Source organism: Phallusia mammillata, chromosome 7, assembly GCF_965637545.1.
Source record: "Phallusia mammillata chromosome 7, kaPhaMamm4.hap1.1, whole genome shotgun sequence".
Taxonomy (NCBI): domain Eukaryota; kingdom Metazoa; phylum Chordata; class Ascidiacea; order Phlebobranchia; family Ascidiidae; genus Phallusia; species Phallusia mammillata.
Genome location: NC_137258.1, coordinates 11199265 through 11269659, shown reverse-complemented (window position 1 = coordinate 11269659; position 70395 = coordinate 11199265). Strand labels below are relative to the sequence as shown.

General features: G+C 36.3%; 7 protein-coding genes across 8 annotated transcripts; 5 read left to right on the top strand and 2 right to left on the bottom strand.

The window, feature by feature from the left end:
- Window positions 1-5914: 5914 nt before the first annotated feature.
- LOC145237887 (uncharacterized) lies at window positions 5915-8977 on the top strand. The gene is made up of 11 exons (XM_080100877.1): window positions 5915-6040; window positions 6240-6325; window positions 6390-6485; window positions 6658-6769; window positions 6932-7042; window positions 7166-7255; window positions 7392-7604; window positions 7811-7922; window positions 7985-8136; window positions 8272-8435; window positions 8651-8977. Exons 1-11 carry the CDS (start codon window positions 5986-5988, stop codon window positions 8837-8839), a joined length of 1380 nt encoding a protein of 459 aa, XP_079957003.1. The 5' UTR covers window positions 5915-5985; the 3' UTR covers window positions 8840-8977.
- A 3148-nt stretch (window positions 8978-12125) lies between these two features.
- LOC145237886 (cuticlin-6-like) lies at window positions 12126-14933 on the top strand. Its single transcript, XM_080100876.1, has 9 exons — window positions 12126-12213; window positions 12397-12508; window positions 12673-12783; window positions 12907-12996; window positions 13133-13345; window positions 13552-13663; window positions 13726-13877; window positions 14013-14176; window positions 14400-14933. The coding sequence occupies exons 3-9, from the start codon at window positions 12741-12743 to the stop codon at window positions 14586-14588; spliced, it is 963 nt and encodes a 320-aa protein (XP_079957002.1). The 5' UTR covers window positions 12126-12213; window positions 12397-12508; window positions 12673-12740; the 3' UTR covers window positions 14589-14933.
- A 3211-nt stretch (window positions 14934-18144) lies between these two features.
- Window positions 18145-20952, top strand: LOC145237884 (cuticlin-6-like). The gene is made up of 9 exons (XM_080100874.1): window positions 18145-18232; window positions 18416-18527; window positions 18692-18802; window positions 18926-19015; window positions 19152-19364; window positions 19571-19682; window positions 19745-19896; window positions 20032-20195; window positions 20419-20952. Exons 3-9 carry the CDS (start codon window positions 18760-18762, stop codon window positions 20605-20607), a joined length of 963 nt encoding a protein of 320 aa, XP_079957000.1. The 5' UTR covers window positions 18145-18232; window positions 18416-18527; window positions 18692-18759; the 3' UTR covers window positions 20608-20952.
- Window positions 20953-24164: 3212 nt separating this feature from the next.
- LOC145237883 (cuticlin-6-like) lies at window positions 24165-26972 on the top strand. Its single transcript, XM_080100872.1, has 9 exons — window positions 24165-24252; window positions 24436-24547; window positions 24712-24822; window positions 24946-25035; window positions 25172-25384; window positions 25591-25723; window positions 25765-25916; window positions 26052-26215; window positions 26439-26972. The coding sequence occupies exons 3-9, from the start codon at window positions 24780-24782 to the stop codon at window positions 26625-26627; spliced, it is 984 nt and encodes a 327-aa protein (XP_079956998.1). The 5' UTR covers window positions 24165-24252; window positions 24436-24547; window positions 24712-24779; the 3' UTR covers window positions 26628-26972.
- Window positions 26973-30793: 3821 nt separating this feature from the next.
- Window positions 30794-31962, top strand: LOC145237882 (cuticlin-6-like). The gene is made up of 4 exons (XM_080100871.1): window positions 30794-30798; window positions 30860-31011; window positions 31119-31282; window positions 31501-31962. The coding sequence occupies exons 1-4, from the start codon at window positions 30794-30796 to the stop codon at window positions 31687-31689; spliced, it is 510 nt and encodes a 169-aa protein (XP_079956997.1). The 3' UTR covers window positions 31690-31962.
- A 2467-nt stretch (window positions 31963-34429) lies between these two features.
- LOC145237881 (sushi, von Willebrand factor type A, EGF and pentraxin domain-containing protein 1-like) lies at window positions 34430-40294 on the bottom strand. The gene is made up of 22 exons (XM_080100870.1): window positions 40287-40294; window positions 39798-39871; window positions 39592-39718; window positions 39318-39421; window positions 38790-38987; window positions 38552-38687; window positions 38329-38480; window positions 38093-38262; window positions 37856-38006; window positions 37595-37783; window positions 37283-37471; window positions 37014-37202; window positions 36808-36928; window positions 36575-36726; window positions 36333-36502; window positions 36097-36244; window positions 35804-35992; window positions 35539-35727; window positions 35308-35428; window positions 35086-35237; window positions 34833-35002; window positions 34430-34681 (listed from the first exon to the last, which is right to left on the bottom strand). Exons 1-22 carry the CDS (start codon window positions 40292-40294, stop codon window positions 34430-34432), a joined length of 3351 nt encoding a protein of 1116 aa, XP_079956996.1.
- A 10327-nt stretch (window positions 40295-50621) lies between these two features.
- On the bottom strand, window positions 50622-54881 carry LOC145238759 (dnaJ homolog subfamily A member 3, mitochondrial-like). 2 transcript variants are annotated; one of them, XM_080102020.1, is made up of 11 exons: window positions 54670-54880; window positions 54424-54563; window positions 54050-54133; window positions 53711-53926; window positions 53447-53599; window positions 53170-53317; window positions 52449-52513; window positions 52250-52378; window positions 51932-52047; window positions 51758-51852; window positions 50622-50857 (listed from the first exon to the last, which is right to left on the bottom strand). In XM_080102020.1, the coding sequence occupies exons 1-11, from the start codon at window positions 54875-54877 to the stop codon at window positions 50838-50840; spliced, it is 1374 nt and encodes a 457-aa protein (XP_079958146.1). In that variant the 5' UTR covers window positions 54878-54880; the 3' UTR covers window positions 50622-50837. The 2 variants fall into 2 exon arrangements, with proteins under 2 accessions (XP_079958146.1, XP_079958147.1); XM_080102021.1 differs by lacking the exon at window positions 50622-50857 and adding an exon at window positions 51102-51368 and having other exon boundaries at window positions 54670-54881.
- Window positions 54882-70395: the final 15514 nt, after the last annotated feature.

Sequence of the window (70395 nt, the reverse complement as noted above, 5' to 3'; positions counted from 1 at the left end):
AGGTGTTGAACACGGTTCTTTTATTTCTGAAAAACCTTTGCATGTTTTGATCACAATTGTTTACAATTTTGTAAACAAACCTAGTTGCGATTATTTTACTTCTGGTTGATCTTTATAATAAAGTGCCAAGCTTTTTGTCACAAGTAAAATATATCGCCATAAGGTGCATGTAACATACCAGTGCATTGTGGGACGGGGTCGCTCCACATCGATGTTTGAGCCGCATCAGCTACGCAAGTTGTTGATTTGGTTCCAACCAACTCATATCCTGAAAATTAAGGTTCTCGATAGTAATTTAATGTTTTAAGTATAATGTATGAAAACTGTCGTATTAGTGATTACACTCAGCATAATGGTTACAAAATGCTTTAAAAACAAAAAAACGCTACCTGGATTGCAGGTAAAGGAACATACACTGCCTCTTTCGCTCATATTTTCATCAAATTTACACTCACGTCTTCCGTTGACTGGTGTACCTAATGGCCCACATGGGGAAATTCCTGTACAAAGCACAGTCGGGTTATTGTGACAATAAAAACTGCGACTTCGATCTTTTTTCTAATCATTTTTTAACAATCTTGTTGCAGTCAAAGCAACACAAATTAAGCCCGATGCTACCGAGTTGTCTACATTAAGATCTGTAGCGTGGTAAGAAATTTATACCTGAGTTACAGTCAAGAGATTGTGAGTTACACTGGTCTTCATTGCAGCAACATCGACAGACTGAACTTGGTGATTTCATGTTGCATTGCGTAGGAGACCATGCAGGTTTAGGGTTCTAAAAAACGAGGTGTTTTGCTTACACGTTTTATAATTCATCATTTTTTGGGAATTTTTAAAAGGGTGAACAATTTTACGATTATTTGATTTTTTTTAAACATTGCTACATTTAATTCATATTTACACGAGCCATACCATCCATTGTGCGCAATGAGAAATTATTTTGATGCGATACCTGATGAAAGTTGTTGCCACAAGCGGAAGTTTGTTTACATCGCTTTGTTACCGAAATTCCAGGTTGAAGTCTTCGAACTTCTGTTTGGCAAGCTTGCTGCAAACAAAAATATGACAATAGCACTGTATGTTTTATAATAAGTCACTTTTGTGTATGTACCTGGTTAATATCACATTGTTGGAGATGCCCTCTCATCAGACAATCAGCATTGCTCCTTGCATTTTCGCACACCCAACATCTCAGTGCTATGCAAAAATAATAATGTTTCATTTCAGTAAGACGTAGTGAAAAACATCATTTTTTGTTTTGTCATTAAATACTATTACGTTTACATCGAAACAGAATCGAGAACATGTAAACTGATATTTAAATTTTAGAAAGTAATCACACTATTCAATCAAAATAAGGTAAAATTCTCACCATTTCCACTGAGTGCAAAAAGGCACACCACTCCGGCAAGTAAGATAAATTTCATTTTCGTTGTTTCGTCGCAGTATGAAACACAACGTTTGACAAATAGTTATCACGTATACGTCGAATAAAGTTATGAACTGATTTGAACATTGCAAACAGCAAACTTTTATAGCCAGCTGAACACGAAAAACACGTTATTTCGGAATCGAAACCCAGATAATTGCGAGTCCTGATCCTAAGAATAATTCGCTTAGTCATAATAACAACGAACTTTTACGAGTTGCTTTTATTCGGATTGCACGCATTTAAGTTTTATCAGTTGCTTTTATTTCGTTGCACGCATTTAATTGTGGGCTAATTGTCTTTCCAACATTTTGTTAACATTCACAAGAAATATATGTGATAAGTAATAACAATTTACATTTAACTTTGTGGTAATAGGATAATCGACACTCGCGCATGTCAAAAAGCATATTTTCAACACGCTTTAAAATCAACTTAAAGTGTAGCAAATCCAAATCTATACACTTCATGTTTTTAGCAAGCAACTAGCCTAATGTGGTTGTTTGTTTGTTTGTTTTTTTGTTTAAGAAATTCATGTCCTAACGCATGGGTCGGCAACCTTTTGTGTACTGCCGACCGTTTGTGAAACTGAAATTTTATCGCGGACCGGCCTTTACAAAACCGTAAATATTTAGCGATTAAAACGCCTAAATTAGTTGATCGTCAGCGGGATACATGGGCAAAATGTTTTAAAGCATTTAACCTGAAAAACTACGTGGCCCGGTAACGAGCTCCTCGCGAACCGGTACCGGGCCGCGGAACGGTTGTTGCCTACCACTGTCCTAACGGATTTTCAATTATATCTCAAAATATGGCATGGTTTTCAAAGCACCCTCAAATATTTGGGGTTGTGACGGCTTATGTTAAAATTAATATTGAAGGAAACGATACAGTATAGCAGCCTGCGTATTTGTGCAAAAAAGGTATGATCTTACTGTTTTACATTAGACATACCTACAACACAGAATCTTAACACGGAATATGCTGCGTGTGCTAAGGTAAGCTATGAGTTTTCAAATAAGGGTTCGTCTTCTGTCAGTTTTTGTAGGCAAGACTTATAATGGAATTTTATGACAGCCCAATGAGTACGAGTGCAAATAAGTTGTGACCATTGGTATGAAATCTTGACTCAATTGTAAAATTGCCGATTTTTTCAGAAGTCTACGGTAAATATTTCAATTTAAAAAATATAGCATGTTCCAAAAGCGGTGAGATTTGAACGAAAATTATTAGCCGAACAGTCCAGCTAAAGTATCAATTATTTTCACTCCAGAATTCGGATCTATTTGTCAATTTGCAATCAAGAAACTTTTCCGAAATGTTTCGTAGAAGTATGTAAACACCTGGAGGGAAAAACAAAAACCGCCTTGGGCTAGCAGTCCTGTTATGACCGCTATAGTCATATCATAATAGTAGCCGAAAGTACATTACGCATGCATTGACTTTCGACATCTTAGTGCAAAATTTCCCGAAACTACAAGTGTTGCTTGATACCAATTCGATTTTTCGATTTTTCGCGTTTTCGATTTCGTTGTTGTTCGTATTCGTATAAGAGTAGGTCAAGTTCATCAGGTTTCGGTTGCATTGTTTTTTTATTGGATTTCTGGCAAGTATTTCACAAAAACTTTCAGATTAAAATGAAATTAAATTTGTCAACCAAAACTAAACTTAAAAAAATCTGTTTAACTGTATGGATTAATAAGTATGATATCACACAGTCACGCACCAAAAGACCGAAAGACTTCGTTTTTGTGTAGTGGACTTCAATTTTTAAGTGCGCATTAATAAGGGAAATGTAGGCCTATCAGTACATTATGTTTGTCAGTCTTTTTAATGTGCACAAAACTTTATGAGCTTGTATAAAAATGTTAAAGTTTACAATTTTTGTAGCTGAATATATCTGTGAAAATGACTTGAATATGCAATTAATTTGAATTGGAAAAAAAATATGCCCAAGCATTTAAAAAGTAGGGGAGTAGGCACGAATTACCAATAATATTTTACAAAAAAGGCTTGAATCACAAAAATTTCTGGCACAAAACCTAAATCTCGCATCGCATACGCAGTTGTTTTAGCACTTAGTAGTACGCTTACAAAAAATATGTTTTATTAATATTTATTTGTTAGTTTTCGGAGTTAACTTGTTATGATAGCACGAGGATTGCTACGTCAATAATCACTTGAAATATATCATAACATATTTTGCTTGAATCAAACCTTATTACTTGTGAGTTTCAACAATCCTCACCAGCTTTCGGAATATAACGTCTACACAGCAAACACCGCCTCAAGTGATATACCCACCGAGGTGATTTTGGCACCGATTTCAGAAAAGGGTCAACGAATAACTATGCGATGAAGTAACTAAGATGCCTTAGCACTTAGTTTTTTTGTTTGCATGACCAGTATCAAAACTGATTAATGCAAAAGCTGTTTAAGGATTATTGCAAACTTTGTCTGCCGTAATGGAAATCAAACATTATATCACGAAAATTCAATCAGTTGACTTTGTTTGTTGCATTTATTTAAAGTGGGCTGAAACGAAGTTAATTTTGATATGGTCTTTGAATTCAGTTTATACATCTTTTGAAATCGGTTTCCTGTAAAGAAACATCTGATGCAGGGTTTTAAGTCGGGCCGGGCTTAGATTTCTTCCAAAAAGCGGGCTTGATTCGGGCCTGACTTCAAACCTTATATGTTTAAAAATATTATTAACTAGCTATGTAGCTGTAAGTTGCCGGACCTGAAAGCCATAAAACGCCTTGTTCAAGGTCACAGGCTTCTCAAAAAAGAATCGGGTACAGGCCGGCTTCGGTCCCAAATTTTAAGCCCGATTACAACTTTGATCCGGTGTGACAGGAATCAACTAAGCAGTGTACAGTAATGAAATGTTGTTCATGGATGTCATGCAGCTGAGGCAAAACCACGTCGTGGAAAAGTGTATTATTTACTCTAGTATGTTGTCTGTTCTAAACTGCACAATTGCACTGAACCAAGACCATTCACAAATCTGCGCCCTAGGGAAAACTGATTAATCCAGACCGACAGAGTTCCCCACACTTTGTATTGTATTTTACAAGTTTAGTTTCGGTAGAAAATTTTAATTTATTTAATTTTAAAAGTTTTGATGAAACATTTTCCAGAAATCCAATAAAAGACCACGCAACCGAAACCTACTCAACTCAACTCAACCTACTCTTTTACGAATACGAACAACAACGAAATCGAAAACGCGCCAAAATAGAAAAAAATCGAATTGGTATCAAGCCAAACTTGTAGTTTCGGGAAATTTTGCATTAAGATGTCGAAAGGCAATCGACGCGTAATGTTCTTTCGGTCATTCGGCCATAAAGGATTGCTAGCCCAAAGCGGTTTTTGTTTTTGCCTCCAGGTGTTTAATTGGTTCTTTGAAATATGTCTCAAATTTGTTTTTCGATTGCAAATTGACCAACATATCAGAATTCGGGACTGAAAAGAAATGATAATTGGCTGGACTGTTGGGCTAATAATTTTCTTTCTAAAAAGACCGATTCTTGGATATGCTATTTTTTTAACTGAAATATTTACCGTAGACTTCAGAAAAAAATCGACATTTTTACAATTCGCATAATATTCTGGATTCTAGATTTCATGCCAATGGTCACAACTTGTTTGCACTCGTACGCATTGAGCTGTCATACACTTCCATTAAAAGTCTTGCCTACAAAATCTGACGGAAGACGAGCCTTTATTTGGAAACTCATAGCTTACCTTAGCACACGCAGCATATTCCGTGTTAAGAATCTGTGTTGTATGTTTCATGTAAAAAATAAAACAACAAACAGCACGCCACGTTTTTGGACAAAAATGCAGGCAGCTATACAGTATCGTTTCATTCAATGTCCATTTTAACACAAGCCATTACAACCCCAAATATTAAAGGGTGCTTTCAAAACCAGGCTATAGTTTGAGATATAATTTGAAATCCGTGGGGACATGAATTTCTTAAACAATAAAACAAACAAACAAATTAATTGCTTGCTGAAAATATGAAGTGTACGGATTCGTTTGTGAAGCGGATTTGCTACACTATAAGTTGGTTTTTAAAACGTGTTAGATATCTGCGATTTGGCATGCGCGACTGTCGTTTAGCCTATTACCACAAAGTCAGATAAAACTGTTATTACTTATCACATATATTTTTTGTTAATATTAACAAAATATTGGAAAGCCCCAAAATAGTCTACAATATGAATGCTTGCAACGAAATAAATAAAAATAAGCTACAACAATATTGTTGATTTGCACTTGAGAAATACGTAACGCGGTCTGACCTTAATCCGAATTAAAAGCTACTGGTAAAATTTCATTGTTATTATGGCTAAGCGAATTATTCTGGATGAGGACCCGCAATCATCTGGGTTTCGATTCGAAAATAACCTGTTTTTCGTGTTCAGCTGGCTATAAAAGTTTGCTGTGTGCAATGTTCAATTCACTCTATGATTTTATTCGACGTATAACTTACATGATAATTTGTCAAACGTTGTGTTTCACACTGCGACGAAATAACGAAGATGAAATTTATATTACTTGCCGGAGTGTTGTGCTTTTTTGCTCTCAGTGGAAATGGTAAGAACTTTTCCGTATTTTGTCAAAAAGTGTGATTGCTTTTCTACCTTTATTTGACAGTTAACATTTTCGATTCTGTTTCGATGTTAAAGTAATTGAGTTTTTATTTATTTAATGACATAACAAATAAATGACATTTTATATACCACGTTTTACCGAAATGAAATACGTATTACCGAAAACTAATATTTTTGCATAGCACTGAGATGTTGGGTGTGCGAAAATGCAAGAAGCGATGCTGATTGTCTGAAGAAAGGGCATCTCCAACAATGCGATTTTAACCAGGTACATGCACAGGAGTGACATATCATCAAGCAAAAATAATATATCGCCATATTTTTATTTGCAGCAAGCTTGCCAAACAGAAGTTCGAAGAATGCAACCCGGAGTTTTGGTAACAAAGCGATGTAAACAGACTTTGGCTTGTGGCAACAACTTTCTACAGGTGTGGTAGCTAAATAATATTTTATTCTTGTTGGGTTCGTGTAAATATGAATTAAATGTCGCAACGTTTCATCAAATAATCGTCAAATCGTTTGTCCTTCTTTTAAACAATCGCCTAAAAAGATGAACTGTTGAACTATAAAGACGTGTAAGCAAAACACCTAATTTTTTAGAACACTAAACCTGCATGGTTTCCTACGCAATGCAACGTAAAGTCACCAAGTTCAGTCTGTCGATGTTGCTGCAATGAAGACCAGTGCAACTTACAAATTGATTGCAATTCAGGTATAAATTTCTTACCACAGTAATTTCATGTATACAATTGATTAGCATTGAGCTCAATCATTGTTATACTTTGACTGTAAGAAGTTAATTGAAATGTAGAAAGAAAGAAAGTATAAGGGCACATTTTTTATTGTCACTTTAACCCAAATGTGTTTTGTACAGGGATTTCCCCATGTGGGCCATTAGGTACACCCGTCAACGGAAGACGTGAGTGCAAATTTGATGAAAATATGAACGAAAGAGGCAGTGTATGTTCCTTTACCTGCAATCCAGGTGGAGTTTTTTGTTTACAAAACCTTTTTGCCATCATTATACTGAGTGTAATTACTTAATACGACAATTTTCATACAATGTACTTAAAACAATAAATTTAAATTTGAGAAACTTAATTTTCAGGGTATGAGTTGGTTGGAAGAAAATCAACAACTTGCGTAGCAGACGGTGCACAAACTTCGATGTGGAGCGACCCCGTCCCACAATGCACTGGTATGTTACATGCACCTTATGGCGATAGTTTTTGCCTGTGAAACAGCTTGGCACTTTCTTATAAAATCGTTAATGATCATAGACTGATTTATTTAAAAATGTAAACAATTTGATTCAACATGCAAATGTTTTTCAGAAATAAAAGAACCGTGTTCAACACCTTATCCAGTTCAAGGGGGTACTTATAAATGCTCAGACAACGAATTTAGCGTAGACAGCAAATGTGAAATCGTGTGCGATTCCCCCGACATGACAACCTACTCAAGAAGTCCAACCCATACTTTTACATGCCAGGAAAAGGCCAACGAAACAGATTGGGATTGGAGTACAAAAGACGGTTGTTGTGAAAGTAAGTACTTGCTATAATATAGATAAAAAGTACAACTATTCTTGGGCAATGACAAGAAAAAAAATCAACAGAAAAAGGAGAACAAGCCACTACAAATCAATAAAAAAAACTGTAAACATAAACCTACTATTTTGCCGGAAATGGCTGCAGATTTACTGGGCTTAGATTTTAGTTTGATAAGTAATTTTTTACATTTTTATTTTCAGAGCCTTGTCCTCCGCACGCGTTTATGGATGCCATTTTTGTTTTGGATTCTTCTCTTTCGGTGGGCCGTCAAAACTGGAAGTCGATTGTTAACTTCACGGCGTCTGTGATAAAGCAAGTAGTTTTAAGAAAAAAGTTTAAAGCTGAAACTAAAACATTCTTTTCTAATTTTACAGACAGTTTGATGTTGACTCCGACACTTCTCGTTTCTCTGTCCTGCAATTCGGATCGTTTCCTAATAGTAATTCAGCAATTGATTTCAATAAGTTTGCTGGAAACAAAACAGGACTTGTACATGCCGTTGAGACCTTTGAATTTAGAGCCGGAGGTGGGTAAAAGTGGGTTAGAATGTTACAAATGTTAAAAATGAGTACATATGAGCTTGTTTTCAATTGGTAAACCAAACTTGGTCAGTTTCTAACCAAAAATTTTATGCAAAAGTAAAACATGCCGTTTTTTGCAGGAACTTATATTGGCAGAGCTTTAAACTATGTTCGCGACACACTTTTAAAACCTGAAAGCGGCGACCGACCTAACGTAAAAAACGTTGTTATTGTTGTGACTGATGGGGCTTCAGAAGACAACGTTGAAGCCATTTCACAACAGATACGAGCCGACGACGCTGTGGTAAGGAAAAGCTATTTCGTGCACGCAATCTTGTTGATATGTTTAAATGCACACAGACGTTTGAATCAGCTTAATTTCCACGATAATATTTACAGTCTGCAGCAGTAAGACGATTTTAATAGTTCCATTTAGGTCTTATGTCATTTCAAAGTCTATGACCAGTATAGAGAATAGGGTTGACACTGTCAAATATTTAACCATTTACAATGTTTCAGATGTACGCGGTAGGAGTGAAACCGACTCAACGAAACGATAATTTAGATTTGGAACAACTTGAGAAGATAGCTGGCTCCATCGATCGAAGATTTGTGGTAGACGATTTCCTCGCACTGAACGAGCAGTTTACGACAACTTTGAGCGAAAGTCTTTGTGGAAGCCCTTGTAGTTTGAATATACGTCTTTGAAGTCAAGTAAAAGTTTCTTGTCCACACATTTCATAAATGTCTAATCAGAAACCAAACAGCTTCCTGTATGTGAATTTTGGTAACATTGGCCTACGTGTATTTTATTTTTGAAAATGCATTCGTTTGCTTTCTTATCTGCGTTGCGTTTTCGATCGCTACTTCATACTCGGCTGTTCTTATCGTATTTGCGTACATTTTTTATCTAAATTACATTGCAATCGAACATATAACTACTTGAATCTATTTTGTGATAAATGGTCTTGGTAGAGTGCAATTATGCAGTTTCAAACACACAACATACCGATATACATTTTTTGCATTGCATTAAAAATGGAAATAAACTACATGAATTACAATTTCTGTGATCGATTTTAAGTTGAGCTATTTTTTTGATTTAGGCTGCCTAAATTTTCCTTAATCTTTAGAAAGCAGCAAATCATAATAACTCAGTCACGACGAAGATGACATAACTATTACCATTTAACTCATTTGTTGAAACATCTAACTTATAATTTGGTCTTCGTCAGTTTTGACAATGTTCTAAACGTAACTGCCCAATAAATGGTTTGTTTGTTACTCGGTAAACAGAAACAGAAATTTGGAAAACCTGTTTTCCGACATAGCCTACTGATTGAAATTTCGACAACCATGCCACATTTGCGTGTAATTTAAAACAAACAAACTTTGTTTCCTAAAATAACTTTGGTACGCAGCAGCGTGCAGCGCTATAGTCAAATATACTTTTTAAAATACTGACACAGAGTATGAAGCCAGGCCCGAATCAGGGCCGTTTTATTCGGAAGAAACCTAAACCCGGTCCCGACCCGAACCCGACCTAAAGCAGTCAAAAACGACGTATAAACTGATCTCAAGACAATATTCAAATTAACCTGATTTGCGACAAACAAGGTCACCTGATTGGATTTACGTGATATAATGTTTGATTTCCATTACGGCAGACGAACTTTACAAATTATCCTTAAACAGCTTTAACAATAATCAGTTTTGATACTGGTCACGCAAACATCACGCAGAAGCTGAGTGCTAAAGTATTTCAGTTACATCATGGCGTAGTTATCCGTTGACCTTTTTGTGAAAACCGTGCGAAAATCACCTCGGTGGGTATTTCACCTGAGGCGGTGTTGGTTCTGATCATTGAAACTCAAAACAGCTAATAAGGTTTGGTTCAAATGAAATGAAAGATTTATTTCAAGACGTTTGTTGCCATTTAACCAATGTGGTATACTGTTTACATAAGTCACATATTTTCAAAAATGTTGACTCTATGATACATGGTTGTGTGACTGTAAGAGCGTTGAGGTGATACCAACTTTGCACTATTTATGTCGTCGGAATTAATTACGAAAACCTCAGAAGTTTTGGAAGTTGTGTGCAGTGACGTATCAATCACAACAAGCAAACCCCTATAACTAATCGATTTTAATAAAACATATTTTTGTACTATGTAACCGCTTAAATAACTACGTACGAGATTTTTGTTTTAGGCCAAACATTCTTGTGATTTAAGCGTTTTATTGTAACATTTTAAACTTCAATATTTTCCCACAACCTCATGATGTTTTGGGCACATCAAAAACAGTGACAAACATAATGTACTTTCAGGTCTTGCCTTACTCAGTTAAAAGTCCACTAAACAAAAATAAGGTCTTTCGGTCTTTTGGTGCGTGACTGTGACATCATACCTTCACAAACCAGCAGAGTTCCCCACACTTTGCATTGTTTTTTTTTTACAATTTTAGTTTCGGTACATAAGTTAATTTTAATTTTATTTTAATCTGAATTTTTTTTTAAAATCAACGCAACCGAAACCTACTCAACTCAACTCAACCTACTCTTTTAGGAATACGAACAACAACGAAATCGAAAACACGCAAAAATAGAAAAAATCGAATTGGTATCAAGCAATAACTTGTAGTTTCGGGAAATTTTTCACTAAGATGTCGAACGTCAATGCGTGCGTAACGTACTTTCGGCTACTATTATGACATGACTATAGCGGTCATAACAGGATTGCTGGCCCAAAGCGGTTTTTGTTTTTGCCTCCAGGTGTTTAATTGGTTCTTCAAAACATGCCTTAAAATTTTTTTGATTGCAAATTGAGAAACAGATCCGAGTTCTGGACTGAAAAGAAATGATACTTTGGGTGGACTGTTAGGCTAATAATTTTCGTTCTGAACACACCGATTCTTGGATTTGCTTTATTTTTTAAATTGAAACATTTGCCGTAGACTTCCAAAAAATCGGTATTTTACAAATAATATTCTGAAATCTAGATTTCATACCAATGGGTGCTTTTAAAACCAGGCTGTAGTTTGAGATATAACTTGAAATCCGTTGCATTTCTTAAACAATAAAACAAACAAACAAAAAATTTGTTGTTTGCTGAAAACAGGAAGTGTACGGATTCGTTTGTGAAGCGGATCTACAACACTTTAAGTTGATTTTAAAACTGTCGATAACCTATTACCACAAAGTCAAATGTAAATTGTTATTACTTATCACATATGAATGTTAACAAAATGTTGGAAAGCCACAAAAAAGTCAACGATATGAACTCTTGCAGGAAAATAAATACATATACACCAATATTGTTAATTTGCAATTACGAAATAGGTAACGTGGTGAGACCTTGATCCGAATTAAAAGCTGCTGGTAAAATTTCGATGTATTTCGACGAACGGGACTATTTTGAAGAGAAGGACCCACAATTATCTGGGTTTCGATTCGAAAACAACGTGCTTTTCGTGTTCAGCTGGCTATAAAAGTTTGCTGTGTGCAATGATCAAATCAGTTCAAGATTTTATTCGACGTATACGTGATAACTATTTGCTAAACGTTGTGTTTCATACTACGACGAAATAACGAAAATGAAATTTATCTTACTTGCCGGAGTGTTGTGCCTTTTTGCACTCAGTGGAAATGGTGAGAATTTTTCCGTATTTTGGTCAAAAAGTGTGATAATTCTTAACATTTTAAAGACAGTTTACATTATCGATTCTGTTTCGATGGTAACGTAATTGTGTTGTTTAGTATTTAAAGACAAAACAAAGAAATGATATTTTATACTACGTCTTACCGAAATGAAACTATTATTATTTTTGCATAGCACTGAGATGTTGGGTGTGCGAAAATGCAAGGAGCGATGCTGATTGTCTGAAGAAAGGGCATCTCCAGCAATGCAATATTAACCAGGTACATAAACAAGAGTGACATATCATAAAACATATCATAAAATAACGCCATATTTTTATTTGCAGCAAGCTTGCCAAACAGAAGTTCGAAGAATTCAACCCGGAGTTTTGGTGACAAAGCGATGTAAACAGACTTTGGCCTGTGGCAACAACTTTCTACAGGTATCGCAGCTAAATATTATTTTATTGCTGTTTTTGGTTCGTGCAAATATGAATTTAATGTAGCAATTCATCAAATAATCGTATAAAAAATAATAAAAATCGTTGGTCCTTCTTTTAAAATATCATTAAAAAGATGAACTGTTGAACTATGAAGACGTGTAAACAAAGCACCTCATTTTTTAGAACACTAAACCTGCATGGTTTCCTACACAATGCAACGTAAAGTCACCAAGTTCAGTCTGTCGATGTTGCTGCAATGAAGACCAGTGCAACTTACAAATTGACTGTAATTCAGGTATAAATTTCTTACCACGCTAATGGACCATGAATACAATTGAGTAGCATTGAGCTTAATCATTGTTATACTTTGACTGTAAGAAGTTAATTGAAATGTAGAAAGAAAGAAAGCATAAGGGCACATTTTTTATTGTCATGTTAACCCAAATGTGTTTTGTACAGGGATTTCCCCATGTGGGCCATTAGGTACACCCGTCAACGGAAGACGTGAGTGCAAATTTGATGAAAATATGAACGAAAGAGGCAGTGTATGTTCCTTTACCTGCAATCCAGGTACAGTTTTTTGTTTACAAAACCTTTTTGCCATTATTCTGCTGAGTGTAATCACTTAATACGACAATTTTCATACAATGTACTTAAAACAATAAATTTAAATTCGAGAAACTCAAATTTCAGGGTATGAGTTGGTTGGAAGAAAATCAACAACTTGCGTAGCAGACGGTGCACAAACTTCGATGTGGAGCGACCCCGTCCCACAATGCACTGGTATGTTACATGCACCTTATGGCGATAGTTTTTGCTTGTGAAACAGCTTGGCACTTTCTTATAAAATCGTTAATGATCATAGACTGATTTATTTAAAAATGTAAACAATTTGATTCAACATGCAAATGTTTTTCAGAAATAAAAGAACCGTGTTCAACACCTTATCCAGTTCAAGGGGGTACTTATAAATGCTCAGACAACGAATTTAGCGTAGACAGCAAATGTGAAATCGTGTGCGATTCCCCCGACATGACAACCTACTCAAGAAGTCCAACCCATACTTTTACATGCCAGGAAAAGGCCAACGAAACAGATTGGGATTGGAGTACAAAAGACGGTTGTTGTGAAAGTAAGTACTTGCTATAATATAGATAAAAAGTACAACTATTCTTGGGCAATGACAAGAAAAAAAATCAACAGAAAAAGGAGAACAAGCTACTACAAATCAATAAAAAAAACTTAAAACATAAACCTACTATTTTGCCGGAAATGGCTGCAGATTTACTGCGCTTAGATTTTAGTTTGATAAGTAATTTTTTACATTTTTATTTTCAGAGCCTTGTCCTCCGCACGCGTTTATGGATGCCATTTTTGTTTTGGATTCTTCTCTTTCGGTGGGCCGTCAAAACTGGAAGTCGATTGTTAACTTCACGGCGTCTGTGATGAAGCAAGTAGTTTTAAGAAAAAAGTTTAAAGCTGAAACTAAAACATTCTTTTCTAATTTTACAGACAGTTTGATGTTGACTCCGACACTTCTCGTTTCTCTGTCCTGCAATTCGGATCGTTTCCTAATAGTAATTCAGCAATTGATTTCAATAAGTTTGCTGGAAACAAAACAGGACTTGTACATGCCGTTGAGACCTTTGAATTTAGAGCCGGAGGTGGGTAAAAGTGGGTTAGAATGTTACAAATGTTAAAAATGAGTACATATGAGTTTGTTTTCAATTGGTAAACCAAACTTGGTCAGTTTCTAACCAAAAATTTTATGCAAAAGTAAAACATGCCGTTTTTTGCAGGAACTTATATTGGCAGAGCTTTAAACTATGTTCGCGACATACTTTTAAAACCTGAAAGCGGCGACCGACCTAACGTAAAAAACGTTGTTATTGTTGTGACTGATGGGGCTTCAGAAGACAACGTTGAAGCCATTTCACAACAGATACGAGCCGACGACGCTGTGGTAAGGAAAAGCTATTTTGTGCATTTGTGCACGCAATCTTGTTGATATGTTTAAATGCACACAGACGTTTGAATCAGCTTAATTTCCACGATAATATTTACAGTCTGCAGCAGTAAGACGATTTTAATAGTTCCATTTAGGTCTTATGTCATTTCAAAGTCTATGACCAGTATAGAGAATAGGGTTGACACTGTCAAATATTTAACCATTTACAATGTTTCAGATGTACGCGGTAGGAGTGAAACCGACTCAACGAAACGATAATTTAGATTTAGAACAACTTGAGAAGATAGCTGGCTCCATCGATCGAAGATTTGTGGTAGACGATTTCCTCGCACTGAACGAGCAGTTTACGACAACTTTGAGCGAAAGTCTTTGTGGAAGCCCTTGTAGTTTGAATATACGTCTTTGAAGTCAAGTAAAAGTTTCTTGTCCACACATTTCATAAATGTCTAATCAGAAACCAAACAGCTTCCTGTATGTGAATTTTGGTAACATTGGCCTACGTGTATTTTATTTTTGAAAATGCATTCGTTTGCTTTCTTATCTGCGTTGCGTTTTCGCTCGCTACTTCATACTCGGCTGTTCTTATCGTATTTGCGTACATTTTTTATCTAAATTACATTGCAATCGAACATATAACTACTTGAATCTATTTTGTGATAAATGGTCTTGGTAGAGTGCAATTATGCAGTTTCAAACACACAACATACCGATATACATTTTTTGCATTGCATTAAAAATGGAAATAAACTACATGAATTACAATTTCTGTGATCGATTTTAAGTTGAGCTATTTTTTTGATTTAGGCTGCCTAAATTTTCCTTAATCTTTAGAAAGCAGCAAATCATAATAACTCAGTCACGACGAAGATGACATAACTATTACCATTTAACTCATTTGTTGAAACATCTAACTTATAATTTGGTCTTCGTCAGTTTTGACAATGTTCTAAACGTAACTGCCCAATAAATGGTTTGTTTGTTACTCGGTAAACAGAAACAGAAATTTGGAAAACCTGTTTTCCGACATAGCCTACTGATTGAAATTTCGACAACCATGCCACATTTGCGTGTAATTTAAAACAAACAAACTTTGTTTCCTAAAATAACTTTGGTACGCAGCAGCGTGCAGCGCTATAGTCAAATATACTTTTTAAAATACTGACACAGAGTATGAAGCCAGGCCCGAATCAGGGCCGTTTTATTCGGAAGAAACCTAAACCCGGTCCCGACCCGAACCCGACCTAAAGCAGTCAAAAACGACGTATAAACTGATCTCAAGACAATATTCAAATTAACCTGATTTGCGACAAACAAGGTCACCTGATTGGATTTACGTGATATAATGTTTGATTTCCATTACGGCAGACGAACTTTACAAATTATCCTTAAACAGCTTTAACAATAATCAGTTTTGATACTGGTCACGCAAACATCACGCAGAAGCTGAGTGCTAAAGTATTTCAGTTACATCATGGCGTAGTTATCCGTTGACCTTTTTGTGAAAACCGTGCGAAAATCACCTCGGTGGGTATTTCACCTGAGGCGGTGTTGGTTCTGATCATTGAAACTCAAAACAGCTAATAAGGTTTGGTTCAAATGAAATGAAAGATTTATTTCAAGACGTTTGTTGCCATTTAACCAATGTGGTATACTGTTTACATAAGTCACATATTTTCAAAAATGTTGACTCTATGATACATGGTTGTGTGACTGTAAGAGCGTTGAGGTGATACCAACTTTGCACTATTTATGTCGTCGGAATTAATTACGAAAACCTCAGAAGTTTTGGAAGTTGTGTGCAGTGACGTATCAATCACAACAAGCAAACCCCTATAACTAATCGATTTTAATAAAACATATTTTTGTACTATGTAACCGCTTAAATAACTACGTACGAGATTTTTGTTTTAGGCCAAACATTCTTGTGATTTAAGCGTTTTATTGTAACATTTTAAACTTCAATATTTTCCCACAACCTCATGATGTTTTGGGCACATCAAAAACAGTGACAAACATAATGTACTTTCAGGTCTTGCCTTACTCAGTTAAAAGTCCACTAAACAAAAATAAGGTCTTTCGGTCTTTTGGTGCGTGACTGTGACATCATACCTTCACAAACCAGCAGAGTTCCCCACACTTTGCATTGTTTTTTTTACAATTTTAGTTTCGGTACATAAGTTAATTTTAATTTTATTTTAATCTGAATTTTTTTTTAAATCAACGCAACCGAAACCTACTCAACTCAACTCAACCTACTCTTTTAGGAATACGAACAACAACGAAATCGAAAACACGCAAAAATAGAAAAAATCGAATTGGTATCAAGCAATAACTTGTAGTTTCGGGAAATTTTTCACTAAGATGTCGAACGTCAATGCGTGCGTAACGTACTTTCGGCTACTATTATGACATGACTATAGCGGTCATAACAGGATTGCTGGCCCAAAGCGGTTTTTGTTTTTGCCTCCAGGTGTTTAATTGGTTCTTCAAAACATGCCTAAAATTTTTTTGATTGCAAATTGAGAAACAGATCCGAGTTCTGGACTGAAAAGAAATGATACTTTGGGTGGACTGTTAGGCTAATAATTTTCGTTCTGAACACACCGATTCTTGGATTTGCTTTATTTTTTAAATTGAAACATTTGCCGTAGACTTCCAAACAATCGGTATTTTACAAATAATATTCTGAAGTCTAGATTTCATACCAATGGTCACAACCTTTTTTCACTCGTACCCATTGAGCTGTCATAAAATTTCAGTATAACTCTTGCCTACGAAAACTGACAGAAGACGAGCCCTTATTTGCAACCTCATAGCTTACCTTAGCACACGCAGCTTATCCCGTGTTAAGAGTCTATGTTCTATGTTTAATGTAAAAAAAAAACAGTAAGATCATGCCTTTTTTGCACAAATACACAGGCAGCTCCACTGTATCGTTTCCTTCAATGTTCATTTTAACATAAGCCATCACAACCCCAAATTAGGGTGCTTTTAAAACCAGGCTGTAGTTTGAGATATAACTTGAAATCCGTTGCATTTCTTAAACAATAAAACAAACAAACAAAAAATTTGTTGCTTGCTGAAAACAGGAAGTGTACGGATTCGTTTGTGAAGCGGATCTACAACACTTTAAGTTGATTTTAAAACTGTCGATAACCTATTACCACAAAGTCAAATGTAAATTGTTATTACTTATCACATATGAATGTTAACAAAATGTTGGAAAGCCACAAAAAAGTCAACGATATGAACTCTTGCAGGAAAATAAATACATATACACCAATATTGTTAATTTGCAATTACGAAATAGGTAACGTGGTGAGACCTTGATCCGAATTAAAAGCTGCTGGTAAAATTTCGATGTATTTCGACGAACGGGACTATTTTGAAGAGAAGGACCCACAATTATCTGGGTTTCGATTCGAAAACAACGTGCTTTTCGTGTTCAGCTGGCTATAAAAGTTTGCTGTGTGCAATGATCAAATCAGTTCAAGATTTTATTCGACGTATACGTGATAACTATTTGCTAAACGTTGTGTTTCATACTACGACGAAATAACGAAAATGAAATTTATCTTACTTGCCGGAGTGTTGTGCCTTTTTGCACTCAGTGGAAATGGTGAGAATTTTTCCGTATTTTGGTCAAAAAGTGTGATAATTCTTAACATTTTAAAGACAGTTTACATTATCGATTCTGTTTCGATGGTAACGTAATTGTGTTGTTTAGTATTTAAAGACAAAACAAAGAAATGATATTTTATACTACGTCTTACCGAAATGAAACTATTATTATTTTTGCATAGCACTGAGATGTTGGGTGTGCGAAAATGCAAGGAGCGATGCTGATTGTCTGAAGAAAGGGCATCTCCAGCAATGCAATATTAACCAGGTACATAAACAAGAGTGACATATCATAAAACATATCATAAAATAACGCCATATTTTTATTTGCAGCAAGCTTGCCAAACAGAAGTTCGAAGAATTCAACCCGGAGTTTTGGTGACAAAGCGATGTAAACAGACTTTGGCCTGTGGCAACAACTTTCTACAGGTATCGCAGCTAAATATTATTTTATTGCTGTTTTTGGTTCGTGAAAATATGAATTTAATGTAGCAATTCATCAAATAATCGTATAAAAAATAATAAAAATCGTTGGTCCTTCTTTTAAAATATCATTAAAAAGATGAACTGTTGAACTATGAAGACGTGTAAACAAAGCACCTCATTTTTTAGAACACTAAACCTGCATGGTTTCCTACACAATGCAACGTAAAGTCACCAAGTTCAGTCTGTCGATGTTGCTGCAATGAAGACCAGTGCAACTTACAAATTGACTGTAATTCAGGTATAAATTTCTTACCACGCTAATGGACCATGAATACAATTGAGTAGCATTGAGCTTAATCATTGTTATACTTTGACTGTAAGAAGTTAATTGAAATGTAGGAAGAAAGAAAGCATAAGGGCACATTTTTTATTGTCATGTTAACCCAAATGTGTTTTGTACAGGGATTTCCCCATGTGGGCCATTAGGTACACCCGTCAACGGAAGACGTGAGTGCAAATTTGATGAAAATATGAACGAAAGAGGCAGTGTATGTTCCTTTACCTGCAATCCAGGTACAGTTTTTTGTTTACAAAACCTTTTTGCCATTATTCTGCTGAGTGTAATCACTTAATACGACAATTTTCATACAATGTACTTAAAACAATAAATTTAAATTCGAGAAACTCAAATTTCAGGGTATGAGTTGGTTGGAAGAAAATCAACAACTTGCGTAGCAGACGGTGCACAAACTTCGATGTGGAGCGACCCCGTCCCACAATGCACTGGTATGTTACATGCACCTTATGGCGATAGTTTTTGCCTGTGAAACAGCTTGGCACTTTCTTATAAAATCGTTAATGATCATAGACTGATTTATTTAAAAATGTAAACAATTTGATTCAACATGCAAATGTTTTTCAGAAATAAAAGAACCGTGTTCAACACCTTATCCAGTTCAAGGGGGTACTTATAAATGCTCAGACAACGAATTTAGCGTAGACAGCAAATGTGAAATCGTGTGCGATTCCCCCGACATGACAACCTACTCAAGAAGTCCAACCCATACTTTTACATGCCAGGAAAAGGCCAACGAAACAGATTGGGATTGGAGTACAAAAGACGGTTGTTGTGAAAGTAAGTACTTGCTATAATATAGATAAAAAGTACAACTATTCTTGGGCAATGACAAGAAAAAAAATCAACAGAAAAAGGAGAACAAGCTACTACAAATCAATAAAAAAAACTTAAAACATAAACCTACTATTTTGCCGGAAATGGCTGCAGATTTACTGCGCTTAGATTTTAGTTTGATAAGTAATTTTTTACATTTTTATTTTCAGAGCCTTGTCCTCCGCACGCGTTTATGGATGCCATTTTTGTTTTGGATTCTTCTCTTTCGGTGGGCCGTCAAAACTGGAAGTCGATTGTTAACTTCACGGCGTCTGTGATGAAGCAAGTAGTTTTAAGAAAAAAGTTTAAAGCTGAAACTAAAACATTCTTTTCTAATTTTACAGACAGTTTGATGTTGACTCCGACACTTCTCGTTTCTCTGTCCTGCAATTCGGATCGTTTCCTAATAGTAATTCAGCAATTGATTTCAATAAGTTTGCTGGAAACAAAACAGGACTTGTACATGCCGTTGAGACCTTTGAATTTAGAGCCGGAGGTGGGTAAAAGTGGGTTAGAATGTTACAAATGTTAAAAATGAGTACATATGAGTTTGTTTTCAATTGGTAAACCAAACTTGGTCAGTTTCTAACCAAAAATTTTATGCAAAAGTAAAACATGCCGTTTTTTGCAGGAACTTATATTGGCAGAGCTTTAAACTATGTTCGCGACATACTTTTAAAACCTGAAAGCGGCGACCGACCTAACGTAAAAAACGTTGTTATTGTTGTGACTGATGGGGCTTCAGAAGACAACGTTGAAGCCATTTCACAACAGATACGAGCCGACGACGCTGTGGTAAGGAAAAGCTATTTTGTGCATTTGTGCACGCAATCTTGTTGATATGTTTAAATGCACACAGACGTTTGAATCAGCTTAATTTCCACGATAATATTTACAGTCTGCAGCAGTAAGACGATTTTAATAGTTCCATTTAGGTCTTATGTCATTTCAAAGTCTATGACCAGTATAGAGAATAGGGTTGACACTGTCAAATATTTAACCATTTACAATGTTTCAGATGTACGCGGTAGGAGTGAAACCGACTCAACGAAACGATAATTTAGATTTAGAACAACTTGAGAAGATAGCTGGCTCCATCGATCGAAGATTTGTGGTAGACGATTTCCTCGCACTGAACGAGCAGTTTACGACAACTTTGAGCGAAAGTCTTTGTGGAAGCCCTTGTAGTTTGAATATACGTCTTTGAAGTCAAGTAAAAGTTTCTTGTCCACACATTTCATAAATGTCTAATCAGAAACCAAACAGCTTCCTGTATGTGAATTTTGGTAACATTGGCCTACGTGTATTTTATTTTTGAAAATGCATTCGTTTGCTTTCTTATCTGCGTTGCGTTTTCGCTCGCTACTTCATACTCGGCTGTTCTTATCGTATTTGCGTACATTTTTTATCTAAATTACATTGCAATCGAACATATAACTACTTGAATCTATTTTGTGATAAATGGTCTTGGTAGAGTGCAATTATGCAGTTTCAAACACACAACATACCGATATACATTTTTTGCATTGCATTAAAAATGGAAATAAACTACATGAATTACAATTTCTGTGATCGATTTTAAGTTGAGCTATTTTTTTGATTTAGGCTGCCTAAATTTTCCTTAATCTTTAGAAAGCAGCAAATCATAATAACTCAGTCACGACGAAGATGACATAACTATTACCATTTAACTCATTTGTTGAAACATCTAACTTATAATTTGGTCTTCGTCAGTTTTGACAATGTTCTAAACGTAACTGCCCAATAAATGGTTTGTTTGTTACTCGGTAAACAGAAACAGAAATTTGGAAAACCTGTTTTCCGACATAGCCTACTGATTGAAATTTCGACAACCATGCCACATTTGCGTGTAATTTAAAACAAACAAACTTTGTTTCCTAAAATAACTTTGGTACGCAGCAGCGTGCAGCGCTATAGTCAAATATACTTTTTAAAATACTGACACAGAGTATGAAGCCAGGCCCGAATCAGGGCCGTTTTATTCGGAAGAAACCTAAACCCGGTCCCGACCCGAACCCGACCTAAAGCAGTCAAAAACGACGTATAAACTGATCTCAAGACAATATTCAAATTAACCTGATTTGCGACAAACAAGGTCACCTGATTGGATTTACGTGATATAATGTTTGATTTCCATTACGGCAGACGAACTTTACAAATTATCCTTAAACAGCTTTAACAATAATCAGTTTTGATACTGGTCACGCAAACATCACGCAGAAGCTGAGTGCTAAAGTATTTCAGTTACATCATGGCGTAGTTATCCGTTGACCTTTTTGTGAAAACCGTGCGAAAATCACCTCGGTGGGTATTTCACCTGAGGCGGTGTTGGTTCTGATCATTGAAACTCAAAACAGCTAATAAGGTTTGGTTCAAATGAAATGAAAGATTTATTTCAAGACGTTTGTTGCCATTTAACCAATGTGGTATACTGTTTACATAAGTCACATATTTTCAAAAATGTTGACTCTATGATACATGGTTGTGTGACTGTAAGAGCGTTGAGGTGATACCAACTTTGCACTATTTATGTCGTCGGAATTAATTACGAAAACGTCAGAAGTTTTGGAAGTTGTGTGCAGTGACGTATCAATCACAACAAGCAAACCCCTATAACTAATCGATTTTAATAAAACATATTTTTGTACTATGTAACCGCTTAAATAACTACGTACGAGATTTTTGTTTTAGGCCAAACATTCTTGTGATTTAAGCGTTTTATTGTAACATTTTAAACTTCAATATTTTCCCACAACCTCATGATGTTTTGGGCACATCAAAAACAGTGACAAACATAATGTACTTTCAGGTCTTGCCTTACTCAGTTAAAAGTCCACTAAACAAAAATAAGGTCTTTCGGTCTTTTGGTGCGTGACTGTGACATCATACCTTCACAAACCAGCAGAGTTCCCCACACTTTGCATTGTTTTTTTTACAATTTTAGTTTCGGTACATAAGTTAATTTTAATTTTATTTTAATCTGAATTTTTTTTTAAATCAACGCAACCGAAACCTACTCAACTCAACTCAACCTACTCTTTTAGGAATACGAACAACAACGAAATCGAAAACACGCAAAAATAGAAAAAATCGAATTGGTATCAAGCAATAACTTGTAGTTTCGGGAAATTTTTCACTAAGATGTCGAACGTCAATGCGTGCGTAACGTACTTTCGGCTACTATTATGACATGACTATAGCGGTCATAACAGGATTGCTGGCCCAAAGCGGTTTTTGTTTTTGCCTCCAGGTGTTTAATTGGTTCTTCAAAACATGCCTTAAAATTTTTTTGATTGCAAATTGAGAAACAGATCCGAGTTCTGGACTGAAAAGAAATGATACTTTGGGTGGACTGTTAGGCTAATAATTTTCGTTCTGAACACACCGATTCTTGGATTTGCTTTATTTTTTAAATTGAAACATTTGCCGTAGACTTCCAAACAATCGGTATTTTACAAATAATATTCTGAAGTCTAGATTTCATACCAATGGTCACAACCTTTTTTCACTCGTACCCATTGAGCTGTCATAAAATTTCAGTATAACTCTTGCCTACGAAAACTGACAGAAGACGAGCCCTTATTTGCAACCTCATAGCTTACCTTAGCACACGCAGCTTATCCCGTGTTAAGAGTCTATGTTCTATGTTTAATGTAAAAAAAAAACAGTAAGATCATGCCTTTTTTGCACAAATACACAGGCAGCTCCACTGTATCGTTTCCTTCAATGTTCATTTTAACATAAGCCATCACAACCCCAAATTAGGGTGCTTTTAAAACCAGGCTGTAGTTTGAGATATAACTTGAAATCCGTTGCATTTCTTAAACAATAAAACAAACAAACAAAAAATTTGTTGCTTGCTGAAAACAGGAAGTGTACGGATTCGTTTGTGAAGCGGATCTACAACACTTTAAGTTGATTTTAAAACTGTCGATAACCTATTACCACAAAGTCAAATGTAAATTGTTATTACTTATCACATATGAATGTTAACAAAATGTTGGAAAGCCACAAAAAAGTCAACGATATGAACTCTTGCAGGAAAATAAATACATATACACCAATATTGTTAATTTGCAATTACGAAATAGGTAACGTGGTGAGACCTTGATCCGAATTAAAAGCTGCTGGTAAAATTTCGATGTATTTCGACGAACGGGACTATTTTGAAGAGAAGGACCCACAATTATCTGGGTTTCGATTCGAAAACAACGTGCTTTTCGTGTTCAGCTGGCTATAAAAGTTTGCTGTGTGCAATGATCAAATCAGTTCAAGATTTTATTCGACGTATACGTGATAACTATTTGCTAAACGTTGTGTTTCATACTACGACGAAATAACGAAAATGAAATTTATCTTACTTGCCGGAGTGTTGTGCCTTTTTGCACTCAGTGGAAATGGTGAGAATTTTTCCGTATTTTGGTCAAAAAGTGTGATAATTCTTAACATTTTAAAGACAGTTTACATTATCGATTCTGTTTCGATGGTAACGTAATTGTGTTGTTTAGTATTTAAAGACAAAACAAAGAAATGATATTTTATACTACGTCTTACCGAAATGAAACTATTATTATTTTTGCATAGCACTGAGATGTTGGGTGTGCGAAAATGCAAGGAGCGATGCTGATTGTCTGAAGAAAGGGCATCTCCAGCAATGCAATATTAACCAGGTACATAAACAAGAGTGACATATCATAAAACATATCATAAAATAACGCCATATTTTTATTTGCAGCAAGCTTGCCAAACAGAAGTTCGAAGAATTCAACCCGGAGTTTTGGTGACAAAGCGATGTAAACAGACTTTGGCCTGTGGCAACAACTTTCTACAGGTATCGCAGCTAAATATTATTTTATTGCTGTTTTTGGTTCGTGAAAATATGAATTTAATGTAGCAATTCATCAAATAATCGTATAAAAAATAATAAAAATCGTTGGTCCTTCTTTTAAAATATCATTAAAAAGATGAACTGTTCGACTATGAAGACGTGTAAACAAAGCACCTCATTTTTTAGAACACTAAACCTGCATGGTTTCCTACACAATGCAACGTAAAGTCACCAAGTTCAGTCTGTCGATGTTGCTGCAATGAAGACCAGTGCAACTTACAAATTGACTGTAATTCAGGTATAAATTTCTTACCACGCTAATGGACCATGAATACAATTGAGTAGCATTGAGCTTAATCATTGTTATACTTTGACTGTAAGAAGTTAATTGAAATGTAGGAAGAAAGAAAGCATAAGGGCACATTTTTTATTGTCATGTTAACCCAAATGTGTTTTGTACAGGGATTTCCCCATGTGGGCCATTAGGTACACCCGTCAACGGAAGACGTGAGTGCAAATTTGATGAAAATATGAACGAAAGAGGCAGTGTATGTTCCTTTACCTGCAATCCAGGTACAGTTTTTTGTTTACAAAACCTTTTTGCCATTATTCTGCTGAGTGTAATCACTTAATACGACAATTTTCATACAATGTACTTAAAACAATCAATTTAAATTCGAGAAACTCAAATTTCAGGGTATGAGTTGGTTGGAAGAAAATCAACAACTTGCGTAGCAGACGGTGCACAAACTTCGATGTGGAGCGACCCCGTCCCACAATGCACTGGTATGTTACATGCACCTTATGGCGATAGTTTTTGCCTGTGAAACAGCTTGGCACTTTCTTATAAAATCGTTAATGATCATAGACTGATTTATTTAAAAATGTAAACAATTTGATTCAACATGCAAATGTTTTTCAGAAATAAAAGAACCGTGTTCAACACCTTATCCAGTTCAAGGGGGTACTTATAAATGCTCAGACAACGAATTTAGCGTAGACAGCAAATGTGAAATCGTGTGCGATTCCCCCGACATGACAACCTACTCAAGAAGTCCAACCCATACTTTTACATGCCAGGAAAAGGCCAACGAAACAGATTGGGATTGGAGTACAAAAGACGGTTGTTGTGAAAGTAAGTACTTGCTATAATATAGATAAAAAGTACAACTATTCTTGGGCAATGACAAGAAAAAAAATCAACAGAAAAAGGAGAACAAGCTACTACAAATCAATAAAAAAAACTTAAAACATAAACCTACTATTTTGCCGGAAATGGCTGCAGATTTACTGGGCTTAGATTTTAGTTTGATAAGTAATTTTTTACATTTTTATTTTCAGAGCCTTGTCCTCCGCACGCGTTTATGGATGCCATTTTTGTTTTGGATTCTTCTCTTTCGGTGGGCCGTCAAAACTGGAAGTCGATTGTTAACTTCACGGCGTCTGTGATGAAGCAAGTAGTTTTAAGAAAAAAGTTTAAAGCTGAAACTAAAACATTCTTTTCTAATTTTACAGACAGTTTGATGTTGACTCCGACACTTCTCGTTTCTCTGTCCTGCAATTCGGATCGTTTCCTAATAGTAATTCAGCAATTGATTTCAATAAGTTTGCTGGAAACAAAACAGGACTTGTACATGCCGTTGAGACCTTTGAATTTAGAGCCGGAGGTGGGTAAAAGTGGGTTAAAATGTTACAAATGTTAAAAATGAGTACATATGAGTTTGTTTTCAATTGGTAAACCAAACTTGGTCAGTTTCTAACCAACAATTTTATGCAAAAGTAAAACATGCCGTTTTTTGCAGGAACTTATATTGGCAGAGCTTTAAACTATGTTCGCGACATACTTTTAAAACCTGAAAGCGGCGACCGACCTAACGTAAAAAACGTTGTTATTGTTGTGACTGATGGGGCTTCAGAAGACAACGTTGAAGCCATTTCACAACAGATACGAGCCGACGACGCTGTGGTAAGGAAAAGCTATTTTGTGCATTTGTGCACGCAATCTTGTTGATATGTTTAAATGCACACAGACGTTTGAATCAGCTTAATTTCCACGATAATATTTACAGTCTGCAGCAGTAAGACGATTTTAATAGTTCCATTTAGGTCTTATGTCATTTCAAAGTCTATGACCAGTATAGAGAATAGGGTTGACACTGTCAAATATTTAACCATTTACAATGTTTCAGATGTACGCGGTAGGAGTGAAACCGACTCAACGAAACGATAATTTAGATTTAGAACAACTTGAGAAGATAGCTGGCTCCATCGATCGAAGATTTGTGGTAGACGATTTCCTCGCACTGAACGAGCAGTTTACGACAACTTTGAGCGAAAGTCTTTGTGGAAGCCCTTGTAGTTTGAATATACGTCTTTGAAGTCAAGTAAAAGTTTCTTGTCCACACATTTCATAAATGTCTAATCACAAACCAAACAGCTTCCTGTATGTGAATTTTGGTAACATTGGCCTACGTGTATTTTATTTTTGAAAATGCATTCGTTTGCTTTCTTATCTGCGTTGCGTTTTCGCTCGCTACTTCATACTCGGCTGTTCTTATCGTATTTGCGTACATTTTTTATCTAAATTACATTGCAATCGAACATATAACTACTTGAATCTATTTTGTGATAAATGGTCTTGGTAGAGTGCAATTATGCAGTTTCAAACACACAACATACCGATATACATTTTTTGCATTGCATTAAAAATGGAAATAAACTACATGAATTACAATTTCTGTGATCGATTTTAAGTTGAGCTATTTTTTTGATTTAGGCTGCCTAAATTTTCCTTAATCTTTAGAAAGCAGCAAATCATAATAACTCAGTCACGACGAAGATGACATAACTATTACCATTTAACTCATTTGTTGAAACATCTAACTTATAATTTGGTCTTCGTCAGTTTTGACAATGTTCTAAACGTAACTGCCCAATAAATGGTTTGTTTGTTACTCGGTAAACAGAAACAGAAATTTGGAAAACCTGTTTTCCGACATAGCCTACTGATTGAAATTTCGACAACCATGCCACATTTGCGTGTAATTTAAAACAAACAAACTTTGTTTCCTAAAATAACTTTGGTACGCAGCAGCGTGCAGCGCTATAGTCAAATATACTTTTTAAAATACTGACACAGAGTATGAAGCCAGGCCCGAATCAGGGCCGTTTTATTCGGAAGAAACCTAAACCCGGTCCCGACCCGAACCCGACCTAAAGCAGTCAAAAACGACGTATAAACTGATCTCAAGACAATATTCAAATTAACCTGATTTGCGACAAACAAGGTCACCTGATTGGATTTACGTGATATAATGTTTGATTTCCATTACGGCAGACGAACTTTACAAATTAACCTTAAACAGCTTTAACAATAATCAGTTTTGATACTGGTCACGCAAACATCACGCAGAAGCTGAGTGCTAAAGTATTTCAGTTACATCATGGCGTAGTTATCCGTTGACCTTTTTGTGAAAACCGTGCGAAAATCACCTCGGTGGGTATTTCACCTGAGGCGGTGTTGGTTCTGATCATTGAAACTCAAAACAGCTAATAAGGTTTGGTTCAAATGAAATGAAAGATTTATTTCAAGACGTTTGTTGCCATTTAACCAATGTGGTATACTGTTTACATAAGTCACATATTTTCAAAAATGTTGACTCTATGATACATGGTTGTGTGACTGTAAGAGCGTTGAGGTGATACCAACTTTGCACTATTTATGTCGTCGGAATTAATTACGAAAACGTCAGAAGTTTTGGAAGTTGTGTGCAGTGACGTATCAATCACAACAAGCAAACCCCTATAACTAATCGATTTTAATAAAACATATTTTTGTACTATGTAACCGCTTAAATAACTACGTACGAGATTTTTGTTTTAGGCCAAACATTCTTGTGATTTAAGCGTTTTATTGTAACATTTTAAACTTCAATATTTTCCCACAACCTCATGATGTTTTGGGCACATCAAAAACAGTGACAAACATAATGTACTTTCAGGTCTTGCCTTACTCAGTTAAAAGTCCACTAAACAAAAATAAGGTCTTCGGTCTTTTGGTGCGTGACTGTGACATCATACCTTCACAAACCAGCAGAGTTCCCCACACTTTGCACTGTTTTTTTTTACAATTTTAGTTTCGGTACATAAGTTAATTTTAATTTTATTTTAATCTGAATTTTTTTTTAAATCAACGCAACCGAAACCTACTCAACTCAACTCAACCTACTCTTTTAGGAATACGAACAACAACGAAATCGAAAACACGCCAAAATAGAAAAAATCGAATTGGTATCAAGCAATAACTTGTAGTTTCGGGAAATTTTTCACTAAGATGTCGAACGTCAATGCGTGCGTAACGTACTTTCGGCTACTATTATGACATGACTATAGCGGTCATAACAGGATTGCTGGCCCAAAGCGATTTTTGTTTTTGCCTCCAGGTGTTTAATTAGTTCTTCAAAACATGCCTTAAAATTTTTTTGATTCCAAATTGAGAAACAGATCCGAATTCTGGACTGAAAAGAAATGATACTTTGGGTGGACTGTTAAGCTAATAATTTTCGTTTTAAACACACCGATTCTTGGATTTGCTTTATTTTTTTGAATTGAAACATTTGCCGTAGACTTCCAAAAAAATCGGTATTTTACAAATAATATTCTGAAGTCTAGATTTCATACCAATGGTCACAACCTTTTTTCACTCGTACCCATTGAGCTGTCATAAAATTTCAGTATAACTCTTGCCTACGAAGCTGACAGAAGACGAGCCCTTATTTGCAACCTCATAGCTTACCTTAGCACACGCAGCTTATCCCATGTTAAGAGTCTATGTTCTATGTTTAATGTAAAAAAAAACAGTAAGATCATACCTTTTTTTGCACAAATACACAGGCAGCTCCACTGTATCGTTTCCTTCAATGTTCATTTGATCATAAGCCATCACAACCCCAAATTAGGGTGCTTTTAAAACCAGGCTGTAGTTTGAGATATAACTTGAAATCCGTTGCATTTCTTAAACAATCAAACAAACAAACAACAAATTTGTTGCTTGCTGAAAACAGGAAGTGTACGGATTCGTTTGTGAAGCGGATAAACAACACTTTAAGTTGATTTTAAAACGCGTTTAAAACGCATTTTACCGTATTTTGGTCAAAAAGTGTGATAATTCTTAAAATTTTAATGACAGTTTACATTATCGATTCTCATTCGATGTAAACGTAATTGTGTTGTTTAGTATTTAATGACAAAACAAAGAAATGATATTTTATACTACGTCTTACCAAAATGAAACTATTATTATTTTTGCATAAACCTGCATGGTTTCCTGCGCAATGCAACGTAAAGTCACCAAGTTCAGTCTGTCGATGTTGCTGCAATGAAGACCAGTGCAACTTGCAAAGTGACTGTAGCTCAGGTATAAATTTCTTAGTACGCTACAGAATTGTATGTACACAATTGAGTAGCATTGGGCTTAATCATTGTTATACTTTGACTCTAACAAGTTAATTAAAATGTAGAAAGAAAGCAAAAGGGCATATTTTTATAGTCACGTTAACACAATTGTGTTTTGTACAGGGATTTCCCCATGTGGGCCATTAGGTACACCCGTCAACGGAAGACGTGAGTGCCAGTTTGATGAAAATATGAACGAAAGAGGCAGTGTATGTTCCTTCACCTGCAATCCAGGTACAGTTTTTTGTTTACAAAACCTTTTTGTGAACATTACGCTGAGTTTAATCGCTTAATACGACAATTCTTATACGTTATACTCGATAAATTTAAATTCGAGAAACTTAATTTTCAGGGTATGAGTTGGTTGGAAGAAAATCAACAACTTGCGTAGCAGACGGTGCACAAACTTCGATGTGGAGCGACCCCGTCCCACAATGCACTGGTATGTTACGTGCACCTTATGGCGATATTTTTTACCTGTGAAACAGCTTGGCACTTTTTTATAAATTAGATAATGATCATAGCCTGATTTGTTTACAAAATTGTAAACATATTGATTCAACATGTAAATGTTTTACAGAACTAAAAGAACCGTGTTCAACACCTCATCCAGTCCAAGGTGGAACTTATGGATGCTCCGACAACGAATTTAGCGTAGACAGCAAATGTGAAATCGTGTGCGATTCTCCCGACATGATAACCTACTCAAGAAGCCCAACCATACTTTTACAAGCCAGGAAAAGACTAATCAAACAGATTGGGATTTCAGTACAAAAGACGGTTGTTGTGAAAGTAAGTACTTGTTATAATGTGGATAAAAAGCACAATTATTCTTAGGCAATGACAAGAAAAAAAATCAACAACAAACTACTACAAAATCAATAACAAAATCTTAAAATATAAACATACTGTTTAACCAGAAATGGCTGCAAATTTACTGGGCTTAGATTTTAGTTTAAATTTTATTGCATTTTTATTTTCAGAGCCTTGTCCTCCGCACGCGTTTATGGATGCCATTTTTGTTTTGGATTCTTCTCTTTCGGTGGGCCGTCAAAACTGGAAATCGATTGTTAACTTCACGGCGTCTGTGATGAAGCAAGTAGTTTGGAGAAAAAGTTCAAATTTGAAACTAAAACATTCTTTTCTAATTTTACAGACAGTTTGATGTTGACTCCGACACTTCTCGTTTCTCCGTTCTGCAATTCGGGTCATTTCCTAATAGAAATTCCGCAATTGATTTCAACAAGTTTGCTGGAAACAAAACAGGACTTGTACATGCCGTTGAGACCTTTGAATTTAGAGCCGGAGGTGGGTAAAAATATGTAATAAAGTTATAAACGTTAAAGGGTTTTGTTTAAAAAAGGTAAACCGGCCTTGACCTGTTTCCTAAATCTTTATAATGTGTTATTTTGCAGGAACTTATATTGGCAGAGCTTTAAACTATGTTCGCGACACACTTTTGCAACCTGAAAGGGGCGACCGACCTGATGTGAAAAACGTTGTTATTGTTGTGACTGATGGGGCTTCAGAAGACAACGTTGAAGCCATTTCACAACAGATACGTGCCGACGACGCTGTGGTAAGGAAAAGCTATTTCGTGCACGCAATCTTGTTGATCTGTTTAAATACACGCAGACGTTTGAATCAGCTAAATTCCTGCAAAAATATTTACAGTCTGCAGCAGTAAGGCGATTTAAATAAATAGTTACATTCGGGTCTTGTGTCATTTTAAAGTCTATGACGAGTATAAAAAATATGTTGACACTGTCAAATATTTAACCATTTACAATGTTTCAGATGTACGCGGTAGGAGTGAAACCGACTCAACGAAACGATAATTTAGATTTAGAACAACTTGAGAAGATAGCTGGCTCCATCGATCGAAGATTTGTGGTAGACGATTTCCTCGCACTGAACGAGCAGTTTACGACAACTTTGAGCGAAAGTCTTTGTGGAAGCCCTTGTAGTTTGAATATACGCCTGTAAGGTAACACAAAAGTTGCGCCTGTAAATCTAGTCTTGAAGTTTAGGCCAAGTTGCGTTTTAAAGTAAAAAGTTTTTCTTTGCATGACTCATCTCAACTGTAGCGGTTGCGACATAGTTTGTGCAAACTTTGCAATATTTGTTTACCAAAATAGCTCGGTTATGACTCGCTAGCTCAAAGGCTGCGAGGAAGTTAAAATGCATAGCAACCAAATCCCACTGTATTGACAAATCATGTTCGGACTTTGTAATATTTCCTGTCGCAGTTAATTAGGATGTAGATGCGACTTTGTGATCTGGTGTTTATGTGCTTTAACCGTATGTTTTGTCTCGTGCTGTGATTGGAAACTGCTTTGTGTGGGAATTTGTGCAAGAGCCAATCGCAAGAGCACATGTGTACGATTTAACGCCTTCATCCGGAGTATATATAAAACCGCACTCGTTCATTTCGATCTTTTCTCTTGCCTCTCTTTCTATCCCTTTCCCTTCTCCTGCAATAAACAAACGAACCGAAGTGCAAGACACGTGTGTGGAGTTTCCAGGACTCCGGTCCTGACAAGCTCAGGAGCTTGGGAGGTTAAGGACGGTGGTATACCTCTTTAATTTGTAGTGACGCGGTTGTAACCTTGAGACTCATCAGCGAACATTTGTAGTGACTCCGTATATAGCTTGTACCGAAACAACTTGTTTAACACTACACAACGAAATGGCTTCTTACATGTAAATTTAGGTAGCATGTGTTCGCTTGCTTTCTTATCTGTATAGCCTTTTCACTCGCCCTTATACTCGGTTGTTCTTATCGTATTTGCCTATAATTTTATCTGCATTGTAATCAAACACATATCTGCTTAAATCGATTTTGTTGTAAAGTGTCTTGGTACATTGCAATTGTGCAGTTTCAAACAGACAACATACCTGTGTATGTGTTGCGTTGCAATATAAGCGGAAATAAACTGCATGAAATTAGAATTTCTGTGATCGATTTTTGGTTTACCTTTTAATAATTTACGAAAATTTTCATCAATCTTCAGAAAACAGCAAATCATAAAACACAGCTTCGACGGAAGTTACATTCTTCTGTGTGTGTTTTTTGCTACCAAAGAAAATATTTTCAATAGAAAAGTTTGTCGAGTATAAAACAATGACATGGTTTTCTTACAATGAAGTTACAAGCTTAGCTGAATGCATGGCATGCGTAAAGAATAATTTATTACTTATATACTATACTGCTAGACAGATTACGGGCCGGATGATTCTCTATGTGAAACCGATTTGAATAGATTTATAAACTAAATCCAAAGGGAATGTTTGAAGTTCAGTACTTTTCTTTGAGTCAAGTTGAAATAATTACGACAAAAAGATTAGGCCTACCCGATATACTTCCGTTACGACAGACGAAGTATAGAAATTATACTGTAACAGCTTTTGCAACAGTCGGTTTTCATATACTGGTCACACAAACAAGAAACTAAGTGCTTGGGTATCTCAGTTACGTCATCGCGTAGTTATTCGTTGATCCGTTTCTGAGTACTGTGGCAAAGTCATCTCGGTGGGTATTTCACTTGAGGCGGTGTTTGTTGTGTAGACGTTATATTCCGTAAGCTGGTGAGGATTATTAAAACTCGCAGGAAATAAATTTGTTTGAAATAAAATATATGATTTATTTCAAAATGGATTTTTGGCCATTTAACCAAGGAAATACACTGCTGACGCGACTCTATGATACATGGTTGTGTAATTGTAGGGGCGTTTAAAGGTTTCATCAACCCTGCACTAATAACGTCGTAAGAATTCGAAAAACGTAATTACAGTATTGGATTTACGGATAAACAAACTCGTCAGTATTAATCGCTTGCCTCCACAACAAGCAAACCTCTTTAACTAATGAATTTTTTAAAAAACTTATTTTTGTACTGTACCAAACGCTGAAATAGACTGTTACGTATGAATACGTTATATTTTGTGCCTAAAATATTCGCGTTTGCTTCATCAAGCGAAAAGCAAGTTGCTTTGGTCGAACCGATGGTCCGGCCAAGCACGAAAAAACAAAGAAACGCCCGATGATGAGTTTTTAAAGTATTTGTATTCAAATAAAACTCTACCACCATATCATGCTAACACTGTTGTCATAAATACGTAAAAGTAAAAACACAAGCACTGAAAAATAACAAATTGTTTGGCAAGCAAAGAACTAAAAAAATATTAGGGTAATACAAATAAATACAACAAGAGGTATATAATTAAGGAACCTAATTAAACAAAACAAAATCGGATGTCTTAACAACATGGTTAATTAAAACGAACGCATTAAAAAAAATGTAAGTTATGTTAAAAAAACACAAAATATAGTTCGAATATTGCGTGCGAAATTGTGTATGTGAAAAATCACATTCAAGCGTTGGAAAACATTTAAATTAAAGAGAAAAAATAGTTGAACTTTCAGTAAACAAGAACTTAAGCAAAACGAAAATTAAGTTATAAATCCATCTGTATTTAAAACTAAGCTTATTTCATAGATAGGCTAAACACATATCCACAAAAACAGAATATAAGTTAGTGTATCAACAAAAGCACGAGGAAATCAATCTTCACCTGAAGTTTCTTGAGTTGTTGTTTTTACACCATTATTTCTGGTGTGCAGCTCCTAAAAACAGAATCTGTTTAACAAATATTCACATTTTTAATCTGTTTCACAGTTTCGACACTTTATTTCTACTGACTATGTTTGACAAACAAATGCCACCTATGGCAGTTCCAAATTTCCTTGTTGAGATTTCAACAAAAACTTGGCAACCGTATAGTTTAGATGTGCATCTTTGCCGGTTCCAGATGCAAAATACTGACCTTTTTCGCAAATTGCTCCACCAATTTGCTCTGCTAGGGCCTGGGTTAGTGTGTCAAAACCTTCCTCTTGATAAAACGTTCTCTCTTGAGATCCGGAAATTTCGAGAAGCTTGTCGGGGTCCACGTCAAAACCAATACCGACTGCGTAAATCTGGGCAAAACAATACGCTTTGAAGGGCAAGTTTAAAAACAAACATTTACACAACATATAAAGCAAACGATTACTCAATTTAAAGTTACCGATTGGTAAATAAATTATTTTCGAAAAAAAATATCATACAAAAGCATAAGAATGAACTTACCAGTGTTCCCTCTTCTTTTAGTTGATTTGAGATTTCCTCAACTGGACTGGTAGCGTCGGTGTCACCATCGGTGACCACAATTAGAACCTTTTGGACTCCATCTCTCTTGCCGTTTTCGGACTGGAATATTACATCCCGGGCGTGCTGCATTGCTCTTCCGGTCATGGTTACTACAGGATTAAAAATATTCATTTAAATGTTTCATTATTGGAAACTATTCGACAAAACTATTATGGTCAGTTTTGAAACTTACATCCAGCGTGATATCGCATTGTGTCCAAATCGGCCAATAAACTTTCCTTATCTTGAATGTATGAGTTCAGCAGGATTTGAGAACCTCTATTAACCCGAGTATCATAGCTAAATATGGAGAATCGTGTGTCGTCATCGGCCATTTCGAAAGAGCTGAAATGTAAAAAATATAATTAAATGTTTGCTCGTTTTCACAAAAAATATGAAAAGTAAATATTTGTACCTGATTATGTATTTTGCAAAGCTGATCATTTTAGGCCAATTTGCCCTTCTTACAGATGAAGACGAATCAAGAACGATACAGGCATCCATACGAGCGTGTGGGGGACACTTTTTATTTTCGTCTGTGAAAAGTTGACAATAGTAAAAGATTGGTTGTGCAAAATTTGCAGTCACACAAAACACGCACTAATTGATTGGGCAACATTCGAAGAACCAAAAGCTAAAAATTTACCTTTTAGACATTCTGGTGTCACTGAAGACCACTGAAGTATGGAGTTTTGCTTCTGGCAAGTTGAAGAACTTTCGCCTTGTAGAGTAAACCCTTCGTCACAGGAAAACGTACAGGTGCTGTCTAAATTATTTCCAGATGTGCAAACCACTTCACCGTTTTGTGGCACAATTCTGACATCGCACTTTTGAACTGAAAAATCAAACAACAAATTTGTGTTGCGATAATTATTCAGAGTAAAAAGCAATAACAAAAAAAAGCAATTTACCTTCAACACAAGTCGGTGTGTTCGTTGTCCAGCCCATTCCGGTGTGTTGTTTTACGCAACTCGAAGCAGATCGGCCTTCTAAAGTGAACCCGGCATCGCACGAAAAGGTACAAACACTATTTAAGGCTCTTCCAGCGGAACATATCATCTGACCATTTTGTGGTGCTCTTTGTGCGTCGCATCTTTCGTCTGAACATAAATATTAGACGATAAAAAAATCCATAAAATGTAAGATCATTTTTATACACCAAACCACGAGGATTTGAACGAGGTTTGCATTGTAATTTACTGACCTTTGCAGATAGCTTTTCCAATGGCACCAGCTAAACCAATGTTAAGGGTTTGGAAACCTTCTTCTTGATAAAATGTCCTCTCCTGGTTTCCAGAAATTTCAGCAAGCTTGTCAGGGTCAACATCAAAACCAATACCGACTGCGTAAATCTAAACAACAACAAAACTGTTGTCTAACAAAGGTATTTTATAATCAAAACTATACATGCGAATTTTATAAAAAAAGCTCGAAACTTACCAGAGTCCCTTCGTCTCGAAGTTGACGTGCAACATTTTGTACTGGACTCGTAGCATCGGTATCACCATCAGTAACCACAATGAGTACTTTCCTTACACCTGCTCGTTGACCGTTTTCGGGTTGAAATATGACATCACGGGCATGTTGCATGGCCTTTCCAGTCATGGTCACTACATAAACAAACAAATCACATAACAAAGGTTTCACAAAAATCAAAATCCAAAATGAGAAATGATGCTTACATCCCGCGTGATATCGCATCGTGTCCAACTCAGCCAACAGTCCAGCTTTGTCTTGAATGTACGAGTTAAGCAAGATTTGAGAATCTCTATGCACCCTGGTATCGTAACTGAATACCGAAAACCGGGAGTCGTCATCGGACATCTCAAAGGAACTGAAATGTTAAACCTTGCAGTTAGGAACAAAATATTTCCCACGTTACTTTCCAACAAAATTAATCGGTAATGGGCCTTACCTGATAATGTATTTGGCGAAATTGATCATTTTTGGCCAGTTAGCCTGTCTCACAGATGACGATGAATCAAGAATAATGCAAGCGTCCATGAGTGTGTGAGGTGGACAAGCCAGAGTCCGGTCTGTAAAAATACAGGTTTAAACAACATTCCAATCAAACAACCATAATTTTCTACGTCATGTGGTGATATGGATAAGTGTTGCTACCTTTAACACATTTAGGTGAGGTGGAAGTCCAAGCTGCGTCGTTGTTTGTTTTTAAACATGTAAGGCGTTTCTCCCCTTCAAGTGAATATCCTTCATGGCAAGAAAATATGCAAATGCTATTTAATCCGTTGCTGGCAGAACAAGATATTTCCCCGTTCAAAGGTGCGGTAAGATCTTCGCACTTTAGAACTGAAAATGTATTGTGTTAGTTGAGCACGATTAAAATTTGCCGGCGTTGTAAGAAATCAAATTAATTTAGCTAAAAATACCTTTCGTGCATGTGGGTGTAGCTGATGTCCAAGTAAGATCGGTTGCTTGTTTTGTGCAAGTTGTAACAAATTCGCCCTCCAGCACGTATCCATCATCGCAAAAGAATGTACAAATGCTATCCAAGTCGTTCTCGGCGGAACAAAGCATATTGCCGTTGGGTGGCGCAACAACGTCGTCGCATTTCTGAACTAAAATTCAAAATGGCGGCGTTCAATTTTATGGTGCAATTGCAAGTGTTTGTTTAAAAAAAGAGTTTTGTTTTTTCTTTATGTTAGTAACTTTTATGGCATAACACATTGAATAGTTCATACCTTCGATGCACAACGGACTATCTGATGTCCAAACAGTTAATGAGTCTTTTTTTGTACACGTAGAAGCCGATTGACCCTCCAAAACAAATCCATCGTCGCAAAAGAATTCGCAATCACTACCCAGGTTATTGTCAGCAGAACATTTCATTTGTCCGTTTTGTGGAACCGTTGGTGATTGACATTTTACATCTAAGACCAATTCAGGGTTAAAAAAGGATGGCTGGTAAACTAAGGGCCATCTTCAGAAAAACAATCATTTACCATTATCGCATATTGCTCTTCCAATGACATCTGCCAAATTCTGATTCAGTGTGTCAAAACCGTCTTCCTGATAGAAAACGTGCCCTTCCTTGCCGGAAATATCCACTAACTCGTCGGGATTCACATCAAAACCAATACCGATGGCATAAATCTAGTAAACAAAATATAATGCTCAATAATTTGTCAAACTTAACTTACTTTTATGCCAGTTGGTGCATATTTTAAAGAAAGACTAACCAAGGTGCCTTGGTCTCGAAGCTTCTGCGCTATTTCCTTAACAGGGCTGGTAGCATCACTATCACCATCAGTGACCACAATTAAAACCTTTTTGACTCCTGCGCGCTGACCGTTCTCAGGCTGGAATATGACGTCGTCGACGTGGTGCAAAGCTTTTCCGGTCATCGTTACTGCACGACAGAAACTTGTTATCTTTTAATATACCATCAGGGAAGGTATTGGTCTGTAAAACGTACGTCCTCTGTTATATCCCATTCCATCTAAGTCTTCCAGCAAGCCGGCACTGTCAGCTATATACGAATTCAACAAGATCTGGGAATCCCTGTTGACTTTTGTGTCGTAACTGAACACTGAGAATCTCGTATCGTCATGAGACATTTCAAAGGAACTGTAAATGAAAACAAGTTTAGTATATGATTGGTTGGCAAACAGTGCAATTTAATAAAAAAATTGTAATACCTGACGATAAATTTAGCAAAATTTATCATTTTTGGCCAGTTTGCGCTCCTAACTGATGATGAGGAATCGAGAACAATGCACGCGTCCATGCGAGTGTGTGGTGGACATCCTTCTGGATTGTTCGGCGGTATGGGAACTAAATCATCCAAAGAGTTAGCATATATTACTCAGATAACCCATCAATCTAAGGTTATATTGTTTTGTCGCTAACATCAGTATGAGTGTTATGTAAGCTTACCAAAATCGCATGCCGGCGCATCATTGCTCCAACTTCCAATCGCATCACCGTCATTGTTGTCGATGCATGTAGTGTTGCTTGCCCCTCTCAACGCGTATCCCTCATCACATACGAAGTTGCACACGCTCTGCACATTGTCGCCGATTGTACAAGATACGCTCCCGTTGCCCAGGGCGGGTTGTGCACCACATTTGATCGCTGCGATTAAACACACAGCATTGTTTTCAGCTGCTCAATTTTAGCCAGGGTAAGATGCGAAGGAATGTACTTAAGGCCAGCTAACGTTCGACAAATGGACAAAAAGGAAATTACTTTGGCTCACTAAAACTCGGCTGCACAGATCGGATTAAGCTACCGGTTGTCCAAAGTGTGTTTGTTGAAGTGTTTAGGCAACGACCGTCTCGTTACTGTATAATCGTATTAAAGGCAACAAAGGCGTTTTCTCTATTTTCTAGTAAACTATGCGGAGCCTCATTTTTCACCCAAACAGTAATAAACTATGGACAATGCGACGACGCCTCAACTTACGTTGGCACGCTGGTGGGGCGTTATTCCATAAAGCAATGTTTCCACTTTGACTGCAAACTGATGTGGCTGACCCAACAAGGCCATGACCCGAGTCACAAGAAAATCTGACACGAATAAACAAAAACTAATGAGAAAAAATTACAACCAATTTGCACAAATACATTTCGTTTAAGTTGATTTTTTTTTGAACAATTATACTTTTTGTGATGTTTAATTTTACATTTGGCGGAAAACCGTTTATCGCCTTTACAAGCTTATAATCATACGAGCATACCTGCATACGCTTCCGACTAGGTTGTTGTTGTCACATATAACCTCACCATTTGACGGACTCACATGACGTGGCGAACAGGTAACTTGTTCACAGCGTGGGACCGAGTTACTCCACTGTCCATTTGCACCTACCAAAATACAATGTGTATGTAAAGCTATACCATCTTTTTTGGTTTTGAAAATTTGTTCATAACCCTAAACTCTTACCACAAATAATGCTGCTTGCACCGTTCAGGACGTATCCAGGCTCACACTCATATATACAATTGCTGTTGCGTCGTCTGAAAATAGCACCCGAGCACGATTGAAATCCGTTTTGGGGAGCTGATACTAATGGGCACCTTATTGCTGAAACACACAGAAATTTATCTTTATATATATATATATATATACTGAATTTGTGTATGTATAAAGTGCGTATACCTTGACACTCCGGAAATGAATGGGACCAGGCTGATCCAAATGGTTTTGATGCAATGCAACTAACAGTCGCTGAGCCAATCAGTTCAAAACCTGTAGAAAATAAACTTTTTGTAACTTTGCTCCCAAATGTTCAAAAACGTTTCCATTGATAAAATGTTTATTCATTTAAATGAAACTGTTCAAAAATATTTGCAGATTATCCCTTTTCTAAATGAGTCTCACCTTCATTACAGGAAAACTGACAAGTGGTTCCGCGTAATGTTACGTCTTTACCGGAACATCTCCGAGAACCGTTGTCGGGAATTTGAGGTATGGAGCATTTTGGAGACGCTATAAAACAGTTGAAAATAAACCACATACATTTCTAGAACCACATTTAAGTATAGCTTGACCTACCTGATTGGCAGTTTGAAAAGGTATTGCACTCGTCAAATCTACAACAGCACGTACAGTGCGACGCCGTGCTGTCCCCGTTGCATTGAGTTGGGAACCAAGCGGGTCGGCTGTTCTGTTGTTCAAAAATAATCGAAAGTTTGAAGCTTGTGGTAAAAGAAAAGTGGGTATATTGAAAGGCGAAAGGCGCGAGTTTGCGCTTGGGGGAGATGTCGAGATTACTGTGCGGCGCTTTGTTCGGGCTTAGGATCAAGTTTGCGGTGGCACAAAACCATAGTTGGCGTAAAACTATAGGTTGCCTAAAAAATACACTGAAACTTAAAGACCTAAAGAAAGGCTACAGTACAAAGTCTGCCCAATAGTATAGTGAATGTACATGACAAATATTGTTTTTGCAAAGGTAAAATAATTACCAAAACAAATTTTACGCACCTGTATGTTGTTGTTGTGACAAGCATGGGACTGTTTGCACTTTTTAGTAAATATAAATCCACGGTCTATTTTTCTCACTACAGTTTCACAAGCTTCCTGTAGCACAAAAATTCCTCATTATCGAACTGTCCTCTCTGAGTAATCACACAATAGCGAAACAACGCATTACCTGGTTATCCATACACTGTTGAACCTTTCCTCTTGCGAGACACTCGGTGTTGCTGATGGCGTTTTCACAAACCCAACATCTTATAGCTAAAATATAACAGTAGGGTGATATAAAAGCTATACTATCGTAAAAGTTAAATTGTAATCTGAACTCATTTGCTGTGATATAGTAGGCTACATCCAATGTTCGTAATCATCATTCTAAAATTCAAGCTTTTAATGATATCCAACATTATTTGTCCATGCTTACCTTGACAAGACATCGTAAGTACAGCAAAAGTTGCAAGCTTCAACAAAACCCTCATGTTCGGGCGCATGTTTCGTTATTCACGGAAAAATATGATACGAATCCGGATCGGGCGCGAACTTTTATAACGAAGCAACTTTTTCGCCGCGACCACGTTTCCGCGGAGCGAGAAAGAGCGGGCAGTGCGCCACACGTGAAAACACATACACCTGTGACGCAATGCCAAACGTGACGCGTTGCTAATTCTTCTTCTTTAATGCAAGATGTGGCAAGAGGAGCGCTGCCTGCGAAATAGCTTCGAACTATTCGTGACGGCACCCTGCCCACGATGTTATCGTTTTCATAAATCGTCGAAATCCATTTGTCATGTGTTTTTGCTCTTCGCGTGAGTCATTGTTTAAAGCAGCGAGTTGCCTGTTGACAATTGCAAGCAAACACAATGCGGAAAAAATTGTGGTAACATACTCTCGGGCCTTAAATGGTTTATTTGGATAGGCCGCTAATATGAGCGGGCAACAGTCGGCGATTGATACAACGCTTAAGATCAGATGGCCAACTTCAATTAGATGAATAAATTTGAAACGAACGGCAAGTCAAACTACAGGCGTCTCGCCAACGATAAAGATCTTTCATACATCAGGTTGACGTCGGACGCTTTCTGAAATCGGGGTAAAGTTTCTGCCGCGAGGGAATTTTATATAGCGCCTCCGTGCGTCACCAATATATACTTGTCCCAACCCCAAGTTTTCGTGTTCCTGTAGGAATTTTCGGAAACCCCATCTTTAAATATTTTTGGTTCGATATTTTCTCCTTCAATTCCTCGTCTCAAATCTGTTTCTATTATCGCCACCGGTGATACAGAGTTATTTGTCTGTGGTTAATGGTAGTTTTACCCGCGCACATTGGTATGTGCGTCCCATGAACAAGTATCACGTGCAACGGCAGGACAAAGGATCGATTACAAATCCATTTGCGACATCCAATAGCATCGACAAGCACTTGAAAATCCTCGTAGGCGGTATTGACATGGAGAAAATTATAACCGCATCTCGTATTGCAACAAACGATAAATGTTCTCGAGTTTGTTGCTTAGTCAACGGGCACGTAGAAATAGTTTGGATCTGAAAATAGGTTTTGAGCAATACCAAAATTAAACCACTTGATATCGGGGAAGTACAAATGGATTACAGAAACCTAAAAAGAAACGGTAAATTCTCTAACAGGCTGAATCATTTCAAACAAGATACAAATACGTAAAAGTGATTACACATGTGATTGTGTACTTGCTTTCTATAACTATATTGCATCAACAGGTAGTTCCCTTGGATATAAGTCTACAAAAATTTTGCTCCGCCACGATTCTGGAAGTTTCGTTTACACAGCTTCTCTGGAAGAGGTGTTCTCGCAATAGCACAAATCGTTATTCAAATTACTTACATATTGAAATATTTGAGTGGTTAAACGTAACATAAGTTATATCACAGATGTCTGTAGCAAATTGCCGTTAACCATAAGTCAGTGACCTTCGTTCAAACATTTCTTGTTGGCTAACAAGCGACGGATTCAATTAAGGTGGTTTTGCGCAGTGTTTCGTGCGTCGATCGCATTACGTGTATTGCGGACCACTAGACTTCACACAAGTAAAACCATTGTTTGAACTGATGTTAGAGTGACAACTATCACTTAGTGGTTTTGGTTTTGGGCGAATAAATCATGCTTTCAGCTTTGCGGCAAAAAAATGTCAATTTTCAGTTTAAACAGAAGCGTTTACTAATTCGCTGTATTTACACTGAAACAAGAATACTATGTCTTTTTTTACGGAATGTATATGTTTTTGTGCGGTATTTTAATTGATTCAGTACGGTTAGGTATGATGCCAATTGTTTAGTTGCAATGTTTTGGCTTTACTTTTGAGGAGCATATAGCAACAAACTATCTGTTATCGCATGTTGACCGATAAATAGCAAAAATCTGTAAATGTGTAAATATGGTACTGGCAGGTGATGTACTTGCACGATTTTCTGCAAAATAAGTGGAGACCAAAATGGACACAAACTTTGCCTTAAGCTACATGTAACTGTTCGGTGTTTAACGTGAACACAACGCAACTTAGTGATTCGGCTTAAACAGAAGAAAATTTCACGGTGATGTAGTCATATCACAAAAACGCATCGTGGGTTTTCTGCCATGAGTTCTCTGCTGCCAACATCTTACTTTCCGCAATACAATGTTGATTTGTGTAAAACATTGGATTAAATTTGTAATTTTTCATAACATGGCACCCTAAGTGTACATCTAAAGGGAAGAATAGTGAAGTATTTAATTGGCGCGACATGACACATGTGTTCCTTGGGTTTAAAAATTGACGCCCAAAACGTTTTTTAAGATGACGCCAGAAATTGTCAACAGGATGACGTACATGAATAAGTGCAGCCAAGCAAGAAAACTGTCTTTTATCGTTCACAATTTATCGGTTTTAAAGAACCTAAAGAATCAAGCTTCCCGGATGAATGAGATGGTCGCATATTTCCAAAAAATATCATTTTTACTCGCAATAGCAAAGTCCATTCATTTTGTAAATCTTCTTGTTTCTAGGTTCCATAATCTAAACCGGATATAAAATTCACCACCAAAAATTTCCGTACGTACTGCATAATTTGTTGCTAACGACGTCTGCGCTACTTGTTGTCGTCTCGACTGTGGTTTTGTCAAGACTATAGAATTTCTCATAAAGCGCAAGTAAACATTGCCTCGGGGTAGATTAGGAAATATTGTTAAACATATAATACATCGTAAAGGTGATGTATTGCAAGTGAAACATGTGGGTGAGTTCAGTGGCCGATGACTCATATACTTATGATGTTAAAAACCTGCATCGATTTAGTAACGGAATCTGTTTAACATTACTGGATGTCGCCACAAGCGTTTGTCTTTCACGATGGCGCTTATGTTTGAACAGAATTCGATTTGAACAGAAACAAACGATTGGGTAAACCATCTCTTCCAATACAAAGTTTAAAATTTTTCAATTTATTGCAAATCGCATGTAGTTTTGCAACGTAAAGTTTAAATTTGAAAAATGGCCGAGTTAGTCTTCAACCGTAAAAAAAACTGATGCATGTGATAAGCTTCATGATACATGTATAACCTATAGGTTAGCGTGGCGCGTTAAAGAGATCACTTAATTATAGGCAACTTGGTTGTTTATTGTCAGTGGTAAACCTATGGCGTGTACAAAACTGGTTTGGTGGGATTTATTTTTGTGAAAAAGTTTGCATTTAATTGGGATGAGGCTGGTTAGTAGAACCAGTCATTTTTTTAAAAAGTTGAGAATTCGTTGCGCGTTACTGTTAACTTCTATAATAACGGAATCAACTGTGCTGTACATTTTTAAAATACTAAGTTATTTCATTGTTGTTTTGTTTAAGTAAGAACGCACATCAACACAAGCCAGCTGATCAAAGTTTGACATACAGCCTACCGCAGGTAATTACCTTTAAATTTAATCCCGTTATATTCCTAAACAATTGTCGTTTAAATCCTTAGTAAGTCTAAATGCGTATTGCGAGAAAACACACAAAAAAGGTCAATCTGATTTGTTCCTTATGTCTAAATGCGTGTGGGTTCCCAACCAAATGTGATCAGAAGAAAACGCTTTTAGAAATGGATAAATCCCAGGGTGGTGTTAAATGTATGTTGTAATTGCGTTTGCGAACTTGTTTGTTTCAATAGAACTTCTGACTTCTTTTACTTGTCATAAAAAAACAATGTAATTCCACATTTCTTAAAAGATCAGTAAAAAAAAGATAATCAAAATGTTATCTTTTCGTCTTGATACTAGTGATCGTTTTAAATGTACGTCGATAACATAAAGCCATTTCAATTTGACGCTTAAACGAATTAAAGATCCAGAAGTACTTTTTTCGGTTGTAATATTGTGCCAAGTTATGCGATTGGATCACCTCCAATCCTATCGTTAGCATGAGCCCGAAGACTTCGTCATGAAAATTGGATTTGCGAATATGTAATATACAAGCGAAAAAAAATTGACCATACGTCTTCGGCATAACATGAGCGCTACAAAGGGTTCAAACGCCTTCTGAGTGTTTGATTTCTATAACTTTGATATAATTTGCTAAAAATAGGTTTAAAAAACGAAAAAACGGACGTTTTGACCTTTTGTGGCGTGGAATACTGACGAACAGGTTTGGAGCGATGGGTAAAAGGTGTCGAAAATTACATGCTGTCAGTGCCAACACAATTGTTTTCAGATTTTGCAAACCAGGCGGTGTGATGTAAAACAAGCCAAATCTAGCAATTAACTTGCTTATCTGACACATAAACCACAAATCGCATAATTGTACCTTTCTTTGTTTTAAAGCATGCATACCACCACTTTTCACGAGCAAGATATTATTTTCTGAGGTTTTGGTTTTAAAAAAAACAGGTGGCAGAGAATTGTTTTTGTTTTTTCTCCGCTTGCATGATAAGTAATGACGCACTAATGAGGCTTTACGCTGACGTTTCACCGGACGTTTATACATGTCGTCCTGACAACAAATGTTCACTGTATCGATGAAACGAAGGAGCCGAGATGTCGGCGTCGTCGCTACAAAACACCCGCTTGATAATCCGATTATTTAGTTCTGGGAGCCTCAAGGAGGTGTTGATTCTTGTTGCCCTGAAAAGTAGCGGTGGATGCTAGCGGTATTTCCACGCAGACAAAGTTGTTACGACGTCACTTACATTCCATAGACCATCGTGGAGAATTGTAAATGATTTGCTCTGGTTTCGGTAACCACTTAGCACGTCAATAAGGGTTTATTGTGCGTGAACTGGTAGGATGTCGATGCGAAAGCTAGAATCGATAAGCAAAAAAGAGTAAAGAAAAAAGAAAACAACTATTCTATTGCCTGTTGCTCATTTATCGAAAAACCGGACTGTGTTTCTAATTGCTTCTTAATGCGATTTCCTGAAGGCGTTACCTTAGTTGCGCGAAGAATTGAATCTCGAGGATCGAAAGATGCCCAATATAGCTACTAGAGCTGTGGGACAGGAAAAACCCTAATTATACAACAGCAAAAAGTCATTTCTGACGTTAAAAGTATGTCCTTGTAATGATGAAAGAACACTTCATTCGAGAGGCCTAAATCTGGATTTTTTTCGCTAATAACAATATTTCACACAAATTGCGATTCATGAGCTCCCACAAGCGGCACGTTTACAAAAATGTATTCAATACAACAGTTTTAAGCCACCGATCCGATAAAGCTTACAGTTCTGCAAACCATATCAAAACGGGCAAAATTGGTCACTAAACCCTGATGTAACATTTGAATACAGGTTAGCTCGTTTGGCGATTACATGTAAATGAATGCATTGAAGAAAAGTGTTTAAAGTGACAAGTAAAAGTAACTTCTGCGACGATTGCATTTTTAAACCAGGCAACAGCATTTAAAACTACTGAAGACACCATCGTAAGATGCAATGAATCAAAAACTAAACAACCAATTGAAGAGTTATTTGATGAAAAAGATCTATTGTTTGTTTATTTATTTATTCCTTTGAACTATTATAATAAAGATAATTATCTTTAATGTCATTTAATGTGAATGACTCTATTTTAAACAAATTCCCTAATTAACAATTCAATAATAGTCCTAATTTAGGATTTAAATTTTTATCATCGTTGTGTGTGTTCTTCCTTCCGGCGCTTGAAACTATCCGACAGGGTTTCTTTCGGTGGTTTCTTTTCCTGTCAAACCCCACCCTCTTTCCTAACACGGGTGGTTAGTTTATACGGCCCCCTCGACTGGTCCCGCCAACGTTCCCTCCCCAGTCGTGTTAACCATCACTGCGCCAACCTCAATTTCTTGTGAGCCCCAGTCACATAACGCTTTATAATACGGTGTAGCTGCAGCGCGTATTGGTATCATCCACCAATTGTGCCCTTTACTTTTTTGCGCTTAATAACGTTTTAACGTTGCGCAGCTATTTCCGGCTTGGTGATTGTTTTTAGTGCTATTGTGTCGCTATGTTTTCTTTCACCAAGCGAAATAAACTCAACTCAAGTTTAGAAAATTTAAGAATAGCTCAAAGCTTTAAAAACCACATCTTTAACTTATTGTAGCCTATGTTGAACTCATTAATCTCGTTTTTTCCATTTTTTAGAAATAAAGAGAATGACCTCATTCAAACAAAATGTATATTTACTTCGAAACTCAAGCAAAACTGATTGACAGAAATGTAATGATCATTTTACCGCCAGCATTTAACATGGGCATCCTACCAAGATATTGGCTGATTTAGTTAATAATTGGTATGAATCGTGAATTGAAAGTGTATGTTTGATCTAATTTGTCCTACTGGGCGCATTGTGGCAGTTTTATTTTCGCCATAACCCCACTGAATGTCACCAAATAATCAAGAATTTGTGCAAAAAAAGCTTTCGTAACCATTTTAGCCTTTTGTGGCGTGGCTAAAACAGGTGCCTAAAAAAATTAAAATTTACTGCCCAAAATGCAACAAGCATTCTCTGTAGTTCCCCGGGCACGAGAAAGACGAAAGTTAAATATTGTTTGGCCTATTTAAGTTAGGGTACGGTCGAAGCAAATTTGGCTTTATAGGCAATGCGCCGTCAGCGACAACGGATATGCGGTAAAACCAGGCTTGAATCCGAAAGCGTTTTGGGTGAAGGAGGGTTTAGGGTACAATCCTCTTAAGGAACAAATATGAAATTAGAAATAAAATGCTGAACGTATGCTTACAGTTGAAAAATCAATTCTTGAATTAGTGTTTTCCACCAATTAGGCATGTTCCAGATCGCCCAGCAGGTTTCGGTGATAATTTTACACAATATAGAATGGCCAACCAAGTAGCTATAAGGCACAGTTTGTTGGTAGGCACCAGTGGCCAAGTACCTATAAAAACGTTTGTAAAAATCAGGCTTAATTAACGGGTATTGCAATACAATATTATCAGACACCTCAATGTAAGGTACCTGAAGGTATATATAGGCCCGGAAGGTAATAAGGCCCACTACTCATACTTTTTGGTATACATGTAAAAATGTTTCCGTTTCGATATAATTTTTAGATTTATTCAAACTTACAATGATTTGGAAAGTTTTGGACCTGTAAGTTCTGTGTATTAGTTTCTACGACCAATCCAAATTCAAAAGTGTTTTTTTACAGCTTTTTATTATTTTTTTTAAAAAATTTCTTACAAAAATAAAAAGGTTTTGTTGTCGAAATGAAATCTTATTAGGATATATCAGAAAGGGGTCATTTTAGCTCAATTGGAGCGTTATCCAATCTGAAAAAAAGAATTACCTCAAATGAATTTTATTAGGGTTTTGTTTGTCAGCCTTTGCTGGCAATAAGGCCCAACAAATTTTTGTCATTTTCCATAGTGTTTTTTATAGCAAAGGCGACTGGTATGCAAAAATCGCTTATTTGCTTTATTGGAGAGATGAAAGTTCCAATAATAAGTCTTTTTTTAAGTTTCTGGAATGTGATCTTTCATTTCGCTTTATTGGTGATCGACTGTCAAGTGGTTGTTTATTCATTGTTGTTAGTACCTTCAGATTAACAGTTATATGTCTTAAAGTTAATAACGTTGCTTGGTTAAACATGATTTGGACCGACGCAAAGCATAAATTAGTCTGATTGATTTCTCGACCTTAAAAAAATACATAAAAATGTTGGGCCTAATTAACAGCATAGGTATGTATTAAGGCCCAAGTTTTTAATTTTTTTAAACTGTCATCATACAAAACTAATCTTGCAAACGCCTTCAAAGTCTGATGGATGATTACAATTGACCGCTACAAGCACCATGCCAAATTTGGGCGGAAACTATTGAATGTTTTTTTAGTTATGCGCAATAGTTTTTTAAGGGGCCTTGTTACCTGCAGGTACCTAAATTGCAAGTCAAATTTTGGTGAAATTGTCTTTTTCCAATGTATGTCAGCCTTGGTGATTCTTGGCTGAAACAATCGGAGAAGTTTTCCAAAATGTGATTTGACTTTTTATCCCTACATTAATAGGCATGATACAACGGCGGATTTAATATCAACTTGCTGTAGAGCTGGAACTCGCTTTGGTCTTTTCTGTTTTGAAATATAGGTTTACACAATGCTTTCTTTACAAATAAACACAAAGGGTTATTGTAAGTTTTTACTTGGTAATATTTTTCCCCTTACCTCTTCCTTCATACATTTGTAGCAAGCCAACGAATTGTTGATATTTTAAAATTCAGACAGGCTGGATTTCCAAATCCATACAGAAGTAGATCAATTGATCTGGCGCTTGTGTAGTCGATATTTGACATTTGCTTTAATTTGAAATTCGGTACAAGCCAAATGCTTGTTTATCGCAAAATCGCTTTGTGTGTGCATCGGCCTACGGGTGGTTTACAGGTTGTAAATCTTGTTTGAGCGTTCAGGATGCAGTAATGAAAGAAAGAGAACAACAACACGGGTAATCCCAGCAATCACTGTCCAACGCCTAAACGCAAAGTATAAGCGCTATCACATGAGATTATCACCAAAGAATAAACAATGAAACTTAGGCACCTTGGCTAAACCCAACTAAACGTTATGGAGGACTATTGCAAACTAATTCACTATAGAATTAAGCAATTCACGTTTAGGAGTCGTTAAACACACATGTACAAATCGACTCACCAATATAAAACGTCAACACGACAAAACATACCTTTCTTCCAAGCAACCTACGGGACACCTTGCTCCACGAATGCCAGAAACGAAAAGAACTAAACCACATTTCGTTCTCAGACAAAACTGACAGTTAATTGTTACGTCACACAACGCAATAGATTACAACACAAGTTGTCGTAAGAAAAAGCGGGAATTAATAGAAATCAGCAATTATTGGAAAATAAGATATCACAGAGCAACTACACTATATGAACCATTTGGAATTTGGATGAACCATCAAGTGCCCCCTTTGCCCCTCACGTGTCGGCGCCCATGGTAGCGATTGAAGAATGTTTTTCCGTTTTCTCCTTTTATCATTTAAAAGGCTGCGCTAAAGAGTATCTTTATTTATGTACTTTATAAATGCTTAAATTCGGCAAGCATCCCGCGACGCAGTGCTCCGAACCATAAAATAACCAAAACAGCCAATCCCACAAAAAATAAAAAGCTGCAAATGTTTGACACTTGATCACGGCAGCTGTGGAAAAAAAAGCTTTTTTTTATCCCAACTAACTTACGAAATATTTTGCAAATCATCATCATCATCCTTTTTTATTTCCCAAACCAAAAAATTGTTTTGACAATTTCGAAAACTACTGATTTAACAAACCAAGATATTACATATATCCAAATATGTGCAGCTTTAGTGTAATGTTTTGTAGCTTTTATTGATGCCACGTAGGCTACTCAAGAAAAAAACACAGCGTGTCGAACAACGATTGATGTACACAATAATAAAAGCGTGAAATGTTTTTATTCAGGCAAAACATATTCCAACGACCCTTGAATTGTTGCTTTCTTACACTTGTCTCTTTTACTGTATATGGAAAGACATTTTGTGCTTGAAACTGTCGAGGTTGTGCCTTCAATCTTTTATTAATTTTTCTGAAAAAACAAACACTGTTTATACCTGTTAGGTTTTAGCTCTAACTGACATAAAAGTTCTTCTTAGTTTGCTAAAATGCCAGTAACTCGCATGACAAAATTCAACAGCTGCATAACTAAGTTTCGAAATGTTCGACAGATATTAAGCGTCCTTTCACGTTTGTTTCGAAAAAATGGCAATGTCAAAAAACGTCCTAGCGAAAAGAAACAAGTTTAATAATTTAAAAGCGACCCGACAATCAAATAGATGTTTCGTATTTTTATTCGGGGCATAAATACGAGTCGCACACGACACAACTATAACAAAGCGGCGTTAAAATGGCTTGCGACAATCCAAATATCGCCATACAGGAATTTCCTAGCATCAACGTGATCATGTGACATTAACCAAATATAGATTTTTTCAGTTTGGATAAAAATCCGTCAGATTGTTTTTCACTGTGGTCGCTTTTCTTCTCCGATTTCTCGTTTTCTTTGTCGATTTTCGAAGTTGTCTTCGTTTCGACTTTGTCTAGCAAAAGGAGAAATCGGAGAATTTTAATACAGTAAGCCTTACTGTCGCATCACCCGATAAACATTTTAACTGTTGTTTGTTAAGTACAGTATACCATAATTGTGTAACTACATGCCAAACATTGTATCCTTTAAAGCAGACAAATAGGAGGGGAAATTTTTTGCTTCAGCAAAAGCAGGGTAAGTTTATTGGGTGTGTTGAAAAATGAAAACTGTCCCGCCTATTTTGTTATTTTTGGTTGTTGATATTTTGTTTTGAATACGTCACGACTGTCATTTCACAAAAATGACGCCGATTTCCTGAACGGGTAAATGCAAAAATGCAAGCTCAATTAAGACGAGAATGAAAGGCATCGAAATTAACTAACACTAACAGAAACCACTAACTTTCAGTTGGGTGATATCCTTGGACTGTTCCGTCAAAATCATTATCTTCCTCGGTAAATTCGAGTAAAGCTTCTTTTTGACGCAGTGTAACCATTCTGGAAATCGCAACAAAAATAAAAATTTGTCACAAAACTCGCGAAGTCGAGGTTCATTAAAAATTAAAAAAAAACTTACTTGGGTAATTTGATCTTGACATGAACGTAGTGTGCACCAAATCCGTAACTATTTACTTTTTTAATGCCCTGGCCAGGAAACTCAAAACGCTCGTGTGAACTTGTGCCAGGAGGAATCTAATAAAACAGAATATATTGATGCTATACAATTTTAGAAAATGTTTTGAAACAATCCAAAACTGACATTTGACAAATAAACTACAGCTACAGATACAACCATGACTTAAAAATCCTATGCATCAACCAATAGTGGAGATTTTTTTTACACATCATTTATTAGTGGTAGCTTCATATTTAAAAGACAGTAACATATAAATACCACAAGTTCAGTTTCATTGTGTACTCCTGGCACTCGTATCGTCCCACCCAATGCAGCTTGCGCAATTGAAATTTCAACATCTGAGTGAACATCAGGACCTTGACGGCGAAACAGGCTACTTCCAGCGACCTGGTCAAAACATTTGCGGTGGATTGAATCTGTTCACAAAAAAACGAAAACCTAAGCTATTATTATTTACTCGAAATGTGACGAATATCTCCCGCGTTCCAACTTGCATACGAATGGTTTGCTTGTCCTCAATACCTAGGAAACAAAACAACATGATTTACTCAAACTTCTGTTTCAGTGAAGAATTTAAACAGCTACAGAATCCACAACTTTTCTGAATGAAAAAAGAAAACTATAGAAAAAAAAACTTGCAATGAAACTGAGAGGTCTCTGTGTGTTAATGAGTCTTCCTAAACCGGGTTGCCTACACATCCTTATCCACAGAAATTTAATTCATGATAAAGCTTTTCTAACCCCAAAGTCCTGGTCATTGACGCATAGTAAAGACAGGAAAGAATGTTTTTGCCACATATAGTTAAACACAGTTAAAAACATTTTGCTCATGTTGGAGGTGAAAGACAACACCCTCACAACTCAACCCAAAACTATTTTTAAACTGTGTGCTTGTCATGTGATTTAGATAAAAGTTTTTTTAACTATCTGTTGTATCAAGGTTATTTATGAAATTCGTATGTTATTATGTTGTGTTTATGGCTAATTTGGTTATGTGTGTCTAAAATATAGTCACTTACATTTCTGTTTATTCCAATGCACACTTGTATTTCTAACACAGCATTATTATTTTATTTCTTATTAAGTTAAAAAAGTAAAATATTTTGCATACCCTGGTGACACAAAATAGCTTGATCAGTTTGAGAATAAAAAATTAAATCAAAAAAATCTGCACCCACCTGCAGGGACAGGAACAGTTATTGCTTTATGTTGCTTTACTTGACCTCGTCCTTTGCATTTCACACAAGGAAAAGTGATTAGTTTGCCGGTCCCCTTGCATCTTCTACATGTTGATCGCATAACAAATGGGCCAGTTACAACTTGTTCCTGGTAAACCAAAATAGTATGAATACAAATGCATATAGGTCAATAAAGTATTTGACTCCTGTTTTAAAATGCAAAAAAAACAAAAAACATGCATTTGGTTCGTTGTGATGAAACAGAGTTTAAGCTTACAGTTCCAGTTCCTCCACAATGTCCACATTTTGTAATCTTAGTGCCTGGTTCATTTCCTTTTCCCTTACAAGATGGACATGTGTCCATTAGATCAATGTTCAGAGTTTTATTTGCACCCTTGGCTGCCTCAGAGAATGTAAGATCCATGTAAACCTAAAATAAATAAAAAACATGAAAATATATTTTTAGCATTGCAATATTTTTCTTTAAATGTTAAAAATTGTAGATTATATTTTCTGTTGCATTATGGCTGTTTTTGCCTACCTCAAGTGGCGCAAATTCACGAAAGTCCTCAAACCCTGAACCTGAACCACCACCACCACCAGAAAATTCTTCAAATATTTTTCTAAACAAGTCTTCTGGGTCCATGTGGCCTGCAAAGCCCTGGGTTCTCCACTGCGATTGGCCTTGCTGGTTTGCCTGGTATCCAGTTGTACCCAGGATATCATATTGTTGTCTTTTAGAGTCATCTCCCAGAACCTACATTAAAATTGTTTAAATAAATAAGAATTACACACCATTAGCAACCCAGATGTTTTAAGCTTAAAAAATCATTTCAATACAGTCAAGTCCAACATTTCATTGAAAAAAAAACTGACATACATCATACGCTTCAGCAACTTCTGCAAATTTCTTGGATGCATTTTTATCTCCCTTGTTAGTATCAGGATGAAACTTTTTGGCTAACTGAAATACACAAAAAATATACTGCAAATGTAGAGCACAACTGTAAGCACATTAATCTTGGTTTGCAATTTATATGGTAATATAATTAGGTTCAAAATACTTTAAACCCAAGGTGTGTTGTGTGACCCTTGTGGTCATTTGATTCATAAAAAAAAAACAAAGTTAACAAACACAATTTGTAACAGCGCATTTAAAAAAAGACTTCCTAAAAAATTATAACAAGCATGACAAAGTTTTTGTATTTATTATAGTTTTAATGTGATTAAGGCAAACATAAGCACTGTCCATACCTGATAATATGCTTTCTTTATTTCCTTTTGTGTGGCATTTTTTGAGACACCAAGAATTTTATAAAAGTCTTTGTTGTTTGCTAGATTACTTGAAGTGGTATGGAATGATGAAACTATTGAAAGTTGACTGCAAACGTTGCCTGCAAAATTAAACACCAGGATATAATAAACTAACTCCACAGATAAAACGACGTATTTATTAACTGTGGTAAAAAAATTGTAAAAACAAAAATATTATCGACTTGCCTCGACCCAACGGATTTTTAAGTGTTTGGGGACATGTAAACACGTGAAAACTTCTTTGACTTGGTTTCATGCAGTAGGAAGATCCCAAAAGTCCATTTTCGACAATATTTTTAATATTTTTACACAAACGAATTGAAACACACGTTCGCCCGAGCGCTGACATTTTGGCTACATGCCTACATCCAAAGTGTCCAATGCTACAGAGCATCAGGGTTGCACATTGCATAAACATCGCGCCATCATTGTGCACCAAATCAGGGAAAATTAAAACAGAAATTTAAAGGCTTGCAGTGATGTTCACAAAATACAAACAAATTTTGCAGTGTGTAATATTTTTGACCTAATTTTCCACATTGTTTAAAAATGTTGGTTATAAAACAACCAACAAATTATTTCATCAGTACCGTAGCTAAAAAACAAAAAAGGGACTTGAGATGTGGTGTAATAACAAGCCTGAGTATTTTATTTAATTAAGATTTATGCCGGTTTTATGAACTGAAAACAACCGGCTTAGCTTTTGTTGGTATGGTAGTAAGGTGACATCAGGGTGCCATTTTGAAAACGAAAATTACGTGGCCGATGCAATCATGCTGTAATAACCGTTGGTCTTTAGTGCCGTAAAAGAAAAGCCAACCTGGAAAAATCAGCAGCGTTAAGTCAAAAGGCAGCGGTGTCTTTTTTGCCAGCAGTTATTGTAAAGTTTGAACAACGATTCTCTCACCTTTTAACAGGACATCTTCTGTTACAGACAGTTCGTCTCGAAATCCCCAAAAATCACGCGTCTGCTGGGTGCATGAATTTCGCGCGGTGGGCCAACCGTGAAGAATATACCTTTTAAGCATTTGCATACATGGGTCCATCTCAACAGCGCGTTGAATTTCTTTGAGATCATGAATCCCATCTGATGGCAAATCTATAAAATTAACATGCAAATTGTTGTCACATTGGTCCGATTCGTCACTGTTTTGAGGGTGGTTTCGAGATAGGGCATCTGCAATCGGGATATCTTTTCCAGGTTTAAACGAAACAGGAAAATCGTAATCTTGAATCTTTATCATCATTCGCTGCAGTCTAGCAGAGGCTGTCGAAATCGGTTTCTTGAAGACGATTTCCAAAGGCTTGTGATCGGATTCAACTGAAAAATGTCGGCCATATATATATTGATGAAACTTTGCGCACCCAAAAACTATTGCTAGCATTTCCTTTTCAATTTGTGCGTACTTTTGTTCAGTTTCGTACTTTTGTTCAGTTTCTGGTCTCCGAATGGAGGCGTGGGTTCGAATCTCACTTCTGACACCATGTAGTGTTTTATTGCCAGGAGCCAAAAGCACAACCGCACAGCATGCGCGCGTAACTAGAATGACCTCCAAGAAGGTGGAGAGGTACAAGAAAGACTACGTAGTAGAAAACCACCCAAGCGTATAAATACGTCACAAATTCACTACAGTTGCTTCATAAACGGAAACACAGTAGTTACATAAAGTCCAAAGCATCCAGTGTCAGTGTACTAAATGTCAGAAAAATTACATTAACCAATTCAAACAAAAACAATGTATTTTGATTTTTTGTTGTGTTATGCATCATTATTTTATGTCAATAATTGTGTCTGTTTTAATCAAATTTATGAAATCAGAAAATACAAAATAAAACACTGCCATTTATGTTTCCCTTTCTTTGTCTTCATGCCTGTTGGTATTGTGAGCCAGGTGCCATCTATCCAACCAGGTTTGGTATGATGAAAGGCTGAAGATGTTTCTTATGTGGTAAGGATACTTTAAAATCAATGTCTTGTTAAAGCCCAATCATCCAACAATTTCCTTATTATTAAGGTGAACTTAACTGGCCACATTTTTTTAATTTTTTACTATTTTACGCTGCAAGTTTATGTTCACACTTAGTTATCTTGTCATAGAACTGTTAAAAGTACTGTTACTTTTCATAGGTTTGCACTTTCCTATTTCAAGGAGCTAAAAATACAAAGAGTTTAAAAAGTATAATTTTGACAATTCAAACTGCTTTGGTTAACACTTTGTATTTTTTTAAAATATCTGTGCAAACAACATTTTTATTGCTTAAAACTGTCGGGATTATTCATATTTACTACATTTTATCATCAAGATTAGTTTTTCAAAACAATATTTTCACAAATTTGCTAGCAAACGAACATTTTCGACAAACTAGTGCCAATAAAAGAGCTTTCCTGCAAAGATTACGCGTTGCCTAGCAACCAATGACGTCACTTTTACGTCACATTCAAATTTTCTTGTCAGCGAGGCACTTTAGAAATAAAAAATATTTGGGCGTTAAAGCAGGTTTTTGAAAAAAACATCAAAAACCCTATCCTTTGCGTTGTTAAAAGCGTGCCAAGTCGCCCCATTTCATGCTCCATGAATTCTCGTGCGACAACTTGTGTTTGATAGAGAGACTTTGACCCAAACAGATTGCAGTTTTAAGCCACGTTTTGTGGCTGAATCGCCAGCAGGCTTGTTAAAATGCAAAATTATTCCAAATTTTCTTTAAATTTTACGATATTTTGTACCATACTGGTACAAACTAACCAAAATTTTCACGGTGGCCGCCACCGTGCTTTACAAACGCAAGGTGGCGGACAATTCATTTATTTTTTTTGAAAAGTTAACACAAGGGGTAGTTGAAGTGTTGGACCTTTATTATAAACTAAACAATTAGGAAGTGTGATGTATATTGCTTGACAATGAAGCCTATTAGCAAGCTTTAATGTAAAACAACACAACATTTTACATGTCCTACAGTGCAGCTAAGACAAACAACTCCAGCGTTTTGGTCTTTAGCACGCTGTGCAGAGAGTAGGCTGTAGACAGAATGTAAATGTGCACAAGTGCAAAAAGACAATTCATCTTAACTTTAAATCCACAACATACTTGTTATTATAATTTTTACTAACTAAAAAGTACTGAATTGTTTAGTGGCCAAGGATTACAACCAATTGCCTGCGTAACGTACAGGTTTATCACGTTTCCGCAATTTTACAAATTTTGACACACCCTGTAATAGAACACCAAAAAAGTTTCCGAAAAAAAATGTGCACTGAAAAAAAATGTTTGCACTAAACAATAAATGTTTGCATCGAAAAATAATTGTTTGCATTGAAAATAAAATGTTTGCATCAAAAAACAAATGTTTGCACTGAAAAAATAAATGTCTGCCAAAAAGTTATTGAATTGCACTTGTGGGCCACCGTATTTATTTTTAATCGCGTCGCATTGTTTCTATTTGTAAAATTGTGTTATTTGTTTTTAAATGTTGTGAAATAAAGTAGTAAAAACGTGAATTAAAAACGTTAATGTTTTATTTTAACTTGCATTGCGGACTGTATACGAGATATATTATAACATCGTCGAAACCAGATATTCAAGATGATCTGAAAATTTCCAAAGTAACCATAAAAACATATCGATTTACCAGATACCGAGTGGTAGCTTGAAACAGTTCCATTGTATAGCCGGGCTGAACATCCTGTGTAAACGGACAAACTGGGGGATTCCAGCGGAGGTAAAAAAAACCGACTCAAAGTCAACAAGCATTTTGTTTCTTTTCTTTTTTTACCTCTTCTTACTCATTTACCTTCACAAATAGATAATGGTGGAAGCACGATCGACAAAAAAGGGTCTTGCAATCGGAAACCGCGCCAGAAGCCACGCTCGGAGCCAGTAGACTTGACACAAGGAAAGGCAATGGACACGCTTCGATGTGCCCCAATGAACGCTCTGATGAGGTACCCACAAGACAGTTTTGAAGTTGCACTCGATCGCCCATTGTGTTTTCACAAAAAATTGTCTTGTTTTGACGCATTGTTTAGTAACAGAACTTTACAGGTAGTTAACGGAAAACGTATTTTTAGTTAGCATTAGAGAGGGTCTGCAGCAGCAGCAACCCTTATTTGAAACCAAAATTTCAGGCATTGGGCAAAGCATTATATTATCTGCTTCTTGGTAAATAGGCGGAACATATATACGTCATACCTGTGATGACGGTGTTAGATAAGGTTAGCGGTTAAAACTGCATAGTGTAGATAGCATTGGTAACATAAAGTTGAATAAATTTTAGTACTTGTATATTTGCGAATATGTATTTTTGACCACAAGTCGTGATAAAACAGGTCTATACAGTCTGCGCTAAAACAAGACTATAAACGACGCAACAAAGTTTTAACGAGATTCAAAAGCTGTGGTTAACTTGGGTATTAACGAAATTGTGAACAGCCACCAACACAGTAGAACCACTAAAATACTTAATTATTGCAATGATTAGACTCTGAGTTGGCAATCCTTCGCGTGATGATGTCTAACCACAGAAATTATTCACTGAAGTGACGTGTTGTTTTGCGGAAATACGTAGATAGGCTTACCACACATTCAAGAGTGGGTGTGATTGTACTAAGATGTCTTTTTTTAATGGAGCTTATCGGATACGTTTTTTTAGCAATTATACATCTGTACAACTATTTGATGTTTGCAGCTAACTGTGAGGAACGGTTTTGTTTTCTATATGTCAAATAATATTTGTATCCTTCATTAAAATATGCATCAATTAATTGTCTTAGGCGGGTTATTTCATTTAATCAACGTAATATTTACTTACACATTGAAAAGTTAATATTTTTAAATAATAAAGTGACCAAAGCGAAATCGCCATAAGCTGCTCAGCTTAGTGGATACGCTACTTTAACAGTAACAAGTGGTTGAAGAAAACTATATAGGAGATCGCGATAGAAGCTTTTCGGGCTAATTTGTTTGGTTGAAACGTTGAGCTTAGTTTTGACTTTTAAGCATCAAAATTGCTCTCCGACCGAATTTGTTACGGCTAAACTATAATGTATTTTATTTTATGTTATAACATACTATAGCCATCTACATTATCATCGGTACATTGTATATATAACATACGGAGTTCAATATTGTTGCTTGTAACTGAAATTGTTGTTTATAGCAAGTTAAGGGACATATGCACGAAACTGTCAGTGACATAAACAAAGTAGAATAATGGTAAAGGTACAACCATCCCTCGTGTGTGCTGTTGCTTTCGCCGGAGTTTCAGTTGTTTTGATGATTACATCTATGGCAACTGCAAATTGGATGAAGGTTGGTTTATGTTTTCTGCATCTCAAAAATTCATTTTTTTTATCTTAATAAACTTAAGCGCTAAATGAAATCACGGCGCAAATGATTTCTATTTGTAGACTAGTTTTGTCTTTGCAGATGTGCTTGACTCCATCAATATTTAACAAACTTGTGGACTTTGTAAAGAAAAATGGTTTGTCGCAAGAGTATAGCCAAATTTCCTACGTAGAGCAATCAATATGTTACCTGCAGGGAATTTTTAGAACTGGAATTGAAGCAGGCAACTTGAAACTAACGTTATCAGCCCCTTGTAAGTATAAACCAGGGGCGGGCAACATACGGCCCGCGACGGGATTTTGAGCGGCCCGCAGACAGTTTCAGGTCTTACATGATAATGTGGCCACAGTCTGCCGCAATCCCCCACTACTTGCTTACTGCGTCAAATTATAGTTATAACGGTCAGTAACGCTCCCCAATAGCAAAAAAACTTTCCCGCCGTTGTTACCATTGCATCATACATCCATTGTTACGACATAACTGCCAACCTTGTGTGTGGCCTGCTTTCACTGTTTCCTTTGTTTCCACACGTGTAGCCCAGGGTTGCCATATTGGCTTTTTTGACGCCAGATTCTTCGAAACTGGCTTTTTTATTACTGTTTGGCTTACAAAATTTTGTTTGTTTTTTTGGCTTACAAAATTTTGTTTGGCTTTTTTTTGGCTGGGGAATATCAGACTATTATTGAAGAGCAGTACCGAAAATTGCCCTTTATTGATTGGAAAGAACAAAAACAATTTAAAGAAAATGGGATACCCCAAGACACAGAGCAGTTTTGAAAGGGAGTAATGCAACATCCACAATTTAAAGAACTTGCTACATTTGCTCTTACTTGCCTTATAACACCTATAAGCAATGCCGTAGTGGAGAGGGTGTTCTCTCTATTAACTTGCATAAAAACTAAAGCAAGAAATATACTTCAGCTGTCTCTATTGGAAGCAACAATTAGAATTAGAGCAGAACTCTTGACTTCTAATAAGTGCTGTAAGGAATTTGTTCCTTCAACCAAAATGTTGAGTAGATTCAAAGCTGACATTTTATATTCTAAGAAATTCTCTACTGAGTCTGTCAACAATGAAGAGGACAACCTTTTTGAAGAAGAAATTTTATTTTTTTATTTTTTTATAATTTATGTGTAACTTGTGATTAAATTGTAATTTTGTGGTTAGTAAAATTATTTGGCCTTTTTTGGCTTTTATTTTTTCTCATCTTGGCTTTATTTGATCACTGGGATCTGGCAACCCTGGTGTAGCCTAGTTAGTGTTTCAGCAGTATCTAAGTCTGTGGTGTATGCATTAAATTTGCTGTGGCGAATAATTTTATGTTATATCAGTTAGATTGTTTGGACTGTATTGTATTTGTGATGTTCTTGAATGCATTTGGTTTAGGTGGTCAAAAATCCGTTTTAAATCACTGGATAAATACGCGATTAATGTATATCGATTCAGGAATCCGGCCCGCCAAGTACTTCATTTTCCCATATCCGGCCCGCCGACTGGAAAAGTTGCCCGCCCCTGGTATAAACAGTCGTAGTGGATTTTAAAACGTAGCTTGGAAATGTATAAATATGTTTTGCACTAAACCAAACTTCCTATATCTCTTGGCAAACCTATTGACCGACTTTTATCAGGGTTAACTTCTACTGCCATCTACGTCTCGGCTTATTCCTCAATCATTGGTGTAATATTTCTGATGATTGGCATTCTTGTATTTGTAATCAGTGCCACCAAAGAAAAAACAAACCGCAAATTAGCTGCCAAGTTGAGCCAAAAGGCATCAGTACAAGTTGTACTAGGAGGTAAGATGATCATATTCTTTCAAAATAAAGGTACTGTGGCTTATGAGTGTCAGCAACAGAACATTGTATCTAAATGAAAAACGGAACTTAAATAAGATTAGGTGACAACGCAAACCAAACTTATCCGAGGCCAAATACAAACTGCTTGATTTTCGATTCCGTTTTGACTTTAAATCCGATTTGATTTACGGTTTACATTTTCTTTTCTGTACTCGTTTAAGTCTTCCTTTTTTAATTTTCGTTTTTTCTGTTTACCTTAATTAAATATGCACAGTTCAGTAATATAACAAACACGTTTCAGGTCTAGCCATGCTTGTTGTCATGGGAGTATTTACCGTAACCCAAGTTGAAACTATCAACCATCCAGTCAAATTCTTTTCCAACTTGGCCCAATCAGCTGATCTGTACGGTAGAAAACGGAGAGATACTGCTACCCAGGAGGAACTGCTGAACTCAATAGAATCCATTATGTCAGGCGTTCATCCAACGTTTGACTACTCGTTTTACTTGGGCTGGGTGGCGTTTGTTGCTTCTATTATGAGTGTGGGTTTCGGGTTGCGTCGAGTACATGTCTTGGAGACAGACACAGAACGTAATGATGATGAAGTTCCATTAGCTTAACATTTGCCAAAATAATGGCAACATCTATATGTATATACGTGTGTAAAAACGACCACAGTTCCACTTCCAGTTCAAATCCTATAGTTCTTGTACCGACATGCCGAGAAATTAATGCCCTTTTTGTTTGATAGATCGTAATTATTAACATTTGCATCGGTGTTTTATGCTAATAAATGTACTCCGGTCTGAACTGCAATTTTTACGACAAATGTACGTCACGTTGAGCCTTTCGTCTTCTGTCGTAAGCTCGTCTCAAGAGATGAGCAGAATTTAGTATCAAACAGGAAACACTGGAAATTTTAAACAAATGAATTTTAAACAAACTTTCGAGTTTTATTTTATTTATTTATTTATCGGAAAAACTTGCGTGAAACTATTGCGAATATACAGAAACTGTAACTACAAGCAGCTTTACAATACAATTGAACTACATTTTTTCGGGATCAGTTTGAAGGCAAAGGACACAAAATTGCATTAACGTATATGAATGTTTACTATTTTGTGTCCCCTAGGCGACTCCCAGCTGAGAGTCGATACATCATACCCTTGTTACTTCGCAGCTTATTAAACACTACAAAGGCGATACTGCAACTCATCATAATTAGTACATTCGCCGTCCATCCTAGAATGTAGGAGTAACCAAAGTGGGGCTGGGATTTGGCCAAAACAGCCCAGGCTTGTATAGCAGCATTTGATTCTGGGTGTTCTGTGAAGATTTTAAGCAAATCTGTTCCAAAGGTGCTGTAGAATGACTCGATGTTTCGCAAGAGCGTGTATTGAGTTGTGGTGTAAACAATCATACAACCACAGAAAAACAAACCTACAGATGAGATAAGAAGTTGATTAATTAAACCATTTTAGTCTGATATGTAACATAAATTCTTGACACACTGCCAAATTAAACATATCAACTATCAAGATATTTTGCATTCTTTAGCAAAACATTTTCTCATGCATACAAAGACAATGACTAACAAAGAAACATTTACCCCCGAGCCAGAGAAACGTGGCTTGTACGCGAAATTCATTGAAAACTTTGATGGTCGTGATTTTCGTGCTGAATAAGAAGCTTTTGTTGAGAAAAAATGAAGCAATGGCCAAAAGTAGCAAACCCAACACCATTTGCCCACTGGATAAAAGAATCGGGATCTCCACTGCTTTCACTAGAATGAATAAGCGTTATATTACAGGAGGTCTCCGTGAAAACACTCACAGAGGTTCCGTTTCTCGATGTTTGTTGCAACAATTAAACATTACGATCATAATTACAGCATTGAGCATTTGTGAAGTAATAACCCCAAATTTGCTACTCTTAGTGCGAATTGCCAGAGAAGAGTAAAAATAACCAATCCATGCAACATGCTAGTGAGTTGTTTTCTTGAAGTCAACTATAATTGTGTGCTGAGGAGGCGTTGTAAAAAAACACATGTTTTTGTTATTGTATGTAGCCTACTTCTTTGTATTTTTTTTAAATATTATTTTTTTGGTTGGGATACGCAAAATTTTATAAAATACCTTTATAGGGTTCTGTGTCACAAAAAAGGTTGATACTGTATTACAGTTATATCGTAACAAATTTGGAAATTACAACAAATTCGGAAACAATGCTATACCAATATCAAAAAAATTGTACAAAAAAATGTTACATTTACAAACTTTAGACAAATTATGACATACGTTGGCAATGTGTATACATGCAAGTTTATAAGTCATGTTATAGTATTTGCTTTACAATATTAAATTACTTGCTGCAGACAGTGCACACTCATTTATTGGCTCTATATGCTTTTACATTAAATTACTTACTTGGTACACTTAACGTAGTTGTTCCAACATTCAGAGTCGATCGAAACAATCCGAGACTAAAACACATTTGGGATTTATGATAAACTTTGTACAGAAAATGTGTTGTTTCCAGCGGAACCTTCATTTCCTTGTAGTTGTTGAGTAAAACTTCTAGCAGATCGTCAGCATCAACACAAACCTAATTAAGCAGAATGTATAGCAAAGATGTGATGAAGTTTGTTAACAATATATCTGTTGTGATGGATTTTTGTCTTATATGTTTCTACTTCTGTGTCAGCCATTGTATTTTTATACGTATTATTCCGTCGGAATTTTGGTACTTAAAACGACAGCAACTTACCGACATCCATTCGTTGGTAAACAAAGCCACAATTCCTGTAATCAAGGCCAAGAATGAAAACATCAAAACACATGACATCAATCTCTTCATACTCGCTCAGAAAACATAAAGTGTTACCGAGTTGAAACAATTACAGTTTGCTTCCAATTTTCATCCAGCTTAAACAAATTTGCTATTGTTGGAATGAAAGTCTGATATGGCCCGTGTTTTTTAAGTGCTCTACACCTGACCTGAACAACATCTTTATTAATAGTAAACAAGTATTTAAATTAGGCTTTAAAAAATTAGAATGCCTGATTACAACTGATTTTGTTGATGTTTGTCTAGAAATTGTCGAAACATAAACATCAATAGTATTATACTCGTTACTTATTTTTTAAACAGTTTATTTTTTATTCGGACACCAAACTGCATCATTTTCCAATTCTTTCTTACATGCAACAGGGATGATTATCTTGGTCATAACGTTACGCATTTCCGCATCATTACTGAATTTCCCACTGTAATGTTGTTTCACTCACGATTCTTTCGGTAATGCTTGCAGTAGCTGTTTCGCGTTCTCAAAGAAGTATTCGTCTGTCTTTTACTGGCAAAAGGCTGTAGGTGACCTATTATGGCCAAACAGGAAGCAATTATCGGGAACAACGCAGCACGCATGAACGAGGACTTGAAGATCCCTAACTACTTTTCAGTCACAAACTAAAGCAGGATAATGTCAATTATGAGCACACACACTGAAGAATTTGCTAACAGTATATATTTAAAACAGTATAGCCTAGGCTATATATTTAATATTTACAAGAAGGGCAAATTGTGAAACAAACATCCGGAAGTAGGGAAAATTTCAAAGTGTAAAAAATGTCAAGTGTCTTATACGAGGTAAATCTATTTTGGGCCCTCATTAACCATATGGCTACCCTGCCTTGTTTGATAATAAATATTGATTTGGTTTGAAACAAAAGTGTTTAACAACGTACGTGCAATGTACGTGGTTAAATCGATGGTAGACGAAACGGAATTTGATCCACATTAACAGATTCATACGATATGTTACAACTATAAATCTAGGTATTTTGACGTATGTGTGTAGTTTTCTTTACCCATCTATACAGCAAACTTGCCAAAATTGTGTATGGTAGTATTATATGTGCTACCTTTTCGCCAATTACAAAATCATAAAGCAATGGTCCTCAACATCCATCAAGGAGATCTGCCGTTCCAATGCTGATTTTCCAAAGAAACTTAAGAAAACTGGTTAAATCACAGTGTGGCAGAGCAGAAAAAGATTGTAAGGGGAAATATAGTCAGTAAGGGGAAATATAAAATGATTGGTTTAGAAAGCGCAATAAAATGTTTACACAATTTTTCTTTATCACCCCCCAAAAAGAAATGAGTTATGCGTAAAGGGAATTACAATTTAGACACAGGATGTTTAGCGTCGTCTGAAAAACTAAAAAAAAACAGTGAAATTCCGTCATTGGTTGCACTTATAACATAAAAAATCTTTGTAACCGGGCCAAAGAACTAATGAGGGGAGTTTTTGTTCTCGCGTTAAGGTTTGATATTAGCTACGTCAGACGAGTATTAATAAACTGATCTTGCGTCATTTTGTTGACATATGGGTCCGACGAATGTGTTGATTATTTAGTTACATAAACTTTTTTTACAAAATGATCGAAAAAAGGTCATCTTAAGAAAACATTACGAGGGGTAGGTTATTTCACCCTTTTAAGTACATGCAGACAAATGTTGTTTAATCATGACATCTTCCAGTTAGGTCGTTATAAAATTTTTATGAAATACTAGCAATTTACTTTTCAAATGAACGTTGTAGCCTAATACCGTGCGTTACATCTTTATTTGCCAGTAATTGCTAATTTCTATTGATTCCCGCTTTTCCTCACTGCGACTTTTGGAGCAATCTACAGTATTGCGTTGTGTGACGTAACAATTAACAGCCAACTTTGTGTGATAACGCCACGCGGTTTACTTCTTTCGTTTCTGACATTCCTAGAGCACGGACGTTAAGTCGGTTACATTGAAAAGGTGTTTATTGTAGTGTTGACGATTGTAAATGGTGAGTCACTTTGTATATATGTGTTTAACGACTGGTAAATGCAATTTCTATAATTAATGCAAACTTAACTACGATGACCTAATGTGTCATTTCGCTTTGTAATAGATGTATACAGTATACTGTACGTGTAGTTGGGTCTAAGTTGTATTTGTTCACGCAGCGTTTTTGTACGATACTCACATCATATATACTCATATGGTAGTTCAGCTATTGTTTCCGTCACGTCCGAATTCAATACACGCTTGTCAGATTGAGTTGGGTGCTTCAAGAGCATACAAACGACAAAACTGAGCTTGTGCGGTTGGTTTTATGCATCTACCATATGTAATACAACTACGTTTGGTTGTTATTGTGCTATTGGGAGTATTTAATGTAGGTTTTATTTTTTAGTCCTTCTTTAAACGAAAGTTGAAATGATTTTAGGGTGATTTTACTAACATACAAAAAGTGCATAATGTTTATTAGTAATTAAATTAAAGTGGGGTGAAAATGGAACTTCCTAAAAGGCTGCAACTTTGATGAACTGATGTTTTACGACTTTGACCTTCATGTTGATTTATTTCTTCATGTCGTCGTTTACTTTTGTCAAAAAACTCTTTTCTAAAATCTTCTACCAAGCAATCCAAATGATTTAGAGGTGGTCTGAAAAATAATTTAATTAAATCTCGATCGCTTGTGTTTCCCTGAGCAAGAAACTTAAGCGGCATTGCTCCAACCCAGTGGTTTCCAATGGGTTGAACTAAATTGAAGTTACCAACTGCCTAAAATCGAAAAAATTAAATAAAAAATGATCATCGGACTTGCAATAAAACAGGCAGCTCGACGGCGGACTCATTGTGAGCATAACGCATTCAGGCGTTGCCCGTCCACCGAGGATAAAAATGAAACAAACAAACAAACAAATCAGTCAAAAAGTCTGTACTTTCTGCATTATGTGCTTTTGTAACAAATTACAAAAATATGAAAACCACTAAAGCATAAAAAAGCATTAAGCCAATAAATGATAAGCTGCATACAGTGTATATTGTTTCGAACGATATGGTATCTTTAGTGTAGCTGATGACTATAGTCTATATATAGAAATAGGCCGCATTGGCCAGTGTAGGCATCTAATGGCCCTCCAGTTTGTTGAGAGTCACAACCATTTTTTATCAATAACTCACACTGAGAAGGTTTCTTGTCTTCATGTGAAACTCCATGATGTTTCATTTCTTTTGCTGTATTGAACACTTTTTTGCAAACATTGCATCTCTAGGTCTTCTTGTTGGTGTGAAGTTTCATGTGTCTTTTTGCGTTGTCTAGGCGAGTGAAACTTTTCTCACAAACCTCGCATCTGTGGGGTTTCTCATCAGAATGCACAACCATGTGTTGCCTCATGTCCCATGAAGTCCGAAATGTTTTTTCACAAACTTTACAAAAAAAGGGTTTTTCCCCAGTGTGTATCAACATGTGACTCTTGGCGTTGCAAGATGTCATGAACCCTTTCTCGCAAATTTGAAATTTGTATGGTTTTTCACCAGTGTGACTCAACAAATGGATTTTTAAGTGCCCTCGAGTACGGTATAGTTTTTCACAAATGTCACATCGATACGGTTTTTCACCAGTGTGAGTTCGTGTGTGAGATTTCAAATCTTGCAATGTCCTATATTGCTTTTCACCGACATTGCACTGATGAGGTTTTTCTCCATAATGAATCATCACGTGTCTTTTTGCATTTTCGAAAGTTACAAACTCACAGACATCACATTTATGCTGTTTATCACCGTAGTGACTGACCAAATGCTGTTTTAGCTCACTAATAGTTACAAAACCTTTTTCACAGAACTTACAACGATGGATTTTCTTGCTGCAGTCGTGCATTCTTGAATCATGCCTTCGTAAATACTTGACTGTTTTAAACCTTTTGCCACAAGTTTTGCAGTCAAACTGTTTTTCTTCCATGTTTTTACCCATGTGAATTGTTGACATCTTTCCATGAAACACAAAATTATTTAAACGTTTCAAATAGTTTCTGTTAAAACTTGTGAACACTGTGCCTGTAAGACAGCAAAACTAATCCGTAAATTCCGTTGTCGGGTTTTACTGACTCCTCACGGTAAACAAACTTTTTAACCTTCCTAATCAAACTCCGTTAATAAATACACTAATCGCTGAATAAACTAGAACTGCACAACGCAAAACATAACTATAAAGTTCCCAAGTCTATGGTTTGACATAAGCCGTACCGCGAAAAAACGAGCGCTAGGTGTTGAAGCACACACAGCCCAAAACGATGATTGCGAATTTGCTAAGTTTAACTTAAAAGGTTTGTCTGACATAGCGTTCAGTTCACGATACTACATACAATAGAAATGTAGATCTAAACAGTGTACGTGTTCGACTGACAAGTTAACGATGTTCTAAACCAGATGCCGAGGTACCCGGGTTCTGACTCGGTTTAGCCAAACACAAATATATTTCTACCAATAAATTTTGCTCTTAAAGCGCAGACAAGCCCCGACAGCGAATCGAATCGTCAAGCTATAATGCGCATTATGCAACGTCACGCGTTCGATTCGCTAAAGCGTAAAATTACATGGCTGCCGAACCGAATCGCATGCAAGGTTTGCGCAAAGACGAAATGGTAGATATTGTAAGATGATATACAAACATAAGGCTGGATATCAACAAAATTTTCAGCTCTTCCGGCAGTTTTTTATTCTACTGTGCCAACGTTTCGATGTCCCATACGAAACACCTTCATCAGGTTAATGACATACATTGCAAACACAAGTTATTCAAAATGTATGGATCACTCTGACTTCATTGTCAAATAATAATAAGTGCTGATTTATAAATTATAGATACTAAAACTATATTATATTTCCAGGCCATACAGCAGCACTTTAGAAAATTCCTTTACATGACTGTACAAATCTGTTAAACTTTTTTTCATTGGAGTCTCTTGTGTTATATATCTATATATGACTAATTTGTATAACTTTGCACCATCTGGAAGAAACATGAAATATGCAACTTGCTGTATGAAACGTTTGTTCAGCATAAACTACAAATTTCCCCGTTATATTCGACACCAAATTAAGCAAACTAGCAATGGTTTTAAGTTGACCTACTTTCTTGTTCGCAAAAAAGTTCTCTTAAGCTTATTCGCGCCTAACACGCGTGTTCAAACCACCTGTGCGGCCGACAATCCGAGATGTCTAAAACGCTTTTCTTTTTTTCTTTTCGGAAACGAGAGAAATGCGCGTCGAATGAGCGTATCGAATACGCTTAAACGCTCCAAATTAACGAAGCAAAATAAAGTACCATAAAAGTGAATACTAGTCAAATTAACTTTTACCGGTCGCTTAATGACAAAAATTCTGTGTTTTTTTCTGTTTTTTTCACGGTGTTCGAACCCAGGAGACTCCCGGAGACGAATCCCGGTCATTTTTTTATGTCTGTATATGGGTCAGGCGCGCCAGGTCATTCGACCAAGTTCTTGCCCTGACTCTGTCGTTTTGTTTCGTGTCAACTACTACCTTCTCCCAGCGCCCCCAATCGCCCAACTATTCTCGAGACTGTAGAAATGAAGTCGTCGATACTGTAGAAAAGGATTTTTGCGTTACGGACTGTTTAAAGGCTGGGTCGACTGGAACAGAGACAGTTCAATCGGTCAAAGGTATTTGCCCGATTCTTAACAAGAGGGGATCCAAGCTGACCAAGTGGCTCAGCAACAACGAGCGAGTTCTCGCGTCTATTGATGAAAAGAAACGGGCCAAGACGGTAAAGGAACTGAACGTGGATGGTTCTTTGTGAGAGAGGATACTCGGAGCTTGATGGAACGTTTCTTGTACTATCCTCTTGGCCTTGCAGTGCCTGTGATCGTGGTGGCCAAGACGATGCAAATAGATCTCTGCAGAAAACGGTTTGGATGAGACAACGTGCTTT

Bases quoted from the DNA above. Each gene is read 5' to 3' on its own strand.
- LOC145237887 (XM_080100877.1), top strand. From the start codon at position 5,986: ATGAAATTTATATTACTTGCCGGAGTGTTGTGCTTTTTTGCTCTCAGT. The intron at 6,041-6,239 runs GTAAGAACTTTT...ATTTTTGCATAG, and splicing joins TTTTGCTCTCAGTGGAAATG to CACTGAGATGTTGGGTGTGC. The intron at 8,436-8,650 runs GTAAGGAAAAGC...ACAATGTTTCAG, and splicing joins TACGAGCCGACGACGCTGTG to ATGTACGCGGTAGGAGTGAA.
- LOC145237886 (XM_080100876.1), top strand. From the start codon at position 12,741: ATGAACGAAAGAGGCAGTGTATGTTCCTTTACCTGCAATCCAG. The intron at 13,878-14,012 runs GTGGGTAAAAGT...CGTTTTTTGCAG, and splicing joins CTTTGAATTTAGAGCCGGAG to GAACTTATATTGGCAGAGCT. The intron at 14,177-14,399 runs GTAAGGAAAAGC...ACAATGTTTCAG, and splicing joins TACGAGCCGACGACGCTGTG to ATGTACGCGGTAGGAGTGAA.
- LOC145237884 (XM_080100874.1), top strand. From the start codon at position 18,760: ATGAACGAAAGAGGCAGTGTATGTTCCTTTACCTGCAATCCAG. The intron at 18,803-18,925 runs GTACAGTTTTTT...CTCAAATTTCAG, and splicing joins TTCCTTTACCTGCAATCCAG to GGTATGAGTTGGTTGGAAGA. The intron at 20,196-20,418 runs GTAAGGAAAAGC...ACAATGTTTCAG, and splicing joins TACGAGCCGACGACGCTGTG to ATGTACGCGGTAGGAGTGAA.
- LOC145237883 (XM_080100872.1), top strand. From the start codon at position 24,780: ATGAACGAAAGAGGCAGTGTATGTTCCTTTACCTGCAATCCAG. The intron at 24,823-24,945 runs GTACAGTTTTTT...CTCAAATTTCAG, and splicing joins TTCCTTTACCTGCAATCCAG to GGTATGAGTTGGTTGGAAGA. The intron at 25,917-26,051 runs GTGGGTAAAAGT...CGTTTTTTGCAG, and splicing joins CTTTGAATTTAGAGCCGGAG to GAACTTATATTGGCAGAGCT.
- LOC145237882 (XM_080100871.1), top strand. The intron at 31,012-31,118 runs GTGGGTAAAAAT...GTTATTTTGCAG, and splicing joins CTTTGAATTTAGAGCCGGAG to GAACTTATATTGGCAGAGCT. The intron at 31,283-31,500 runs GTAAGGAAAAGC...ACAATGTTTCAG, and splicing joins TACGTGCCGACGACGCTGTG to ATGTACGCGGTAGGAGTGAA.
- LOC145237881 (XM_080100870.1), bottom strand. The intron at 36,929-37,013 runs GTAGCAACACTT...GTATTTTTACAG, and splicing joins CTCACCTAAATGTGTTAAAG to ACCGGACTCTGGCTTGTCCA. The intron at 35,429-35,538 runs GTAAATTTTTAG...AACTTTTCACAG, and splicing joins GACACCAGAATGTCTAAAAG to ACGAAAATAAAAAGTGTCCC.
- LOC145238759 (XM_080102021.1), bottom strand. From the start codon at position 54,877: ATGCTCTGTAGCATTGGACACTTTGGATGTAGGCATGTAGCCAAAATG. The intron at 52,379-52,448 runs GTAAATAATAAT...TGTTTTGACCAG, and splicing joins AGATATTCGTCACATTTCGA to GTCGCTGGAAGTAGCCTGTT. The intron at 51,853-51,931 runs GTAAGTTTTTTT...TGCGATTTCCAG, and splicing joins GTCAAGATCAAATTACCCAA to AATGGTTACACTGCGTCAAA.